Below are 72,089 nucleotides of genomic sequence, written 5' to 3' on the forward strand. Positions count from 1 at the left end.
TATGAATATCTAATTTTTTTGGCTGAATATCTAATTTTTTGGCTAATTATCTCAATAAAATTTTATCAAAAAACTTAACAATTAATTTTAAGAATTATAAATTTTTTAGCTAATTTCAGTATATTTTATAAAATTTTATTTGTAATTATGATAGAAGTTAAATTCAAGTCGGACTAAGAATTTTTAAATTTTATAGACTCTAAAATAATTTAAATAATAGAAAATAATAAAAATATAAAAACTAAAAATAGTGAAGCATATATTTGATAAAGAAGTAATATTTGGATATTTAAGTTATACACAGGCTATAGGTCTCTCACTCAATTAAATCGAATTGAAAAAATTAAAAATAAAATTTTAAAAATATTAAAAATCAAACCAAATCGATTATTAAAATATAACCAAATTGAATCAAATCGATAAAAATCAATTCAGTTCGGTTCGATTATATCAAAATTAAAGTTCGCAAATTTAATACGTTTGAATTTAAGCTACTGACTAGATTGAGTAAAGGAGGAGAAAAGATATTGAACTTAATTAGACTGTTGGCTGGATTGGGTAAGAATTAGTATAATAGTATATATTAAAATCAGTTAGTTCGATTAATCGGTTATTTAACACGTTTAAATCGAATCGAATCGAAAATTATATAATCTGAAAAATATTAATCGAATTAAACCGAACGTTTCGACTAATCGAACCGCTAAATTGAAATTAGTCGGTTTAAGTTCAATTTCTCGGTTTGAACCAAGATATGCTCTCCCTAATAAGCTATTCTAATGGAAGATGGATGTTCTGGTTTGTAATGCCAAACCGAATAATCTAATTAATTTTTTTTTTTACTAAATTTTTGAGTTTCAATTGTAGATCATCTAAAAACGACATATAATACAAGGACTTGAGACATCTAATGACACTTCAACTTTAGATCATCTAAAAACGACATATAATACAAGGACATGAGACATCTAATGACACTTCAACTTTAGATCATCTAAAAACGACATATAATACAAGGACTTGAGACATCTAATGACACTTCAACTTTAAGGTTTAGAGTAAACTACTTTATCTGAGATCAAACACGGAAGTTGTTGATCTCCAAGCACTTCCCTTCCCCTCTCAGGGAGACCTTTATTCATTGGCTAACCAGGGAACTTGACATCCTAAAACCATACTGCAGTTGAGCCACACGATCAACGACACTATTGATCCCTCCAGCTTCATTTCCTTATTGCTTCTTGGCATGCCTTTCACAGAATGACTTCATCCTTCCAAGGCCATCTTCAAGGGATGAGGGCTCGATGGCGAAAGTTATGCGAAGCCAATTCTTCATTCCTACAGCAATCCCTGTATCAACACAAATACCTTCTATAGTTATACTTTATAAAGTTTAAGTATTAATTCGAAAACAACCTGATTCACTCGGCTAATTAAGAAACTCTATGCTCTTCACATGTCTTACCAGGTAGAACTATGATGGATTCCTCTTTAGCCAGCTTGAGACAGAAGTCCATATCATCCTTGATGTCCTCCAATAGTGACAAATTCAGTTTCGCCTGTGATAAAATTTTTAAATTTTATAATCATCTCTGATAATCTGAGATCCAATAGAATAGGGTTTTACAAGGGTTCTTGTATTATAGAATCAAGATTAAACTTTCTGAGGAGGGGACTCCTTTTTTATACATTGTCTTGCTTGCTGGTGACGTGTAAAGGTCTCTCCAGGATTGGGCCACGCGTCTCTGCCATACAGATTCGGGTGTACTAGGGTATCAGCTGCCTGCTACATGCGTAACGGCCTCTGATTCTCCTCATGCGTACGTTCGAGCGGATCTGCCAGGCTGTCTGGTGAGTACTGTTCTGGACCCCGGGCTGGGCCGAGAGTTGGGCTGGACGCTGGGCCTGAGAGGGGTCTGCTGGTCAGGGATCAGGCTGGAGAGGAAGCTAGGTCGAGCCCGGCCCGGAAGCTGGAATGAGCCAGGCTTGTTGGGGGGTGTCAAGTACGTGGGCCTCTGTGTCATGGGCCTTTGGCTGTGGTCAAGCCCCTGTTCTGGGGTGAAGAAATCCAGCGGTCATCAATTTCCTTCATTTTCTCCAGAAAAAAAAAATGTAACTACTATGCGATGCTCCTCACCATTACAAACATAGAACCTTCTGGCTTCATTGGGCAAGTAATGTAAGGGTTTTGCTGAATTCTGTCATAGCATTTGTCTACTGCCTCTCTCAGTAAGTTAACGATTTTCAGAAAGAAATCCTTCTTCGTGTTCTCGAGGATCTCAGGAATTGCACCCTAATACATAGCTCAAGACTTGTAATTTCAAGATAAGCCCACATGAACATTGAGCTAAAAGCCAATGTTGTCTCAAGTTCAAAAAGATTTACCACTAATTTCTATGAATCACAAACCTGAATGAAGGTTGCAGGATCAGAGGAGAGATTGAGACAGCTAACTATTGAGTCAATAACCTGAAAATAAACACAAACTGATGAAATTATAGCAAGAAGACAATGACATAATTTCTTCTGAAAAGGTGTAGAGAAGAAGCCAACCCCAGATTTTTGAAGGATTCCATTGGGATCAGCAGCAACAAGCCAACCAATTCTCCAGCCAGGAACAATCCATCTCTTAGAGATAGATCCAAGTGAAAGCACAGGCACAATTGACCCAAAACTTCCCATTCGCACATAGGGGGTGCTCCCAAATGTGAGATGTGCATAAACTTCATCAGCAATAACCATAATTCCAATCTTTCTAGCTGTCTCTGCAATCTAATTTTCAATAAATCAACTGAGATATATCGTCCTATCAATGACATTTAATGCTGTAATAAATGTTATGGGGAGCATAATTTTTATTATTTTAAATTAATAAAAAATACATTAAAATTGGAAAAAAAAATCACTATCATAAGAATTGAACAATAACGAATGGAATTTATTTTCTTATATATTTTACTTAATATTAAATTTCACTTACTTTTATTAATAATTTCAATTATAAATGCTTTAATCACCTTATAATATCCTTAATTCTAAATAAATTATATAAATACTGTAATCACCTTATAATATTCTTAATCGTAAATAAATTATATATTATATACGATACCTTCTTAAAAATTCATCAGTACAATGAAATTTTGGTCTTTACAATTTTTGATTTTGATTCTTATAAAAAAAATTAAGTCGCAAAAATTATAATTTTTTTTCTATAATTTTTATCTATTTTACGTTTTTACACATATTAAAAATTATAATTTTTTTTATTAATTTTTCAATTACATCCATTTTACATAGTGGACCCAATTATATCATGGTACAATACAAATTCAAGTAGATTCCATCTAATTTTTTATATAGAAATTCTTGCATTTACTTTAAATTTACGGTGAATCAGATCTAGCCAAAATTACTCTATTAGATAGATCCCGCATATTTGTATCTTAATCTATGGTTATCAACCTAGCTAGCCAATAATTTCCTAAGAATATATGTTAAGCAACACGAAACCTCAAGAAGTAATGAAATACCCACTTGCTTCAAGTGTCCATAGCTGTAGACATTTCCACAAGGATTGCCCGGGTTTATTACAACAATAGCAACAGTGTTGTCATCAGCTAGAGCCTCAACAGATTCAAGATCAACCTCCCATCCTTTTCCTGATAAAAGATCAAAGTGGCGAACCTCAAGATTAGATCTAGCAGCCACAGCTTCATAGTATGGGAAACCTGGTCTTGGAACCAAAATGTTAGCCCCAGGTCGACCAAGAACTGTTAATGTCACTTCAATAGCTTGTGTGCACCCAAGTGTAACAAAAACATCATCTGGTGATAACTTGAATGGAAGGTCACGATTAAGATGATCTGCAATAGCCCTGTTAAAGTTTCAAATACATAAAGATATCTCAGAGAAAATTTTCATTAAACTTTGAACATAAATTTTCAAATACATAAAGTTTCAAATGAGATAAGCGCTCCATTCATTTCTAAAGTATTTATTGATTATAAATTCTCTGATTGAATTAGATAGGAACTTTGAACATCAGATTAATTTTCATTAAACTCCCAACCTCAATTCTATCTGTTTTGATATGATAAACAAATCAGTCAAAGGTCAAAAGGATCACTATAGTAATCACTTACCTTATATTAGCTTAATTTCTTTAAAAAATATCCATAATAGAATTACACTATAAAAAAAAATACTAGCAAGAGAAATAATAATGTGAATGGAATCTTATGGATCTACCTGGACATCCACTAATTATGAAAAACTCATGAGTTCCCTTTTATCACTATCAACTTAAAAAAATACCAAATGATATGCACATCAAGTACGACAAAAGTGGAACGGCGGCTATAACTTTTCAAAATTTTTTTTAGGGAAAATTACTTTATAGTCCCTGAGGTTTAACGTAATTAACACTTCTGTCCCTCTATTTTGGCGACCCAACACTTAAGTCACTCACTTTCTTTTCTGTCCAACTTCGTAGTCCTTCCGTCCAAAATAGCCGTTTGGGACACGTGAATTGACAAAATTAACCTTCTTCTTCTTCTTCTTCCTCCTTTTTCTGCAACTTCTTCTTCTTCTTCTTCTTTCTTCTTCTTCTTCTTCTTTCTTCTTCCTTCTTCTTCTTCTTCTTTCTTCTTCTTCTTCTTCTTCTTCTTCTTCTTCCTACTCTTTCTACAGCAGCTTCTTCTTCTTCTTCTTTCTTCTTCTTCTTCTTCTTCTTCTTCTTCTTTCTTCTTCTTCTTCTTCCTACTCTTTCTGCAGCAGCTTCTTCTTCTTCTTTCTTCTTCTTCTTCTTCTTCTTCTTCTTCTTCTTCTTCTTCTTCTTCTTCTTCTTCTTCTTCTTCTTCAACTGGAGAGAGAAAGCATGAAAGAGAAAAAAAAAAAAAAGGAATTTCACATTAAGAGAAGGGTATTTCTGGAAAAAATTATCACCTCTCACTTTTGACTCTTTGACCAAACGGTTTAAATGGACGGAAGGACTACGAATTTGGACGGAAGAGAAAGTGAGGGACTTAAGTGTTGGGTCTCCAAAATAGAGGGACAGAAGTGTTAATTACGTTAAACCTCAGGGACTAAAAAGTAAATTTCCTTTTTTTTTATGTAAACTAATTCGTATTGGATATATATAGGCTATATTTATTTGAAAAAAATAAAAGAAAAAAAAGCTAAGAAAATAATTTATGGAATTCAGAAAAGTGAATATTAAATTATATTAAAATTAAATTTTATAATAATTTATTTTAATTATAAATATAAAGGGGAAAAATAGACAGTTTATATTAAAAAAGCTACTTTAAAAATACCGTCTTCCTTTCTTATAAATATTTTTATACAATGGAAAAGGATAAACATCATTCAAAATCTATTGATTTAATTATAGAAACAATATTTTCTATTTAAAAAAAAAAAAGAACTATTTTTATGAAACATAGTACACAGTGCTTTAAAATTTCCGCCGAGTATGGCAGCTCAAAACCTGGTGAATCTCTAGTTATTTTTGTCCTAGTGTCCAGTGCTGCATTCACATACAAACAAAAGAAAGGACGAGAGCATCATCTGAGAATTGAATAAGACTAGAGAGAACAAAATATCAATACGCAGCACAACCCCAATACGCCAGAAAAACCCACCAAAGATTCCTTGGCCAAAAACAATAATAATAACAAACACTACCAGTTATTACAAAAACCTAATGCGAGATATGCAAGAAAAATCAAGATTATTCAATGGAGGAGGAGAGAGTAACACAGGACTATTAACGACTCCATTCAAATAAACTTGTAAAGAGAATGAAAATAACAACAACGATGATAAAATAGTGATACCTCCTAGCAGGAAGAATACCAACGGTTGGAGCATAGCAGTTATATTTGGCGGATTTTAAGGCGTCGACGATGGCATCTTCGGCGATACAAGTGGTACGGAAGCAAGGAAAGGCAGAAGGATCGCCGTGACCGAGAGGAATTAGCTGTCTTTGATCTTGTTTGTTGAGATTTGCCATTAAAGTATTGAGAACTCCACGCACTGTTATAGCAGAGGCTGTCATTAGTGCCTTATTGTTATTGGCCTCAAAACCCCATTTCTTTGATCCGTTTTCCATATCTCCTCCTTTTGGTCTCTACTGCCGTTCAGGCCTTTGGAGTTTCTTTATATGTGGAAAACCAATTAGGAGTGGCATACAGATTTGATAACCTATTTATAGGTAGAGAGAGATAGAGGGAGAGATTCTTTGCACATATTTGAGCATATAAGTTATTTTTACACTTATTCAATAAAAAGTTAAAATTTCATATTCATATATAAGTTTTATTGTATTTTAGATAAAATAAGAGTTAATGATGAAAAAAAAATCTTTCTATTTTTATTTTATTGTAATTATATCTATTTTTTATCAATTAAAATTTAAATTTTTAAAATTATTCTAATTATACATGTCATTATTTATTTATATCGTAAAAAAATTAACAAAATTGACACATCGTTTATCATATTATTAATGCCTTGCCATCCCACCGTGTCATTAAATTTTAAAATTAATTGTTAAAAAAACATGTAATTTACTTTTATTGCAATTCCATTATACATTTATTTTTTATCAATTAAATTCTATCAATTTAATATCTATCTAAATGCATCTACGATTATTTGTGCAGTTGAAAACTTACAAAATTATTAATTCATCCTTTTTAACTATTAAATATATTTAAAAATTATTATTTATATTATTATTTAATTTTTTAAAATTTTTTATTAATAATTTTATAATAATAATTTGTCTTGATTTTATTTTAAATAAAATCATTATCAACTAAATTTTCTTAAATTTTTGTCTAACATACTTACTATTTAGCATTATTTTTAAAATTATCATTAAAAAAATAAGCTTATTAAATATATTAGTATGAAGTATTAAAAAATTATATAAAGTAATATCTAACATGGTTGAATTTGAAAATATTAAAAATAATAAAATAAATTTTTAAGATATACTTTTTAATTATTCTTTTAATTCTCAAATATAACACTGATCAACCATTATTTTTAAATTAGGCTAATATTTAAAGTGAATTTTAAAAAATTTAATAATATATGGATTAAATATTTGATTGTCTAGTCTGATTTAATTAAGTGTCTAAAAAAATATATAATTCATCGGAAATTATAAATTCATATTTTTTAAAAAAATATTAATAAAATTGATAATTACTAAAAAAACTTATACTTTTAGTTTTATTGTAATTATACACTAAACTTTTAAATTATTATCAATTTTACTTTGAAATTTACTAATGTTATGCTAATATGATATTAACTTTATTATCAATTTTACTTTGAAATTTACTAATGTTATACTAATATGATATTAACTTGGCGAGTGACGTGATAATTTCATTAATTTTTAACGATATAAGTAACGACAGATATAATTGTAATAATTTTAAAAAATTAGATTTTAATTAAAAAAAGTATTGGGTGAAATTATAATAAAATTAAAAATAAATTTTTATTTTACCATTAATTTATAAAATAATTTATTTTTTATTATTTAATCTTAATTTAAAATATAAAATATATTAACATATTTATATATAAAAATTTTTAAAATACAAAAAATAATTTTTTTTAAAAAAAGTTTTTTTAAAAATGATTTAATATTTTTATTAAAAAATATTTTTTCATGTTTTAAATTTTAAATAAATATGAAAAATATTTTTTTAAAAAATATTTTCCTTTAAAAAAACCGATCACTGATGTGAAAATGTTAAACTGCCTAAAACAAAAAAAAAGCTAAATTTCACAGATGTCTAAAAAAAATTAATTGAATTGAATTAATATAAAATTTATTATAGATGCACTTCCTCCTAATAAAATTCCAAAAAATTCTAAATGTGGATAAAGTTTTTTATAATTTAAAAAATTAGTTAATTATGCTAATATTGAAATTAATGGATTAAACATGTAAAAAGTCAAAAAGCTTATAATTTGTTCACTAAAATCAAATTTATATTTCTTTTAGGCACTACAAAAAAACGGGGTATCAGTGACGGATTTTTCCGTCACTGAAAGTAAAAAATCCGTCGCTGAAACTTTCAGCGACGGATTTGCGACGGACTCAAGTCCGTCGCTTAAAGTTATGTCGCTAATTTTTTCCGACGGATTGGGCGTCCGTCGGAAATATTAGCGACGGATTTCCGACGGATCTTAACTCTGTCGGAAAAATTTGCGACGGATGCTCCGACGGATAATTCCGTCGGAAAGTTTTAGCGACGAGTTTTTTCGTCGCTAAATCCGTCGGAATATCTAAATTCATCCAGTAATAATCCGTCGCTAATCTGTCAGAAATCATTAGCGACGGAAATTTTCCGTCGGAAATCCGTCGGAAATTTTAAAACATTTTAATAAATATTCTTTTGAATCCGTCGCTAGTCCGTTAAAATTCGATCACAAAAAAAAATTCTTACATTTATTTAGATATTTCCTGTATAATTAAATAATTTATAATTAAGAATCACATTGAATATAAATCAAATATTTCATAATACTTAACAATATTCATAAAATTTAAAATAAATCTATAATATTTAACAATATTCATAAAATTTAAAATAAATTCATAATACTTTACAATGTTCATAAAATTAAAAAGAAATCCATAATACTTAACAATATTTATAAAATTTAAAACTAATCTATGAATTTGTTGAACCATCTGAATCTGCAGTTGTGTTATGCGGTGAAGATATATTTTTGTTCTTCAATGATTTCATCTGATCTTTTATCTGTTTTTCTATCTGCACTCGCATTTGCTCTTGCATTTGCTCTTGCATTTGCTCCATGTCTTGTTTCATTTTGATTCGGTTTTGCTCTAATATTTGTTCAACCTCCTCTAAAGAAAACATAGTTTGAGAAGGTCCTCCAGGATGAGCTGATGTGCATGAGAAAGATGTAGTTGGAGTTCCTGATTTCGCAATATCAGAGGATCCAAAACCATAAACTCTTCCTTTGCTACTTCCAGAAATTTCAATCCACTTATTCAAATCAAAAGCAGACGGACTCTCACAATTGTCATTCACATTTTCAGCAATTGCACTCAAATAAGCTCCCTAAGTAAAAAAAGAAAACATAATAAACATTTCATGAATCATACACAACTAATGATAACATAACAATTAAAAAAATAATGTGATAACATTAAATAAGCAAAAAGTAACTTACATCAACTCGTCGTGATTTTCCATCAATGTAAACACCTTCACTCCCCTTTTTTGTGTGAGTTGCACGAAATAGTTCAAGTTGAGTTGGTTGTCTACCCAACTTCTTTGCCTACAAAAAAGAAATAGTCACACAACACAAGATGCACGAATAATTTCTAGCCATCTATATAAAAATAGAATTGTATAAATAAAAGTAAAAAATAAAAGAGTTATACCAATCTATTCTCATGAACCTCCAATTTTATTGAACCACCAGAGTGTTTCGTAATAGTCCCATCTTTTTCTATGTTTCTATTTGCTTTACCAGCTTCTGATTTCTTTCTCCACTCTCGTGTACTCCAATAAGCAACAAGTTCATTCCATATCTCTGCCTCCATCCAATCTGGTCCTAAATTGTATAGATAAGCAACATCTGTCTTCTTGTGCTTGCGCAACAATTCGCTCCTAACTCTATTAAGAATGTCTCGCAGTCTTTCCTTACCTACCTTTTCCCAAGCAATTCGAACCATACCTTCTTCACTCTCATCCCATGTATATCGACTCTACAAATAACAATCAGTGTTATGTAAATTTAAAAAGCTTAAAATGCATATTATAAATTTTAGAATATAAGTTGTATTTACCCGAAAAAGTCCGAAGAGCTCGTCTTTTGTCTTTAAAGGTATTTCTGACCAAGTTTTCCATGGAGCAGTGTAGCGCATCTTAATGTCATTAGTGATTGATCTAGGAACTGTGGAATCTAAAAAACTGCAATATTTTTTATATATAATGAGTAGTTGTAAGTAATAATACATATTAAATCAATAGCAAAAAGTTGTATATGACTTACACATTTCCTTTCAATCTAATCAATTGTCGATCAGAAGGGTTTGATGGGATAGGATGTCCCAAGTTCGGACCTCTAGTTCGAACTGATGATGATGAGGATGCGTTTGTTTGCCCTCCTAATGCTTGTGGAGTGTGCTCCAGTGTTTCCTCCTGCACCTGTACTGCCTCATCTGTTTCATTCATTGAGAGTTGCTGGCTATGTCCTCTACCTCTAGATGATACTGCTCTTCGAGGCATCTAAAAAAATAATTGTCCATTAGTTTCAATTAACAATAAAGACAAACAATATATAAAACCTTAATCAATATACAAATTCAACTCTAATTATATATTAATTTAAGAAATCAAACACACTAATCAATTTAACAATGCATATCATAGTAGAGTTGAATAAAGGCATGTAAAGTACACCGACAAAGCCAAACTATACATATCAAAAGTTATGAAAATGAGTTATAAAAAAAATTGAATAATTTTTCATACAAATGTTTACAATAATTAAAAAAACATTAGAAAAGGAATATGTAAAACAAACAATACCTTTTCTTTTAAAGACCTATTAATTTTTTTTCATGATTATAGTATTTTTTAAATTAAGCTATATTATTGTGTTGATTTAGTATTTTTTAGAAAATTTAAAATATTATTTTAGAAAAGGACCATTACTATTTATTTTATCTATTTGATTAAGACTTTAAGTATTTTATGTATTTGATTAAGACTTTATTTTATTTATTTGATTAAGACATTATTATTTAAAATTTCCAATTAAATTATAAATAATAATTAATTAAATAATTTACTAATTATCTGAAATATTAATTATTAAATTACTGTCTATTTATCTATAAAATTTCATGGTTATTTTTTTTTATTTTTTTGAGTATTTAACATGTTACCTTAAACTATTTTATCCTATATTTATCACAATTATATACTAATTGTTTTAATATTTTTTATAATTATTTTAAAATTTCATAATATAATTTTATAAAAAATAAGATTTTGAATCAAAGAAATAAAATTTTCAACACATATAGTTTTTTCAACTTCTAATTATAAAAATTAAAGCAAATTAATTTATTAATAAGTTTTAATTTAATATATTAAAATAAAATAAATTTAAAAAAAAAATTCAAGCTTGCTGCAGCAAGCATGCTGCAGCAGCAAGCATGCTGCTGCAGCGGCAGCAAGCTGCTGCGGCAGCAAGCTGCTGCGGCAGCAAGCTGCTGCGGCGGCAGCAAGCTGCTGCTGCGGCAGCAAGCTGCTGCGGCAGCAAGTTGCTGCTGCGGCAGCAAGCTGCTGCGGCAGCAAGCTGCTGCGGCAGCAAGTTGCTGCTGCGGCAGCAAGCTGCTGCGGCAGCAAGCTGCTGCGGCAGCAAGCTGCTGCGGCAGTAGATTAAAATAAGTACCTGCTACCTGGCAGCAGGCGAGCGGCGGGCGGCGAGCGGCGAGCGGCGAGCGGCGAGCGGCGGCGGCGGCGGCGAGCGCGGCAAAGAGAAAGTTGTCGGGGAGAGGAGAAAAGAGCAGAGGAGTGAAAGAGGGGCTGCTAAAATCAAAAGAGGTATAAGGAAATTATTAGGGTTTTTTTGCTTTTATATTGTTTTTTTTTCTGACGGATTAGCGACGGAATAAATTCCGTCGCTAATATTTTAAAAATCCGTCGCAAATCCGTCGCTAATCCGTCAGAAAATTAAACATAAAGTATTTGTCGCTGATCCGTCGCTAATTCCGTCGCTAAATTTTTTTTTTCCGACGGAAGTTACTTCCGTCACTAAATCCGTCACTGATACCTTGTTTTTTTGTAGTGAGGGAAATGGAGTATTGTGGGACTAAACCTAAAACAATAATTAAATAATTAATTGTTGCAGATTTAGTTTTTTTATTTTATTTTATTATTTTTAGACAATAGTAATATATAAATTAATTATTATAATTTTATTTTAATTCTAAAAAATCTTTTTAAATATTTATTAATATTTAATAAATTTAATATATTTAAAATAAATATTATTGAAAAATTAATAAGTAAATTATATTTCTTAATATATATAAACAATTAAAGTGAATAAAAATTATGTAAGGAAAAAATATTAATTAAATTAAATAATATTTATATATATATTTAATAAATGAGTCGTATTGTACATTTTGTGCTTTGACTCTCTGATATAGTTGGTGACAAATCCAATAGCATCCCAGTATGGCTTGCACTATTACAAATTTTTGCAACTTAATTTTTTTTTATTTATTATTGTGAGCCATTAAGCACTTACTTTCTTATGTTATCATGATTTTGGTGACTATCCACTCCAACTATTTATAAAAAATAGTCACCAATCATTCAACTCAGGAGCGGATGGAAGGTACGGCAAGGGGCCCGTGCCGTACCGGCGATCGGAAAATGCTTTGAAGGAGATGAAGGTGCCGTAGCGGCACAGCCGGTGGTGCCGCAGCGATGCAGCCGGTATCCTACCAAAGGAAGCTCCTGACTCCTCCAGTGATTCAACTAATACACTTAAAACTTTTATAATTCAAGTAGTTGTATAAGGGATTCTAACTACTGTTGTTTCAATGTCAGAATGTTAATTTATCATTCTTTCGAACTATTAATTTTTTTTTATTATGTAGACACATGTATATGTTGATTGTTACTCTTATTTTCATATATTACTTTTTCTGTCTTTTAAAAACATGTTTAATTTTTTGCTTATTTATCATAAATTATAACTCACCTTCTAAAAATATATATCTTGGGTTTTAATTGAATTAAAAATTGCATGAAAAATAAGAAAAATAATTTTTTTTATCAATATGAATTACATTTAAATGAGTAAAGTAATAAAGTAAAGAAAATAAATAACATGAGATCGTTCGTATCGGTTAAGTTATTGCAAATTATATATCGTCCAAGTGTACGGCATCTAATAGTATCTATATAGAATAAAAATCAAAAAATTTTAGAACAGTTCTAAAGCTTGAAAAGAATAAAAGGTTTTGAGTCCGGTGTATGACCTATTTGATGTGGTAAAAAAAAAATAAAGCTAAATATGATCTTTAAATCTGCAAAGTAAAGGAATGTGAAGCGGTTGGAATTTAATAAATTTCTTAAAGAGGGCGAGTGTAAATAGATTACTTGAGTTTAAAAAGAGTGTGTAAGAATGTGTATTTTAAACTATTGTATTCTTTACTTTTATATTATAATAAGATAAGGTTAGTTAGTGACTTTTCTGAAAATTCGGCTAGTACTGACTAGTGGATAAGAGATCCTGTAATTGTAGGTGTAATACAAATTTGCTATATAATATCTTTTAACAGTAACCAGATGTCATGAGAGGTTCAATCAGATATATGCGGCTAGTTTTATATCGTTCTGAGTATTAACTATCAATGTTGACCGGGTCTTCTACATTATGAGTGAGACTTGAGTAACCGAGGGTCACGAGTAATTAGGACTTTGCCACGTGGCTTCGTCGTATGGTGACAACGCATAACATATTTTGGGCGATTATTATGTCATATAAGAAGTCCCCCATTGGTCTTTGATTATTCAGATTCGAAGTTTACAACTATTTTCTATGATTTGGGCACGTGGCATACCCGAATTGATTCTTCATACTTACGTCTCTTCACATGTCCTCTCTTCACCTGTCCTGGTGATTAATGATGTTTGCCTTGCTTTTCGAGCCGTATTTAAACTAGTTGTCAAAACAACAGTATAAATTCTCACTTTCTCCTACAATTACCACTTTTACTCTCAATTGCTCCCTTCTTCTCTAAAAAGGCGCGAATGCCAGTTCTCATCTTTTGCATTTTCCAAAGGTAATTCCTTCTTTTATCATCTTCCATGCTTTAAAGATGAATAGGTCCTCTTCGTCTTCTTTGTCTTCTTCTTCCGGTGGTAGCTCAATCTCCGATTCTTTCTCCAGCGACCCCATCCATGCTCCGGCTCTTATAGTTCTATTGAGAGTGGTCCATGACGACGACATTTTTCTGGTGAATGACATCCCATCCGAACTTACTGAAAGGGACGTAAACTGTTTTTACGACCACTATTAGATTTTCCGAGAGATCTTCTGGATTTACACTCCTAATGCAAATGTTCGTGTTGATAACCAGATCTCTGCTGAAGATACCATCATGGTATATGAGGAACAATTGAAGGTGTTTCTTCGATTTTCAATTGACCCATTTTTCGTTGTAGTCCTCAGATTTCACAAGCTGTCAATTGCCCAGTTTCATCCAGACAACTAGAGAATTCTTGTGGCCTTCCGCTTTATCTGCTTTAACAATAATATTGAGCTAAGTGTTATCCTCTTTTTCCAATTATGCCAGCTAGGAACCCGTAAGAATGAAGAGTTTTAGATCTTCAGCAGGAAGAAATGTCACACATTCTTTGACCAAATCCCCTCTTTCTTGAAGCATTGGAAAAATAATTTTTTTATTCTCCACTACTATTAGAGATAAGGGTTGGTTGTTAATATTGATAGCTGTACAGATAGATATTGTTATATTTAAACTTGTAATTCTGGTAGAATAGATAACAACACTCACGTGTATACTCTGTATAAATAGATTCAAGTTATGTTAATAAAGATTAAGCCTTACAGAATTATCATGGTATCAGAGCCTTAATTAGGTTTAGCAACCATGGGTGATACATCGCCAAAAGATCAGAGTCCTGTCAAATTCCCTTCTGCTTCTTCGTCTTCTTCTTCTTCTTCGATTCTTGCTTCTTTGTCTTCTGTCCCTAATGTTAGTAATCAACTCTCTGTTAAACTAAATTCCACCAATTATATTTTGTGGAAGACTCAGATGTTGCCGATTTTGAGGGGTTATAATTTGGAGAACCATATTGATAAGAATTTTACGCCGCCACCTTCTACTCTCAATGGTCAGTCCAATCCAGAGTTTACTACGTGGTATTTTGAAGATCAAATTGTGTTGGGTTGGATTAATTCTTCTTTATCAGAATCTATGCTGGCAGATGTTGTTGGAGTTTCATCTGCGTTGGAAGCTTGGACGTGTTTAGAAGCATCTTTTGCTGCTGGTTGTCGAACTCAAACTCGACATCTGAAGAGTGCGATTCATCACTTACAGCGCAATAATACTGAATCTATTGAGGCTTATTTGCTTCGTGCTCGAACATTGTTGAATCAGCTTCGTGCTCTTCAAGGAACTATGGCAGATGAGGACTTTGTTGGTGCTATTCTTGATGGGCTCGGACAAGATTATCGCCCTTTTACTAGATCGATTGAAGCTCGGCTGCAACCTGTTTCATTCAATGAGCTTCGGGGACTATTGCTTTCTGAAGAACAACAACTTCAAAAGTTTGATGCTACTGTTCACATGTCTCCTGCTACTGCTCTCTATAGCAGTCGAGATACTTCTGGATATCGTCAACAGTCTGGAAATCGTGGCAGAGGTGGCCGGTCTGGGCGTGGTGGAGGTGGACGCTATTATGGTGGTGGTCGATCTTCGGGTAGTGGTCGCATGTCTGATTTCCGTCAATCTGATTCTTTTTCGAAGAACTCCACATCTGCTGGGTCTGTTATTTGTTACAATTGTAACGGTACTGGCCATATGTCTCGTCAATGTCCCAGTCCGCGAAAGACGCCTCAAGCTCATCATGTTGCACCAAGCTCACAGGCAGCTCAGCCATGGATTGTTGATTCTGGTGCTACACATCATCTTACAGGAGCACTGAATAACTTATCGATTGACGCCGAGTACACTGGTCCTGATGAGGTTATGGTGAGCAATGGTAATTCTATTCCTATTTCACATGTTGGCAACACTGTTTTGTGTGACAATTCTAGGTTTCGCTTGAACAATATTTTATATTCGTCTCAATCACCGTTTAGTTTACTCTCTGCGAATTCCTTTGCACGTGATAATTGTGTCTCACTCGAATTATTTCCTGATTATTTTCTTGTTAAGGATATCCGCACGAGGCGAGTTCTTCACAAAGGCCCAGTTGATCGTGGTTTATACAAGTTCTTCCCTGTCAAGAGTTCTTTAATTTCTGCTCATCATGTTTCTTTCCGTTGTTGGCATTCTAGATTGGGTCATGCCCATGATAAAGCTGTTATTTCTACTTTGAAATCCAATAATATTGCTTGTTCCGTTAATAAAAATTCTTTGTGTTCAGCTTGTTGCGTTTCTAAATCTCATCGGTTACCTTATTCTTCTTCTAATTATGTCGCTTCAGCTCCTCTTGAGTTAATATGTTCTGATGTGTGGGGACCTGCTCCAGTTGTTTCTTCTAATGGTAATCGGTATTATGTTCTATTCTACGATCATTTTAGTAAATATTCCTGGATTTATTGTTTACAACACAAGTCCGATGTTTATGCGACCTTCGTTAAGTTTAAAGCTTTTGTTGAGAAATTTTTTGCTTCAAAGATTAAACTTTTTCAATGTGATTGGGGTGGTGAGTTTAGGTCGTTGGTTCCTTTTCTGTCTGACAATGGTATTTCGTTGAGAGTGTCTTGTCCTCATACTCCACAACAAAATGGGTGTGTTGAGCGTAAACATCGTCATGTGGTTGAGACAGGTCTTGCTTTACTTAATCATGCTTCTGTTCCTCTTCAATTTTGGGATTATGCTTTTGAGACTGCTGTATATGCGATTAATAGACTTGTCACACCTTTGTTGCCTCACATGTCACCATTTGCTCGGTTGTTTGGAAAACAACCAAATTTACATGCTTTGAGGACTTTTGGTTGTATTTGTTATCCTTTTACTAGACCCTACAATAAAAATAAACTGGAAAATCGATCTGTTATGTGCTTGTTTGTCGGCTATAGCACTATACACAAAGGATACAAATGTTTGGATGTTGTTAGAAATCGGCTCTATATTTCGCGTGATGTTGTTTTTGATGAGTTAAATTATTATTTTCCAAAGCAGCAGGTTGCAGCACCTGGTTTATCACGATTCGTTCCAAATATGGAGTCTGGGATTTTAGGTCCTCCACCGGCGCCACTTAATAAAACATGCAGAATTTTTCCACCAATAACTAATGCGAGTTTGCAGGATCCTTCTCTTGGTTTTCCTTCTTTCCAACCAGTGACACCAACTAATACTTCTGCTTCTCTCGAGTTAGTTGATTTCGTGGCTCCAAGAGGAGAGTTGCAGGAAGCTGGTTCGACTGTTTTGCCAGCAGATGCTTCTGACCGTTTCGTGCCGTCGGTGACACTTCCTGTTTCATCCTCCACTGCTGTTAGTAATGTTCATCCAATGCAGACCAGGTCAAAAACCGGGAATTCAAGACCAAAACTCTTAGCAGCCATTACACCTCCAAGGCAGCCAGGTAGTGTCTCTGAAGCTAAGAAATTTAAAGAATGGCGTGCGGCCATGGATGATGAGTTAAATTCTCTCATTAAGCTTGGCACTTGGGACTTAGTTGTGCCACCAAAGGATGCTAATCTTGTTGGTTGCAAATGGGTTTTTCGGGTAAAGGAGAATGTTGATGGCTCTATTGCTCGCTACAAGGCACGGTTAGTAGCTAAAGGGTTTCATCAACGACCGGGTGTTGATTATTTAGAAACATTCTCTCCGGTTGTAAAACCTACAACTATTCGTTTAGTTCTTGGGATTGCTGTTACTAATAAATGGACAGTTACACAGTATGATGTCTCGAATGCTTTTCTCCATGGCACATTGGATGAAGATGTGTATATGGTTCAACCTCCTGGGTTTGTTGATTCTTCTAAGCCGAATTATGTGTGTAAGTTACATCGCTCGTTGTATGGCTTAAAGCAAGCTCCAAGGCAGTGGAATAATTGCTTAAAAGAGGCTTTGATCAGTTGTGGTTTTGTTCAATCTCACTTGGATCATTCTCTTTTTGTTCTTCGAAGTGGTGCTTCTGTTTTATATTGTTTAACTTATGTTGACGATTTGTTATTGACGGGAAATGATTTAAAAATGGCCTCCGATGTTGAAGGCAAATTGGGTGATCGTTTTTTGTTAAAAAATTTGGGCCAATTGAATTATTTTTTGGGAGTGCAGGCCACATGGAAGGGTAATTCTTTGTTTTTGTCTCAAACAAAGTATATTAATGATCTACTTCATAGAGTACAAATGACCAGCTCTAAGGCTGTCTCCACTCCAGCTGCTGTCACTCATTCTAAGTCCACTGAATTGACCACGGCTTTCTCTGATACAACACTCTACAGAAGTACGCTAGGCCGCCTTCAGTATCTATCTTTCACCCGTCCTGAAATTGGTTACTCCGTTAATAAGCTTGCTCAATATATGCATTCTCCAATGGTCTCGCATTGGCAGGAAGTTAAGCAGATCTTACGATATTTGCAAGGTACTGCTGGTTTTGGAATAACAATTTCTCCAACCTCTTTAACTAAGTTAAATGCTTACAGTGATGCCGATTGGGCAGGATCGGTTGATGATAGAAAGTCAACAACGGGTTATGCCATTTATCTTGGATGTAATCTTGTTTCGTGGAGTTCTCGCAAGCAAAAAAGTGTCTCTCGTTCTTCGACGGAAGCAGAATATAGGGCACTTGCCAATACTACTTCTGAGGTCATTTGGATTCAAAACATGATGGCAGAGCTTGGAATTACAGTTCAGATTCCCTTATTATGGTGTGATAATTTGGGTGCAACTAATTTAACTGTTAATCCTGTTTATCATAGTCGAATGAAGCATGTTCAAATTGACGTTCATTTTGTTCGGGATCAAGTTGCTCAAAAGAAACTGACTGTTTGTTATCTTTCCACTAAAGATCAAATAGCCGACATTTTAACAAAACCACTTTCTAAAGGACGTTTTTTACAGCTGCGGGACAAGTTAACTATCTCTTCACCAGGATAGATTAACTTGTGGGGGCATATTAGAGATAAGGGTTGGTTGTTAATATTGATAGCTGTACAGATAGATATTGTTATATTTAAACTTGTAATTCTGGTAGAATAGATAACAACACTCACGTGTATACTCTGTATAAATAGATTCAAGTTATGTTAATAAAGATTAAGCCTTACAGAATTATCAACTACCGACTGTCTGAGGGTTTTGGACAACTCCAGATAGACTGCAACATTTATGTGGAGCTCATAAAGGATGAGGTGCAACTGCGAAAAGACGAGGAAGAGGCTCTAGACTTCGTCAAGAAAATGGCTTCGGCCCACAGAATGGACATTAATGTATGATGAGTTGTAGAACTCACCATTTTTTTCCATATTAAATTTCATGATTTTGCTATGATTTTGATATAAACAATTAGCTTTTTACTTGGATTTTGATTTTAGACAGGTTTTAAGCTGAAAATGTAAAAAGGAACCAAAAGTGGCTGTTTTAGAGCTATTTTCAACTGGAAGGTACAGCCTTGTGCAAGGTTATGACCCAAGCTCGACGGACAAATTGCATAATTTATGTTTTGCTAGCTGTACAGAGTTCAAAACTATTTCAGATAGCTGCAAATAAAATAAGATCAGGATTAGGATAATAATCACAGTATGAGTAGTAGATTTATTTTACTTCTTTTTAAATTTTGAATAATTATCTTTTTATTTAGGAAAAGGCTATATAAAGGCTACTTTAGAAGTAGAAATGGTGTCTACACAATCATCTATACACCTCTTCTCTTCTTCCCATTCTCTTCTTTTTGATTCTTCTAGCTGAACCCTTTTCTTTTCTTTTATTTTTATTTTTATTTTTTGTAATTTTGTTATATCCCTTAGAGGCTAAACTCTTCTTTTAGTTGAAGATTAATCAAGTTTAGGTTTATTTAAAATTGTGAGACTTGTTCTTAATTTTTGTTCATCTTAATTTACGTTTTTAATCTTTTTCTATTTACGAGAAACACCACCTCCATTGTTGTCCTTTTAGGAATTCAAAATGTCTATTTAATCCCCTAGATAGACAATATATTGCTAATTAACTCAAATAAATACGTAATTATTTAATTAGATTAATACAAGTATCAATTAGTATATTTGTTTATGTTAAAAAACTTATTGATTTAGTTTAAATAATTCGCTTGCAATTATTGATCAAGTTTGGGTTCTTCTCATCTTAAAACAATTAATTAATTAAATGTACACACTTGGTGGGGTTATTAATTAATTAAAAATTGATGAATTTGACACCCATCAAATTTTTGGCGTCATTGCCAACAATTTATTTTTATTTTTATGACAAGGTATGAAAACAGTAGAATCTAGTTTGATCCAGAAATCTAGAATATTGCAAAAAGGTTCAGAAAAGCAACCAAGTTACAAAAACAGGCCAATTCGAGAGCCTTTTAACCGACTGACCGAACACCTCTGGATGAGAACGCTGAAGACCCTACGTCTTCAAACCTGCCCGAACACCCAGCTGAGCCTAATAGAAGAGAAACGATGGCTGCAGCTGCTGCCGAAGAGCAACCTCTTTGCATCAAATACCCAGTGTTGAATGCACCCTTTGAATTGCAAACAGATATGATTCATATGTTACCAAAATTCTATGGAATGGAGAATGAAGACCCACATCACCATCTGAAAAACTTTTACGTGGTGTGTTCAAGTATGAGACCACAGGGAGTAACTGGTGAACAAATCAGGTTAGTAGCCTTTCCTTTCACTTTGATTGAACTTGCCAAAGGTTGGCTTTACTAATTGGTCCCATGCTCAATTACCACTTGGGTGCAATTTGGAGATTTATTTTTATATTTGAGAGGTACCATGAACTATGATATCTTATATAGTAGATTTTCCACTGTATTAGAAGGATATAGTGATACTAACTGGATTTCAGATTCAGATGAGATAAAATCCACTAGTGGTTATGTATTCACTCTAGGAGGTGGTGCAATTACATGGAAATTAAACAAACAAAATATCATTGCTAAATCCACTATGGAGTCAGAGTTTATTGCTCTGGAATTAGCTGGAACTGAAGCTGAGTGGCTAAGAAACTTCTTAGCAAATATTCTGTTAGGAATAAAACCAACACCATCTGTATCAATGCGTTGTGATTTCCAAACGGCAATAGCCATTACAAAGAATAAAACTTTCAATGGTAAGAATAGGCATATTCATCTGAGACATAATGTTATTAAGCAGCTGCTGAAAGATGAAACTATTTCCATTGATTATGTGAAGTCAGAAGTGAATTTGGCCAATCCTCCAACTAAACCTTTGAGGAGAAAATTAATAGATGAAACATCAAGGGAAATGGGACTTGAGCCAATTTGAAATTAACAGTGATAGAAACCCAACCTTTGTGATTAGAGATCCCATAAAAAAGGTTCATATGGGTAATAACAAGTCACTTGTTAGTTCTGCTAGCATTATTTGTCGTTGTCCTTTCTTATGGTGTGAGAAGTGCTATACTGCATTAATGAGAGGATTGGATAAAAGCTCTTCATGATATTCATATCCCTTATGAGTGGTGTATAAATTACAGTATACATTTGATGATAGCACCTATATAAGTATGGAGTGGGGTCCCTTCTATGAGATTGTGACATAATCTCTAGAGTACTTATGAACTACCAGGCGCCCGCATGACCTATTAGGGCAAAACAACGTTGACAATAAGATTTGTAGAGTGTTATGAGATTGATGGGATATTAGCATACAAAAAAGAGTTTTGGTTTATAGAAATAAAAGTTTCACCAATTACTCTGTATGTTAAGTCTTATTAATTTAAGTCTGGTTCATAGTCCAAAAGACACCAGATTCGAAACATATACACTAAATTTCTAAATCCAGCAATGAAAAATCTTTTAAAATATGTGGGAGATTGTTATAAAATTAGTTTAGATTTCAAAAGATTTTATGGTTATTAAAGATTTTATGGTCGTTAAAGATTTTATTGTCGTTGAAGATTTTATTTATCTAATATTAAAGATTTTATGTGGGAGATTTTTTGGTTGTTGCAAGTTGATATTTAAATCTAATATTAAATCTGACTATTATGATTTTATTATATTATCTTAAGATTTTTATAACCGCTTACAACGGCTATTTTTTCCACTATAAATAGTCTCCATCTTTACAAAGAAGGTCACTCCCATTTTTTCTACTTTATTCTCTCTTCTCTATGTTTTCTGCTGAGTTATAAATTAGAGATAAATCCTTATTGTCCTGATCCTGAAAATTAAATTCCAGAAGAACTTGTTTTAATAATAGGGGATTACAAAATAAATCCTTAAAGACAGTGTTCAACACGACTCAGATTTTATTATTTTATCCTATTTTCCCAACAACACTTATATCTAAAAATCCAAATCCTCCTTCTTTCTTTCTCATTCTCTCTTCCAAAGGTGAATGACAAGTTGATAGATGTGTATTAGGAAATTTGAAAACTTTATTGTTAATTTGTATATTTTTATTTCTTGTAGTAATAACAAAAATGGTTTAATTGTATGAGGTATTTGAATGAATGAAAGCGTTTATTTTGTAATGTTTGTTTTGGCTGAGAAAGATGGTAGGAATTGAAAATGATGGAACTTTGAAAAAACTGTTGATTTTAAATTAAGGGACTAATCTATTTTAATACATAAAAATTAAAGGATTTAAGTATTTATAATTATTTGAATTTTATATCCAGAAAATTTGTGAAATGATAGCAAGTCAGAAAATTTCGAATTGTTTTGTATTTATGTATAAAAAGAAAGGAGTTAATTTTATATCAAGAAAATTAAAAATGGTGGAATCTTTAAGAAAACTACAAATTTTAAATCCAAGGACTAATTTATTTTAATACATAAAAATTAAAGGATTTAAACATTTGTAATTACTTGAATTTTAAATCCAGAAATTATATATTTAATTTTATTTTATACTGAGAAAAATTGAAAATGGTGAAACTTTTCAGAAAACTGCAAATTTTGAATTTGGGGAGTGATTTGTTTTAATACATAAAAATTGAAGGATTTAAGTGTTTATAATTATTTGAATTTTATATCCAGAAAGTTTGTGAAATGAGAGTAATTCAGAAAGTTTCACATTGTTTTGTATTTGTGTATAAAAAGAAAAGAGTTAATGTTATATATTTAGTCATATCTTATACCAAAAAAATTAAAAATGGTGAAACTTTTGAGAAAACTATAAATTTTATATTCAGGAACATATCTGTTTTAATACATAAAAATAAAAAGACTTAAGTATTTATAATTACTTGAATTCTATACCCAAAAACTTTGAGAAATAGTAGCAAGCCAAATGATTCTAAATTATTTTGTGTTTGTGTATAAAAAGAAACGAGTTAATGTTATATATTTAGTTTGATTTGATACCAAAGAAACTAAAAATGGTGGAAATTTTGAGAAAATTGAAGATTTTAAGTTCAGGGATTGATATGTTTTAATACATAAAAATTGAAGGATTTAGATGTAAAACTGCAGATTTTGAACGCAATGACTTATCTGTTTTAATACATAAAAACTGCAGAATGAGAAAGGAAGAAGGAGGATTTGCACTTTTAAATATAAAAATTTTGTTTATATGTATTGTATGATGCAATAAGAACATTCTGGAAAGAGAAAATAATTTTCAGAGATTTGACCAACCATTTATTTTTGAAATAATGGAGAAATGCATGGAGGGACTGTGTATCTGAACGATATGAAAATAGAAATATTTAAGTGTTCGATTTTAAAAATATAGTGACTCCTCTTCCTCCTCCTCCTCTGAACGATATGAAAATAGAAAGATTAAAGTGTTCGATTTTAAAAATATAATTTTTAGAGATTTGACCCGTCATTTATCTTTGAAATAATGGAGAAATAGATGGAGGGACCGTGTATCTGGACGATATGGAAATAAAAAGATTTAAGTGTTCGATTTTAAAAATATAGTGACTCTTCACGATATGAAATTAGAAAGATTTAAGTGTTCGATTTTAAAACTATAGTAACTCTTCCTCCTCACGATATGAAAATAGAAAGATTTAAGTGTTCGATTTTAAAAATATAGTGACTCCTCCTACTCCTCTGGAAGATATGAAAATAGAAAGATTCTCCTTCTCCTCTTCCTCTGAACGATATAAAAATAGAAAGATTTAAGTGTTCGATTTTAAAAATATAGTGACTCTCCTACTCCTTTAGACGTTATGAAAATAGAAAGATTCTCCTCCTTCTCTTCCTCTTAACGATATGAAAATAGAAACATAGTGACTCCTCTTCCTCCTTTGAATAATACAAAAATAAAAAAAAAAAATTAAGTGTTTGATTTTAAAAATATAAATTCTCCTCCTCTAGCTATCCTATAAAACTTATAAATCCTGCATAAATGCTGGAATAAATATCATTACGTACTTTCATGATAAAATTATCAATTTTAATTTATTATGAATTTAAAATACATTACCTTTTTATATTTATAAAAATAGATTTATTATTTTAATTTATTTCAGAGTATAAATCTTTAGATGGTAGTTATTCATTAACTTGATATGCTAAAAGTAAATTTTATTAGATTCAATAATAATTAATAATATAAATTATTTAATTTTAATATTTTTTCAACCAATAGCTTATGGAGAGAGGTGGTGGAGAATCAAATTCTGATTATCAGCGAAGTTTTATAGATATCTTACTAATCTATCTATACTATATAAATTATAATAAACGCGTCAAATTAAATTAAATAATTTTTACATTCATTTTTCATTTAATTTAAAATAACTAATTTAAATTATTTAGTAATTTTAGTTAAAATATTAAATTTTACTAATTTCCCATAAAACTTTACTCCTCCACTACTTGAATCTGACATTTCTCATCGACTTAATTTGTAATGTTCTTATTGCAACACTGTATTTCTGTAATGAATCCATTATACCTTTGAGTATTGTGGTTTATTAATATTTAGATTGATTTTGATGATCTGAGATTCAGAAAATAGGGTTTTACAATGGTTTTGCAAACTTGGTCTGGGAGGAGGATGCTCCTCTCCCTTTATCCTTTTCTTTTGTCTGCTAGTGACGCCTAACAACCTTGCTACTATTGGGCCACCTGTCTCTGTCGCACGGATACGAACGTATGAAAGTGTCAGACATCTGCCCCATGCTAAATGGCCATTTAATTCTCCTCAGGCGCATGTGTAGTCAGATCTACTAGATGGACGGGCCGGTTGTCCTTATTCTATCAGGCCTCAAAAATGAGCTGGGTAGGAGGAGATTGAGGCTCATAGGAAGCCCGATCTCGAGGCCGGGTGGTTCAGGCTAGCTCACTGAATAGGCTTCTTGACCTTTGGGCCGGGGTTATCAACGTGGCCTTGGCCTCATACGGGGGTGGTGAAATCCAGCGGTCATCAATTGCCCCTTTACCTTCTCATCAGTTATTACATGAATGATGAGGGGGTAAATACAAAGAATCATTATGATCGCGCGGCCCGAGGACTATTTCTCTTAAAATGTCTCTGCTTCTCTCTCTTTCTCTTTACTATTTCAAATTCGAATTTTCTTAGCCTTCCCAGAACCCTTATTCTCCTCTGTTCTTTGTGTGTTTTGCTTGCTCTGTCTTCCTGCCTCATCGTTTTCAAGGTATGCTTTTTACTTCACCATGGATAGCCCAAAGCTTCCTGATGTCATTAATCGAGAGCCCAGTGTCACGCCATCTACCCTGAAAAATTTCTTTTCTCGAGAGTATTTAGATACCCCCCTTTTTCATATCCCGGCTCCCTATCGAAATGAGAGGATTGTTCTTCCCGATCCTCCTCCCTCTGGTTTAATCGACCCACAGAGGGACCTTAGTTTGGCCTTTTTTGTCAAACAAAGAGAGTACGGTTTAACCTTTTCCTTCTCTCCTTTTTTCCTCGAGGTCTTCCGGTATTTCAGGATAACCCCTCGGATGCTGGCTCCTAATTTCATTTTGTTTATGTGCTCCTTCAAGTCTGTCTGCCTGAGCTGGGGGTTCACATCCACAACGCGTCTGTTTGTCACTTTCTTCCGGTTAGTTAGGGCGAATTAGGGCTTTTATTATTTTGCCCCTCGCAGAGGATTATCCATCTTTTCGGGTCACAAGGACTCGATAAAAGGTTGGGTAGAGGGGTTCACAGTGGTAGAGCTAAAGAAGGACTCTGGGCTATCTTGGGAGGTAGAGCTCTCCTGGGAGGATGTCCCTCTAGGCTGCAACGACCTACCCCAACTAAGCCTTTCCGAGCAGGTCGGATGCCTTCGACTGACTTCTGTTGAGAAGAAGTATGATGTCGAAAAGTGTATGTTTGTGTCTAGTCTCCAAGATTGCCGGGAAGCGGGTATTTTGTTTCCTTTAACTGTTTTGTTTTTCTTTGTGATTTTCCTTGAGTGTCTTTCTAATTCATTTTGGTTTTGGGTTTTTGCAGCTTCTGAAGTTCCCATGGACCAAATTAAGCCGCCAAAGAACTTTTCCCTATCTCGGGAGAGTATGAATGCCGCTCTGGATGCCTTTCGAGCTGGGCAATCGGTAGGTGAGGCTACTCAGGAGGTGGCCCAGGTCATTTCTTCCAGGTCGACTGGCCGATCTGCTACCCCAGCCCTGGTCCCTTCTCGGGCCTCTAGGCCAAGCTCCAAAGGCGCACACTCGAGGGCTTCCAAGCCTTCTGGTCAAGGCAAGGCCAGGGCTGCCTCTCGAGCTCCTGCAGTTTCCAAGTCCATACGATCTTTAGCGCCGACCTCACCAGAGCTTGCTGTTATCAAAGAACAATCCGAGGTCGTGCCGCCTGCAGGGGCCGAGGTCACTCCTACTTCTACTGACGCTCCTCCAAAGAGTGCTGAGGCCCTCCCCTCTGAGGGGGCGATATCCAGGGATGGAGGCGCGGTTGCCCTGGCTAGCAGGGTTATTCTCGCCATGGAGGATGGAGCAGCGCCCACTGGTGGGGTTATTTCAAAAGGTGAGGCCAAGTCCAAACCATCCCCTGCTGCTTCTCGTCCCCTGGAGGCCGCCGTTGGCAAGCGAGCCCCTTCTTTCAATGCTCCTGCTGAAGTTCCTGTCCCTAAGAGGGCTCGCGTGTCGAAACGGCCGGCTCCAGCTCTGCCCTCTCTCGAGAAGGGGAAAGCTTCAGTGTTGCCACTGCTCTCTGCCCCGGACAACGAGGTTTTGAACGCAGAAGACATTACCCATCAATCCCCCGCTAGTGCTGTTGTCAAGATACTGAGGGAGCAGATGTTTGGTGGTGATACTGATGCTTCAGACCCTCGTCTTCTGGCTCTTACCGGGCTCCTGGCAAGCTCGACCAGGGAGCAGGTGGCGTTCTGCTCCCGTACTCGAGAGCAGCTTAGTGATACTGTTAGAGAGATGCTCCTGATGATAATTTATGTTTGTCCCTTTTATGTTTTTAATTTATTTCTATCTTCCTTCATCTTCTGACTTCACTGATTCTCCTTTTTGCCAGGCGATGGGCGTTTTCATGGAGATTGACGTCCGGGATCGTTCTCTTAGGGACTCTGTGGACCGCCGGATTGAAGAGACGCGCCTTGAAGAGAACCTGTCCGCCACCAGTGATGCCCGAGGCAATCTTACGGCGGCCCAGGAGCACTCAAAATCCCTGCAGGCGAAACTGTCCTATACCCTGGATGCTCTCAAGAAAGCTGATGGGAGGGCAGCTGCGGCAGAAATTCGCCGCGATGAAGCTTTAAAGCAGCTATCTTCCCTGGAGGAGATCCGGCAGGAGAAAGACGAGGCCGTGAGGCAGAGGGATGAGGTCCGGCATCAGCATGAGTCGCTGAAGGCATATTATGAGGGGGTTCAGGCCGCTACGGCATCATTATGGCTCAAAGAGATGAGGCTTTGGGTTGGATAGTTGTGCTCGAGCAGGAGCTGGACAAGCGTGCTGACAATGTTACAGACCTGACTCTAGCAGTAGAGACATCCAAACTTTAAAACCAATATCTCTGCCAGGAAGTCGAGGCTCTAAAGAAGAGGTGTTCAGCCCTGCTCGAGGATGCCAAGCATGCCGAAGATAGAGTCCAACTGGAGTGTGAGGAACGCCTAAGGGAGTATAAGGAGTCAGCAGAGCTGAGAAAGGAGATTGAGCAGGCTTGTGAAGCTCATCTTCAAAGTTACAAAGATTCTCCTGAGTTGAAAGCAAAGATAGAGGAGGCCTGTGAGGCGCGACTTGCGGAGTTCAAAGCCTCTGATGAGCTGAAGCACGAAATATGGAGCAGGGGCTTCCGCATGTTCGCGTCCGGGTTTAATCGAGGCCTGAGAGAAGCCAGGGCTGCTCCCTCTACCCCATTAGGTCAACTCCGAGCCCCAGAAGTGGATTCAGACGGCAAGGAGGTGGTCTATGGGGAGGATGATCACCCTCTTCCCAAAGGGACTTCTCACGCTACCACTGGACCTCTGGAAGAGGATGCCGAGCTAGGGGAGGAAGACAAGCAAGAAGGCAGCCAGTCCGTGGAAGATGATGCCGGGCCTCAAAGGGAAGATACTGGGCCCCCAGGAGGGGATGTAGTGCCCTTCTTGGGCACCGGGGAGTCAGAGCAGGAGGGCGCTGGGCTCCCCGGTGATAGTAGTGCAGGCGATAGCAATGTAATTAATAATGTAAGTCCTTTACGGACAATCTTTCCCCCCATAGTTATAGATGAGTAGATAAAATTGTAATTTACTTTCTTTTCTTATTAATGATATGTGGTTTTCATTTGTGTTTATATTTGAATTATTTTTATTTTTGCTTGCGTTTACTTTTCTGATTCTATCGAGCTGCTCACCTTATTAAAAGTCTAAACTGCTAAAGGCCTAATTTGCTTAATCTATCAATCTATTAAGGATAAAAACTTTTAAGCCAGATGTTTATTCAGTAATTCTCCAAAGAAATCAACCATACTAGACTGACCATCCCAGTTATTAGTTTTTCCACCCTCGAGTTAATCCGGGCTGAAACTCTAGTAATTGATTGAACTCCTAACTTATGAGTTTTTCTAATCTTGGGAAAGCATCCCTGTTTTTATCTCATTGACTTATCAATGACGCAAGCTCGGACGCATAATTTTTGCATAACTACAGCAGGTTAGGTGATGTACTGTCTTAGAATGATAAACCTGTCTTCCTGGATTTGTTCTCCATTCTGTGTTGAGGTTGTGGCATCGTTCGTCTATCCATGCCTTTGATTTACCCCTTGGGTCAGAGGGGACTTGTATCTTTTATTTAGCCATTAGGCTTCCTGAGCTCGGCTCTTTTTTCGCTTGATTTCTCCGAGCTCAGATTAGTGTATCTTAGTTTGGACACTTTTGGTCTCACTGTCGTTTTCATCATTTGTGGTGACGGGATCACTTAGAGGGCCCGGTCACCTACCTTACTGAGGTCTTGAACAAGATTCAGGCACTTTAGTCTTACTGTTGCTTCATCATCTCGGCCGACTTTGTGGTGCCGGGGGCGCTTGGGGAGCCCGGTCACCTACCTCACTGAGGTCTTGAATAAGATTCAGGCACTTTGGCCTTATTGTCGCTTCATCATCTCAGCCGGTTTTGTGGTGCCGGGGGTGCTTGGGGAGCCCGGTCACCTACCTCATTGAGGTCTTGAACAAGATTCAGGCACTTTGGCCTTACTGTCGCTTCATCATCTCAGCCGGTTTTGTGGTGCCGGGGGCGCTTGGGGAGCTCGGTCACCTACCTCACTGAGGTCTTGAACAAGATTCAGGCACTTTGGCCTTACTGTCGCTTCATCATCTCTGCCGGTTTTGTGATGCCGGGGGCACTTGGGGAGCCCGGTCACCTACCTCACTGAGGTATTTAACAAGATTCAGGCACTTTGGCCTTACTGTCGCTTCATCATCTCAGCCGATTTTGTGGTGCCGGGGGCGCTTGGGGAGCCCGGTCACCTACCTCACTGAGGTCTTGAACAAGATTCAGACACTTTGGCCTTACTGTCACTTCATCATCTCAGCCGGTTTTGTGGTGCCGGGGGCGCTTGGGGAGCCCAGTCACCTACCTCACTGAGGTCTTGAACAAGATTCAGGCACTTTGGCCTTACTGTCACTTCATCATCTCAACCGGTTTTATGGTGCCGGAGGCGCTTGGGGAGCCCGGTCACTACCTCATTAAGGTCTTGAGCAAGATTCAGACTCTACGACCTTACTGTCGCTTCATCATCTCAGCCGGTTTTGTGGTGCCGGAAGCGCTTGGGGAGCCCGATCACCTACCTCACTAAGGTCTTCTATCGTCTGTTCTTTCTTTTTCGGAGAGAATTAAGACGCATAACAATAGGAATAACATTGCTTGCTGAAAATAGTGTTATTCAATTCATTTATATTTTCAAAGTACAAGAGTTTTCTTCATGTTACAAACACTTTAAGGGAAGTTCCTCTTCAGGTGCTGGATATTCCAAGCATGAGACTCAGGGTTTCCTTGCATGTCCTCGATTCGATACACCTCTGGTTTGACTGCTTTGATTATTCTGAAAGGACCCTCCCAGGTCAGTGCCAGCTTTCCTACTGCCGCTCTCTTTCTTGTAGCTTCCAAATTTCTCAGGGCCAGATCCCCTACCTTTAGGCTCCTCTCTCTGACCCTCTGATTATAGTAACGAGCCGCCCTCTGTTGATAAGCGGCTGTACAAACTTGAGCTTCTTCTCTGACTTCCTCTAGGGTATCCAGGTTACTTTTTAACTTATCGTCGTTGGTGCTCTCGCTATTAAATTGGACTCGATGGGTAGGGACCTGCAGCTCGATTGGAACTACAGCTTCGGTGCCAAATGCAAGTGCAAAAGGTGTCTCTTTGGTGGGCATCCTAGGAGTAGTCTGGAATGCCCACAGGATACTGTTGAGTTCGTCTGCCCAATTTTCCTTTGCTCCATCCAGTCGTTTCTTCAGTTCCTAGAGGAGATCATAACCACATTCACCACATCTAATCACTTCAGACTTCATTTCTCCGTTAGATGCTCCAGAAAAATAATTGTGTTATTTATATACTATTATTTTTTAGATATTATTTGCTTTTAATATACATTATTTAATAATTGTGTTATTTATATACTATTATTTTTTAGATATTATTTGCTTTTAATATACATTATTAAATATTTTTATGTGTGTGATGAACGTAAATGATAATATTATATGAATAAAATTTAATTTATAATAAATATAATTTTAGTTATGAATTATTCAGAAAATATCAAAATAAACAAAGGATAATTTTTGTTGATATATTACTTGTTTATGAATATGAATTATAATGATTATAAATGAAATTTAATTTATATGAAATATATTTTTTTCTTTTGAATTATATAAATTATACAAAAAGTATTTAGATAAAAATAAAAAATTATTTTATCGAACATTATGAATATTATTGAATATATATATATAATTTTTTGACGTGACAATTTTTGGTAAAATAATTGTATTATTTCTGATGGTTATTTTTTATCTTTAATTATTTTTTATGGATTAGTGACGGATTGGATATTGGATAAATTCTAATGGATTTAAACAGATAGAAGTTGTTGCTAATTTTTCCAACGGATAAAAAAATTGGGACATGACTTCAAGCGATAAGCGACAACTTTGCACTATCAGCGACGAAAAATTTCGTCGCTGATAGTCTGTTTTTGTAGTCATTGTCGCAAATACAAATACGTTAATCGTTAGTGACATAATTTATGGCTCATACTATAAATAATTAACTTAATAAAAAAACAAACTTATACTTATAAAAGAAAATATGTAAATGAAGTGTTTTATTTAAATTCTATTAAAAACATAATCTAAATTAATTTTTACAAGTATACTACAATTGTTAATTTAAATTACTCGTAAGATATAAAATATTTAATTCTTTCGAAATACTGGATCAAATAAAATTATATTTAAAATATAATTATTGAATCCCATATCGACATATCAATTGTAGAAAAGTGTAATGTGTCCTTATATGAGTTATAGGTAATTCTCCCTCGAGCTAACTTTTGTGGTGAGTTAAACCTTACTTAAATTTAACATGGATATCATAATATGACACGGACCCAAATTTAACAGTAATATATATATATATATATATATACATATATATATATATATATATATATAATTTTGTATATAAATTAAATTATTAGTTTTCTTAATATAGTAAAATATAATTTCTCTATTATATATATATTCAAGGGAAGAGTTGCTTAATACACACAGCAATTTTATAGTATAATAATAAATAACTTATTTTATTTTATTTAATATTTATAGTTAAAATAATTAAAAACAATATTTATTAATTAAATAAAACTTAAAACCATGTTATACTTCATTGTCAACCCTTCTACATTTACTTTCAACTCATTTCCTAAAATCGTAGTTAGTTTTAAAATTTTCAATTTTATTGGCAAAAAATAAAATTTATTTAACATATAAATATAATTTTCCAAATTATTTTGCCTAATATGCTTGTTTTTAATGATAAAAAAGATTACATTAATGATTTCTGAGTACACGCAGAGCAAGTAAATTTATTAAAAAACCACACAAATTCACAACTCTTAACATCTTTTGCACCTGCTAAACAAAACAAGCACACACAATTATCCCACTGTTTTAATATACGACATGTCGTTATCTACATATAGTTTTTAATGGCTCTGATGGCCGTGCCCATGGCCAGGCAACTTCTCTTTGATCTTCTCCATAACACCTTTCTTCTCATGCTCATGGTGTTCGCCGCCGCCTGAGGTGGTTTCTGTGGTTGGAGTGCTCGTTACAGTCTCTTCCTTGTGCTTTCCACCCGTCAGTTTCTCCTTTATTTTCTCCTTCAATCCCTTCTTCTTCCTCCTCCCTCCTTGGCCGTCATCCTCCGACTATATTATTGCCATAAAAACAAAAAACATAGCATCAGCTAAATTACTATTAATAATGTAAAAAATATATATACACTAATTTTTTAAAATTATTAATTCTTTTTTATTTAAATTAATAATGTAAAATTATATATGTATTAGTTCTTCCTAGTTTGTGTTTTGAACCAAATATGTTTCAAGTATATGCATATGTGGATCTCACCGAGCCAGAGCTTGAACTGCTAGATCTTTCAATATTCTCTCCCTGCTGCTGCTCTTCTTTCCTACGCTTTTCCTCATCGCCTGCGCCACTGCTGGGGAGCTCACCGGTCTGTTCCTTGTGTGCACGTTCCCCGGCTAAAGGGGTTGTTCCAGAGGTGGCTACGCCAGTGACATGAATTGGGTTGCCAAATTCATCGGTGAGTTGAACTGGGTTGCCGTGTTCATCAGTGAGTGGAATGGGATTTCCATGTTCATCTCTTAAATCAGCCATCTCAAATTCCTAGAGCTCAGAAAACACCACGGAAGCAAAGTAATGGGATTGATAAACAAGGATTATGGCGGTCGGAGGGTGGCTTTAAAGGAAATGGATAGCGGTGGAAGACGGAAACGTCTGCATGGATGTAAGAAGCTATATCATTGGACACGTGTTGTTAAGAATCATAGCTATTGACACGTAGGGATCAGTTCTCAACTTCTCGGCTAGTGGATCAGTTCATCGTATATCATCCAAATCTTATAATTTTGCTAGAAAATTCATTGAAAATAATTTTTTATTAAAATATTTTTGCTCGTATCTTTTAAGGTTTGATTTAAAAAATTATTAATGGAAAATAATTTTAATTTAAGTATATTAAATTAAATTATTTTAAAACTTTTTTTTACTATTTAATATCCATAATTCAGTGTAATTGTGCGTATTATTATATTATTTTATATAAATTCTATAACCAATATTAAAAAATATTTTTTTATTATAGTATAAATAAAAATTATAAAAATTCATTTTATAATGAAATTATATTTTATCATATATATTTTATTAAGCGGCTCTTAATTTTTATTTTTTTTAATTGCTTCCTGCCAGCGGCGAGCTCCGCAGCTGGCCGCACCAGCAGAAAATTTTTGAGAATTTTGCCACGTTGAAAAAATTTATCCATCTTTGACAATTATTTTTTTCCACCCTTATTGATAAAATTTTTTTAATCCCTCATTTTTATATAAAGCTCACAAAATTTCACCCAACAATAATAAATTTAAATACATAGTGAGAAGAGAGGGAAAAACGAGGAAACGACACTAGTTGGCTTTCTAATGAAGATTGGGAGAGTTTGGTGTAGCTAGAATCTTGTATAATTTTAGCTTAGTGTTTTTTATGATTCATGTCTGATGTTTGATTAATTTTAGTTATTGTTGATGGACTTTTGTAATCTCCAATTTAGTCGTGCTTGCTTATTGTTGAATGTGATAAAAAAACTACATTTGTTTTCTACTGGTGTTTTTCATGTATCGATTGTTACGAGGATCATTGGGCAACTTAGATTGATCAGTATTTCTTTTTTCAGGATGCTTGGCTATGGACTTTCTTTGAGTTCTTTGGATTTCGGGGTTGTTTGTTCTTTAAATTTAATTGTTGTTATTTCGATAGATTTTTCTGTACAGCTTTGTTTTTCACTGGATGAATGTTATTCTATTGCTCGATAGGCTTTAATGCAATTAAAATTGCATGGTTAAAGGAAAAAAAAATCCCACTAGCCCAATCTATCAGGACTCGGCCCATAATCTAGATATGTAACCTAAGAAGCTCTGCAAACCTCCAGCCGTCGCACAGGCACAGCCACTATCAAGGTTTAGCTCGCATGGATATCCTTGGCCTTGGAGGATCACCAATAAGAAAGGGAGCTGTGGATATAGAAACCCTCGAGATTCCCGTGCATCCCACCACAGGGCAATGACTTAAAATCTCTTTATGCAGCCGCAGGTAACTTTAAATAAATAAATAAACAGATACAAATTTCATTTCACAAATCTTATATGTAAAGGCATTAAGATTTATTATTCAACCCAACAAACTTAGCAAGAAACAAATTGATTTGGATCAACTCAAGAATTGCCCACGCGTGAAACAAATTGTTCTGTACAAAGTGAGGATAAGATCACCAGTCTCGTCATGCATTTTCATTCCGCTAATTTTTCATGATCAATGAAAGATTTTCTTTTTCTATGAAATTCTTTACTTCTCTTTACACTGTCACTTCACAACTAATCCTGTTGTCCTTTCAGAATACATATGCAGATGTTTGAAAACCAAGCTTGAAGGATGCGGATGATGTTCTGTGGTGCTTGCATCCCCTTCATTGCAAGTACATACCAGAATCTGTATGCATAAAAACTTGAAGTCATGTCAAGTCCCCAAAAATTTGACAAATTAACTTGATTAATCAAACCAAAAAGTTCTAACTTCATTCAGGTTTGCAATTATAGCCCATCCTTTTAATTGTCAATTGCATATACAACATTTTCGCATCAGTGTCAATTGTAGCTATATCTATAAATACATGTGCTATAACTTCCAAATTGTCAATCTAGCACATATTCATACACAACATAGGTGGAGAGAGCAAAAATAGTGGAAAATTGATACTCTCTTTTCACTTGTTTTAAGTGTTAAATGATGTTATCATAATGGGAAGACAACTTTGAGTCATTTATACTGACATAAACAGGAAACACATGAGATGGGTGCGCTCACCTCTTAATCATTAGAAAGTACCTCACACCTTCAATGATCTTGTCCAGAAGAATCCCTGCTTTTTGGTTGTGTGGTTATCTGCTAAGGATTTACTACTCTTTGATCCAAGCGAAAAATGCCTCTTCAAGAAAGGCTTTGCTAAGGAGCCCTTCATGCTGGAACTGGTGGTTATCTTGGGACCCTTTCCTGCATGCCCACAACCTTTTAGGCGATCAAACATGATAGGATCATCAAAATCACTATCCGTGACTCGGTTCCTTGACCTCTTGTTTTTTGCTCTTAATTCCATTTCTGCTTTAAAAGCTTTTTGAGACAGCTTCTGGGTCTTCTTCTCCCCCAAAGTGCAAACAGGGCAAGGAGGATCATACTTGCTAATTTCAGGCGTCATAATCTCCAAACACTCAGCATGGTGAACATGCCCGCAAATTAGAACAGCAACCACGGAGAGCTCATTACTTGAAACAAGTTTCTGGCTGCTCCACAAAGATTTCTCAGTCAATAGCTTTGAGCAAATCCCACATTTTTGAAGATTGGCAGAGGGAGAAGATGATATTTGACCATTTAATCTAGTTCTCTCATGCCTGAAGCTCAAGGAGTCATCGTCAAAAGAACACCTTCCTCTATGGGAAGTAGTCAGGAGCTCAGAAAATGAGTGCATAGACCAACCATCTGAAGAGCCACCATGGGATCCCCGAGTTGATTTCTTGCTCCATGAGGGGATGGCGGGCCTCTCCTCAGGAGCTGAACAACTATTTGACGACTTCAATTCTGGGATTTGGGCATCAGGACCTTGCCCCATTAACTGATGGGCAGAATCAGGCCAACTTGGCGTGGTAGAGCTAGCAGTATGAGGATTAATGTGGGATGAAATTGGAGATGTTATTGATGAAGTTGAAGGCAATGAGAGAGAGAATTTTGTGGGAGATGGATCTGAAACTGTTGAGGCCTCCATTGACTCCTTCACCTGCAAATGTGCAGATTTAACGAAACAAGTCAAAATTAAGGAGAAAAGGGGTATCAAATCTAACAAACTAAAAACAAACAAGGAAGTTCCTTTCATAAGAAGCAGCTCTACCTGTTCCAAACTTGTGTCCACCGAAATATTCCTTAATATGGACGGATCTGCAATATGCATAAAATAATATCATACTACTATCGCAAGCTTCCTAATATAAAATTAAGGTAAAGAAAAGATAGGGGGAGAGAGACAGAGAGAAGAAAAAAAAACACCAGTTACTGTGAAACAAATGTACCAACTACAAAGAAATTGTTATCCTCAGACAATAATTATTTAATCATGATACAGAAACAAATGACATTTATAGGGTGCAGAATGCTATTAACTCAAATCTTGAGAGCAGACCCATATATATAAATGAAACTTAAAACCAGACTACCAATTAATTGGTACAGAAGTTAACTCAAAGAAGCTAGAAATAACCTTCAGGATATTTTTTGAGTCAGAATTCACAGGTCCCAACAGTGGGCTGCTTATTAGATGAGCTTTATTGAACTTGGCTCATTAACCTTTAGGCAAGCTTTTATTGAGTCGAGTATCAAGTCACTCAACTGAATTGCAGGCCCAGCAGCAACTCTAGGAAAAAGGGTTTAAAGAAAAAGGCCACTTGTGTTCTCCTTTCCGGAAATCAGATAAACAAGCAAGGATTCTCCCTTCACATTTACAAAACTTCCATTAGAACTATTGATCACTCTTAATTGCATTCAAAGGAAGGCTACAAGTCATTGTCCTTAATAGTTCACTCCACAACAGATAATGTCATCCTTTTTAACATTTCCAATGCTTCTTGTATCTTCCTGCTTCTTGCTTACACAGAATTTTAATTCCCACTTCCCTTGCAAGTTAGTATTGTTATATCTTATCAGGACCTTCAGTTTATATATCCAAGCTACTAAATTTCCAAAAAAGGAGAACTTTCCACCTCTGCATGATTATGAGGAGTTGGATCAGTTAGCATAAATCAGTCAACTATCTCCAACCATGGGTATAAGCCAGCCCTTAGGTAGGCTCCACTTTCTTCAATTGCATTCTTAGCTTGGTTAATTTTGCTAATGCTCAACAATCCTACATTTCAGGGCATGAAGAGAGAAATATCAAGAATTTTTTACACTCATTTTCTCTTGACAAACCTTCTCGCATTGCTAGCTCAAGGTGGAGAAGTGTCTATGGCCCATATGAAGCGCACATTACTCCTTTCCACAACCGATGTGGGATTCAACATACCCCTCAGGCCAAGAATTTTTACTGGTACATGACATATTTATAGAAGACTCAATATCAGATGGGAGGCTTTGATACCATGTTAAATTTGGACCAGGTCTAAATCACTCTAACTCAAGGGGTCTAAATCACTCTAACTCAAGGGGAAGGAGTGCCTATGGCCTAAAAGGGGCACATTACCCCTTTACACAACCGAAAGGGATTCAACATAGAGTAATAGATATCTAGGACTTGCAACCAAGAGAACATAAGTTTGACCCAAGAGGCAAAGAGTAGCCATTTCATATACAATAGGTTGTATCATAAACAAATAGATTATTCTTTCCATAATTCCAGAAAATCACATGCCGCATAGATCCAGTGTCAAGCACTCATTCTTACCTCTTGCCTTATATACATAGGAGGTATCTCTAGTAACAAAGGAATTTCCAGCAAGATTCCTACCTTAACTGTTGCTTAGGTATGTTTCAACCAATGCATGCTTTAAATGCCCATATAAAAGTAATTATACGACACTATCTGGCAGGCATATAACATGTTACCTTACAAACAATAAAATGATCAAGGCCCAGAACAAATTTCAACATTATGTAAAAATGTCATAAAATTACAAGCTCCATGAACTGGTTATTTACCTGAAGCAGGAGTCCTCACATGTGCAGTAGCAGCTTCAGATGTTGGAGACTTCTGCCACGCACGCCTCCGAAAACTATCCAAGGGGCTTCCATCCTCGGATGCATAGGCTGATTCATATTTAATATCTGTTCCGTCATTCCTAATATTTGCATCTTGAAACCAAGTTATGGAAGTCTCTTCCCCAGCTACACGCCTTCTATTATCCCACCTAAAGCTCCATGTCGGAGAATACCGGGTATTCCTATGCAATATCTCACTGCTTGGTCCATTTACTATATTTTTGTCTCTAGCAGCAACACAACAAGCACCCCCCATGCTAAAACACAGTGGAAGCGAAGTTCTGATAAAAATCCCAAAAGTTTTACTCACATGCTCTGGCCAAGCACAAGCTAAAATCCTGCACCATCACTTTGTGGGGAGGGGGGGAAACCAGTTGTGGTTGTCCCTCTGCAATTAAAAGGGGGAAATTAAAACAAATACCATCATTATGATGATCACTAACTTGATAACCAGACGCTAACTACAGAGAGTTTTAATCATGCAAAAGAAGCGCAGCTTGAAAATTGAAGAAATTCCTAACAACCCTCGCAAGAACTAAGACTCAATTCCTCCTCACCCTTCACACTAAATCATTCACCCCTCCGTAGAAAGTTTGCACTGAAAAAAAAAAAAAACAAGATCTTATTCTTCAAAAGGGTCGAAGAAAAGTGGGGAAATTACCCAATTTTGAGAAGATTACGAGGGTTTGATTTCCAAGTACAATATCAAATGGAGAAAAAAAAAAGGGGGAAGAAAATTCAAAGTCAAATTACTTCATCTAAAGTCAAAAATGTACCAACAGATTTCAGAAAACATGAACAGAGACAAAAAGGAAAATACAAAATTCTCTCTGCTTGAACACTCACTTGTTCACACCAACCCCACCAAATCATAACCACTGGAAAGGGGCGAGAACAGTAAAAAACACCAACAGGAACACCCAAAAAGAAGAGGAAATCTCGGGAAAAAAAATAAAAAGAGACTGAAAATCGAATCAATCTGCTACTCTCCAGGGAAGTGAGGAGTGAGTCTTAATCCAAAAACCTCTAAAAATATAAAATCACATAACAAAAATAGAAACATTACACATGTATAGAAACAAAAAGATCCGAATTTTCCGCCGAAAAAACTGCGCCCTTCGTCAAAAATTACTAAACAATAATAACAATAACAATAACAAGAAGAAGAAGAAGAAGAAGAAGAAGAAGAAGAGATAACTGTTGTTATATTGTGAAAAATCAAACACCGAAAATCTGAGACTGACGTGATGGAGCACTACCTCAATCGGAGGCGAAACGCCACCGTTTTATGGAGAGAATATATCTTTTTCCCCGATACTGGACAGAGAATAAAAACGTGAGTGGAGAGAGGCTGCTGCTGCTGGTTCTTCGGTTGCAGAAAGAGGGAAAGAGAGGGAGAGAAAGGTCGTTTTAGACGGTGCTGTTGACTGCGTTAGATTTGGTTCAAGAATTCTACGTTTAAAATTTTACGGAGCTGGGGTGACGTACGTATCCGTCGTTTCTTTTATTAATTTTTGCCACGTAAACTTTAAAAATGTTTCCCTCCTATTGGCGGTAAATTTAAAAAGGAAAAAAAAAAAGAAAAAGGTGAAATTCTTTGGAATGCACTGCTGCCTTTATTTTTTTGTTCTTCTCATTTAAAATTAGTTAAAATATAAATAGAAACAAAAGCGGGAAGGAGTGATGGCTTCTGCTTTAAGCAGAGTGCGTCGTACGCATGGCATGGTTTTCAGTTTTCACGTTAGAAAAAGTAGTTAAGATAATGCACTAAGTTTAGTGGAGTTTTTTTACCAGATTTTTTCAGATCTAGTTCCTGAGTGGTGCTTCTCAGGCAATGAACGATAGATGGGCTCGAGGAGAGGCTGCATGTAGTTGAGTGCTCGTCTTCTCTCTCGCTTTTATCGAGCTTTCTTCTTCTTCCTCGTTGTTCTATTGTTTTTGAAACTTCTCCTAATTTGATCCATGTTGGTGCAAAATTGGTGTGACTGAGGTTTAACCCTCTCTCGTAGTACCGGTTTCCATGGTAGCTCTCCCGTTTGGTTGCATGCATTTTCCTGGTTTTTATCTCTTTTTTTTTCTGAAATTCAATATCGAATTTAGAAGAATAAAATAATCTTTTAAATTTATTCAGTAATACATTCAAAATTATAATTTAAAATTTTTAATATAATTCAGATTAAATGTATCTAATTATATAAGAAATTAGTATATAAAATATTTTATTTATGTGAATATGGTATTACGGAATGGATTAGAATGCATGAGCAAGATAGTTTATATTTTTTTTTCAATTAATTAATTATTTTTTATTTAAAAATTATAAAGCCTAAATAATTGATTTCATTAATATATATAAAAACTAAATATTAAAAATAAATCTAATACTAATTTGGAATAGTCAAAATAAATCCAATATTCTAGTTACATTAATTAGGATATTTAGATTCTTATCAGACATAATTAATGAACTTTAATTTAATTTAATAATTTATAAATAATTATGTTAATTACGTGAACTGAAAATGATAATAAAATTAAATGATTCTTTTTAAAGAATACAATATATAAATATGTAAATACATATTCTAATTTTTATATATATATATAATGAATTAATAAATTTTAGACATTTAAATTAAATAAATTCATTCTAAAAAATTAAAATTTTAGTTTAATCATGATTATAATTAAAATTTTAAATATTATCATTATTACTAACTTTTAAAATAATTTTGATTAAATTTAAATTAATATATGTTATACCATGTTTTATTTATTTAATTTTTTAAATATTAATTAAATTTATATATAAATAATTTTTAACTTTAATTAAGTATATACTTTTAAAATATTTAACTCTTATTATTTTAATCTTTAATTTTTATATGAAATTTCTATTTTGAATAAATGTTAGTTTTAAATTAAAGATTTTAGAATTTAAATTAGGGATTAAAGTAATAAAAGTAAAATATTTTTAAGATATATTGTTAATTAAATTTAAATAATTAGTTATATAAATTTAAATAATAATAAATAAATAACATATAGGGTGATACATATATTAATTTAAAATTAACCAAAATTATTTTAGTATAGATTGTAAATATAAAAAAAATTAGTATAATATTAAAAATTTTAATTATAATCGTAATTAAATTTAAATTTTTAATTTTTTATATTTAATTGAATGAATTAATGTAGATATCGGTTATAATTATAATAAATTTAAAAATTTAAAATTAAAATTTAAAATTTTATTATCTCAAATTAAAAATATTGATTATAATCGTAGATATAAAAGGAATATTTGCTAGACCTTTAAAATATAAATAATTAAATTTTAAAGAGAAAAAAATTAGAAAAATAATTTAAACCACAATATTTAGTGTGTTTGTAAATTAAAACCTTTTAAATATAGGAAACAGTTGAATTTTACATAAAGAAAATATATATTTTAAAAATAAATTTAAAAGTAGTGGGGCAAGTTGCCTCATACAAATCCATTTACTGAATAATAATCCAACAAATTTTGTCTTATTTTAAAAAATAAAAGGAAATTGTTCAAATATCCCATATTCTTAACTAGCCCTGTGCAATCGGTCGGTTCGGTTCCGAACCGAACCGAACCGATAAAACCGAAAACCGATTTGTTGAAAATTTTAAAACCGAAAAAACCGATTCTGAAGGTATAACCGAACCGAATCGAACCGATAAAAATCGGTTCGGTTCGGTTCGGTTCGGTTCAAACCGAAATTTTTTTTTAATTTTTTTTTTTAATTTCAAAAAAATAATTTAATAAACATTCTAAACATTTTCAGATGAGAAAACTGACATACCAGAAAAAAAAAAGAGAAAAATTGCAGTAATTTGTAATTGATTGAAGCAAAAAAAAAGGAAATCCAGCTGCCCCTCCATGCATTTTGGCGAGTCACTCCAAAAGTCCATATACATATACATCCAGATATTGAGTTGAGGAGATTGTTTGCCCAAGTCATGATATGTTAGAACAATCTCCAAATGTATTTTCCTTCTAATGTATTAATCACTTCTAATGTATTTTCCTTTTTTTTTTTCCCTAAAAAAGGAAGCTAAAATAAGGCTTAACAGTAAATAGGAAGAAGAGAACCATATTTAAAAAAGAAAGTTCAGATAATGAAGTGAAAAAAAATGGGGATATTTTTTTTTATTATTGATAAAATGGAATGGTGGAGAAAAGAAACAGTATTAATAACAACATATGTTTATCCTTGTTTAGCTAACCCTCCCATTAAGTAGCCACCGCAACAGTCATCCAATCTCCCACAAAGCCTTCCAATTCTTTCTGTATACATCACATATATACATGTACAATATCCTCTTCTACCAGCCTGCCACTCTCTCTCTCTCTCTCTAATCAATTTTACATCTGTTTTCTCTTTTCCTTTGTCCTTTTTCACTTTTTCTTTCTTAATCCAAGTGGGGATACAATAACAGGCTGGCCTACAAGAAAATGAGGGCAAAAAAAAGAAGAAAAAGCCAAAGAGCATACAAAAAGCAAGAGGAGGAGGAAGAACGTGGAACCAGAGTAGTACCTCTTGCTCTCAAGAGATCAGTCCACGGTCGGCGGCGAAACTCACCAAATCGATGGGAAAGAGGTTGATGGTCGACGGTCAGCGGTCGGAGGTCGACGTGAAAGAGAAAGAGAGGCCAGGGGGATGAATCGGGATTCGAGAGAGAGAATAGGGTTTCGGGGGGGAATCGGGTTCAGGAGAGGAGACTGCAGAGAGGAGAACGGGATGAATGAAATGAAGGGGTTCAGGGGCTGGGCTGCTGAAGCGTACGATAGGCCAGGCCAGGGGGAGGGCTCGGGCTCAGGCATGGGCTTGGGCCTTGCCAAATCGATTTTTCGGTTTGATCGGTTATTTAACATGTTTAAACCGAACCGAACCGAAAACCGAATAATTTTAAATCTACTAACCGAACCAAACCGATCGTACCGATTAACCGAACCGAAAAACCGAAATTAATCGGTTCGGTTCGGTTTTTCGGTTTAAACCGAAAAACGCTCTCCCCTATTCTTAACCATTGCGTTACAACAATGCACACACATCTAGGCGTCCGTAGGCACCCCGCTGATTTATTTATTAAAAGAAAAAAATTGAATCTTTGAGATCAGTTTAATTTAATTGTTTATTAATAATTTTTTTTAAAACAAAATTAATTGGTATATTAATAAAATTACATAAAATAAAAAGAAAATATTCTTTCAAATAGAAAAATGATCATACTTAAAATTTTTTAATTAAAATGTAAGCGATTAGAGTGGTATGACGATAAATTTATTTAATATAAATTAATTTTAAAATTTAATAAAAATTTTTAATTATTCAAAATCAAATTTAATTTAAAAATATCTAAATGTGTAGATATAAGAATTTGAATTATCTATAAATGGTCTATAAATGGTCCATAAAAATACAATTATTAAAAAATAAAAATTTTATTATAAAAAATAAACAGTAATGAAAAACTAAAGTTTTAATAATTATAAGCATATCATTACCTTTCGAAAAATTAGAAAAATCAAATTAAAATATTAATAGGAACAATCAGGTTTAAAAAAAGTAAGAGACGAGAGTATCAAATAATAAAAAAATTATAGAAAAAAATTTGCATCAAAATTTTATTAATAAATTTTTGAATATTTACTTTTAAGATCAAATAATTTTTTAGATATTATTTATAAAATCAAGGTAATTGCTTGATTTAATAAAAATTTTTTAAATAATAAAATATTATTTTAATTTAAAATATAAAAATGTAGTAACTTAATTAACAAAAAATTAAAAGAATAAATAGAAATAGTCAATAACTTTTAAAATTATAATTATAATATTTTATTATTAAAATAATATTTTATTAAGTAATGACTCATTTAACTTTTTATAGATTTATTTAATTAAAAAATTAAATTAAATTTATTTTTTTTAAAAAATCATGAATTACGATATTTATTAAGGGCTGAGTTTAACCATTTTCTATATAATTATAATTACGATATAATAACATAAGATTTAGGTAATTTAACGGTAAAATATATATTAAATAAAAAAAGCAAAATATATAATTTAAAATTTTATTTTATCTTCAATTTTAATTTTATTCTATTTATTTTTTTAATATTTACTCTTTAAAAATAAATATTTACATACTATTATATTATAGAATTAAATTATTCAATAATTAAAAATTGAATGTGTGATATGTTAATGATCTTTAAAAATTAAATTATTTAAAAATTAAAAATTAAAAATTTAGAAAAATAAAATATTTTTTATAAGAATATAAGGGCATAAATTATGTATTTAATAAATAAATAAATATAAAAATTTTCATCACAATGAAAAGACTGAGATATAATTTTTTTATAATTTTTAAAATATATATATATATATATATATATATATATATATATTAATGTTATGATATCAAGAGAAAATAGAATTTATAATGATTGAATAAGTTTGGTGAGGAGGGAGCGCCTCCCCTTTTATTTTTTTCTTTTGTCGGCTAATGAGCTCTAACGGTCATGTTACTATTGGGCCATCTGTCTCTATCATGCGGATACGTACGTACTAAAATGTCAGACGTATGTTCCATACAAAATGACCATTTAATTTCTCTTTGACACGTGTGTAACAGATTTGCAGGATGTATGAATCGGCTGCCCCTTACCACATTGGGCCTCAGAGTCGAGCCAGGTGTGAGAAGACTGAGGCCCACGAGAGGTCGGACTTCGAGGCCGGGTGGTGTAGGCCGGCTCGTTGAAGAGACCCTTTAACTCTTAGATCGGAATTGTCATCATCGGTTAGGCCTTATATCGTGGTGATGAAATTCAGCGGTAAAATGATAAACTTATTTTTTAATTATATTAAAAGTAATAAATATTAAATTTATCTTTATTTTAAATTTATTAATAAATTATTATTAAAAATTTACTCTCTCTTGTCCATCTTTTATTTTTTATTGGTTAGTTCACGTGGTAAAAGATGGATAAGTTTAAAAGCAACATCACTATTCATTTTTCTTCCCAACCAAACACTCAAACAATGAAAATAAAAAATTTGCCAGTCCCTCACAATATAATGAACAACTCATCTTCAAAACACTCAACCATTTTGATCTCTCTCATTCTCAAACACATTTGAAGGATGAAATACATAAAATAACTAAAAGATATCTCACTAAATTTTCAAAATAATTAATTTTAAACTTACCACATTAAATTTATAATTTACAATTGTAAAAGAAAATCGATGATTCACTCAATATATTGGATGAAATAGTACCTTTAATTTATGAATTTTGATATACATTTGCGTAGATAAAAACATATATCTTAATTATTACTTCTTACATTTCATAATTTTTATTTTTTTTATTAGTTTTAAATTATTATCCACTTTTTATTTATATTATAATAATATATAAATCAACCTCTCATTTAATATGGTATTTCTCAGTAAATATTCAATAAAAATTAATATTTTAAAGAACTATAATTAAAATTTTAATAAAAAATTATATTTTTTAATATAAATGAAAAACATAATAGATAAAAATTATACATGAGTACTTTTTAACAATATTTTTATTTTTGAGTCAAAGCTCTTAATAATTGTTTTTTTTTTTTTTTTTGCTTGGCTTAATCCTCTCTACTAAAAATTAACAAATACATTGAAAATATAAATTTATTAACTATTAAATAAGATATTTAATCATATTAGGGATCCATTTAACTTAAATATAAAATCATCCTTTACTTGAACGATAAATAAACTAAAATCATATACTTTTAGTGTCTTTAATTCTTTAGGGTTTCTAAAGATAACTAGCAAGAGAAAAGAATTAGATTCGGATAATGATAGAGTAAGACAACGAAGAAATTCTGTCATAACATACCATCATAAATTAATTACGGCTGAATTAGTGAATTTAGATTAATTAATTATATTAGTGGGTGATAGTGTCCGAAACGAATATGTGATCGCAAAACCATTTCAATGTTTAAATCAGTAAATCAAAAAAGAAAAATAGTGGTCGAAATGAGTATGTGATTGCAATGGGTAAATAATGCAGAAAATCATTTCAATGTTTAAATCAGTAACTAAAAAAAAATAACGAATGAATGAATTGTTTAAAATTCAAGAGCAGTTATATAAAAATGCGTAGTTTAATTTTTACAATCGTTAACCGTTTATACCATAATAATATAAAATTTAATTATAATATTTTTTAAAAATTCGGTTGATATTACCGACTAATTGATCATAAATTTCATGATTACTAGTCTAATAAAAATTTATTGAATTGTAACATGTAACAAGTAATTTTATATAAAAATTCAACCTATTTAAAAAAAGGCAAGTTCTGACGAAAAATTAAGTGTTACAGTATTCAAGTCTTTCTTGTGCGTATCAACTTATCTTTATTACATGATATTACTTTATGATGACAGTTTATTATTTATTACTGTTAAAATAATTTTTTAATTTTTATTATTATTATATTCTTTTTTATATAGCATTGACAACTCGTAAGAGCTCAGCCTCCAGTAATACCTATCTTTGTGCAAAACACATCTAAAACACCAAAAATAAATATTACAACTCGAGAAAATCAAATTACACTAACTACATATAATAACATTAAACATTGATTAAAACATGCACAGCCATATACAAATTTCAATCAAATAACTTAATAACTAATTAATGTATTTTTATAATACATCATTATTAATAAAGTTACTTTTATTTTATATTTCTATAATAATTTAAAAATTTAACTCGATATTAGCGATAGATTTTAAATCGACTTAAAATTGCTGAAACTCCAATATGAAATCTTATAAAAGTCAAATTTTTAGTGATTTGGAAACTGGATGCGCTTCATATACGAGTAGTTTTGAACAAAATGTTAGGCATGGGCCTTGTTGTTTTAGCCCAATTGGGCCATAGCTCGATACGTTGCCGTTTCAGTACATGATTTCCTATTAATTAACGTATCAAAACCCATCACTCTTGCCGAAGAAATCAATCCTATATTCATTTTTCAATAATTTCTAAGCAAATAAATTATATTAGAAACTATTTGGGAGGAGAAGGAAAAATTAATAGTTTGGAACAACAAATGACCAATAGTTATAAATTATCAAATGCATATTTTATTTTATTCCTAAATTTATACGTTTTAAAAATTGCTACATTTTTAAAATTTCCATTAATCTAATTACATTAAATATAAACGGAGCTGATTTATAAAAGGGATTACTTATAATAAAAATATTAATTTATTTTCATTATTTTTCTTTAATAATAAATATATAAAATAATATAAAAAAATTAACTAATTATAATTTCTCAATTTTAAAAATTACATTAAAAACTTTTTACACCGACATCTTCCAGATCTCTTCAAAATGTGACACTTAAAGATTTTTACACGAGCATGGTATTGATATGAAAGTTTAGGACATGAGTTTGAATAGTAACAAAAATCGAAGGATAGGTTGTTAATCCCTAAAAATTTTAATTATTTTCATTCGATTTAATTTTAATAAAAAAAATAAATTAAATCGATTAATAATAATAATATATTATTTTTATTAATAATTAATTATTTAATAAAAAATTAGTATCTAAAACTTCTAGCTATAATTTGGATTTTATTTTTACATCAATAGTATGAAAGTTTTGTATATATTAATTAATTGAATCTATATCATAAAGCTAATTAACTATTAATTAGGAATTAGGATGGCATGCTTTTAAAAGCCACCACCTTTTAAACCTCTCTCTCGTAATCGTAATCGTAATCGGTTGTTTAAGCATGCGCATGCTCCATCACCATCATGTAATATTAGCCAGATATGGCCTACGCTCAACCCCTAATAATTTAACTTTTTCAAAATTAATCCATTCTTTTTAATTTTTAAATAATTTGCCCCAACTTGTTATCTCAATATGTATTTCCCTTTAATCATTATCCCCTTTAATTAGAAAAAAAAAAAAGCAATTACACTTTAATATAACGTTATTAATGATTTTTTTCCATAAATTAATCCCTAAAAATTATAATTGTTTAGAAATAACTTTTTATATTTTTACAAACTATTCTTCCATATTTATTAAATTTCAATCTAATATTTGAAGAAAATCAAAACAATAAAATGAAAAATTAAGAATTTCCTCTATAATTGATTTAATTAATTTCTTATTTAATTAGATAAAAGGTATTGTCATATTTTTAATTTAAGTTATTGTTATTATTTTCTTGCTTTTTTTTCAAACTTTAAGATATTGAAATTTAAAAAACATGGAAAATTAATTTATAAAATTGTAATGACTTATTTATAAATAATTATAATATTTAAAAATTAATTTATAAAATATAAATATGTAGTTAAAATTATAAAGTTTAAATTAATTATTAATTCTTTATTAATAAAATCCTATTTTTGTGTGTGCATATATATAATTGAAATATAAGAGATGCATATTATATGTAATTGAAAATAAAAATGTGTATATCTCATGTTCTAAAATTTAGAAAATAGAATTTTATGTAGTTATATAAGTTTAGGCGAGTCAACAAATTGTTTTCGGATCTTGATTGAATTCGGAAGTGATTATGTAGAACACTAAGTTAATTCAAACTTATACGATCATTAAAAACTCTATTTTCTGAATCTCATAACATCAATATCCATCTAATTATTAAATTGTTTGGATTCAAGTTCTAAGAATACGACATATTTTTCTGAAATTCATCCAATAGAAATCAAAAAAAGAAAAGGATGAGTAAAGACATAAACAGACAATATTTATTATTTTGCATATACGTATGTACGTAGTTAATTACATATAATTTAGACATACAGCCATACTGTCTCCTGACGAAACTATATATATAAAACATATCTTTAGACTTCAAAACTTTACGTATGTATTATAGTAGAAAGCTCTATATATCATCTTTTATTTAATAATATATATATCTAGCCAGCCAGTGCTTGGACTCTCACTCACCCCTTCATGACTAAAACCCTTCAGTTTGGTATGAGCTTGAAAGGAGGTTTACCAAGAGCTGGTGCAGGATCATAGTTTCCATAGTCTTTTGTGTTTGCTCGCAGAAGCCTTTCGTGGATCATGCTTGCTTCATCCACCTGCTTTGATGGTTTGCTTACTTCCTACCAAGAGATACTTATACGTAAATCTCATTAAAGATTGAGGTTGAGCATTTCATATTCATGAATGAAGTAAATAATTTCTGTTACCTCATAAAAAGACATGTCCACTTGGTTCGCCAACTTATTCATAAACTTGAATCGTCTACCTGCAAACAATCATTAATGGTGTTAATATTAATCAAATGCATCTCTAGAACTGAAAAACAAACAACCTTAAACTGGGACATGACGTTGCAGTTCTCTGCAACATGTTAAAACCTAGACAATATACTTTCTTCAAAACACATACGTATATGTATGCATGCATCAATGATTAATATTATTACATAAAACGACGATCGTACTGAATAACTTGCATGATTTGGTTAAGTCCAGGTAAGATGATGAAGGGATGAAAAAAGGAGGAGACCTGCAAAAGATGGTGAAAGAAATGCAGTTGAAGCAAGGAGGAAGAGAAGAGTAAACTTGTGAAGAACCATGAGAGAAGAAGCCATTATGTTTTTTTTTTTTTGATGTTTGAAGATCAGAAGCCTAGATATATGAAGCTTCCTGAATTGCAAAAGAACACTCAAGTCACCAATTGGAGAGTTAGCTTTTGCAAATCCCTTACAATTAATATATAAATTATGTAGAGAAAATGAAAGTTTTATTTTAAAATTGTATTAAAATTAGCAAAGAAAAAGGTAAAGAAGACCACTTTTCTGTTGTTGGGGCACTAATAAGTCTATGAAGTTAGTGGATTTATATAATTTTTAAATCTTCATATCTAACAGTGGAGAGTATGATCCTTAGTGGAAATTACCTAAATCTCCCTTCCCAACTTTAAGAACCATCAAAGCACTGCTTGATTACTCGCCTCTATCTGGGCTAGAGTACGGATTCGATCAGTTCAGTAATAAATTCAGTTTAAAATCTAATTAAACTGAATAAATTGAAAATTGAAATTTTAGTATTTATAAAAATTAAATTGAATTGATTTTAATTAGAAATTAAATTGAATTAAATCGATTTGATTTGATTTAATATTTGATCAATTTCAAATTTTAATAAATTTTTTATTTTTTACATTTTATTTTTAATATTTTAAAATTTAATTAAAATATTTTAATATTAATATAATTTAATTTTTCAATATTATTGAAAATAACATATTATTATCATTAATTAGTTTGATTCGATTTTTTTTATTTTTTTTAATTAAAATTGAGCCAAATCGAAATAATTAAAATTTTTAAAATTAAAAATCAAATTAAAATAAATAAAAAATTAAATCGAATTTTCAAATTAATTCAATTCGATTGATTTTTTCAATTTAAACTTTATTTGCAGTCTCTATATTTAAATTTTATGCTAATTAAATTAAGAGTGATATTTCAATAATAATATGATTAATTTATATTTGATTATAAATGTTTAATAAATTAATTTAATTAATATAAGAGTGGAAATATATATTTAAAATAAAATATGAGTAAATTTAGAGGGTAGAATAGTAATTTGAGGGTTATGTGGAACCTGAAAAGGGCAGCAGTGGAAACTAGGGATAAAGTGGTTGGTGATTAGGGGCAAAAAAGAAGAATTAGGTAAGGGCATAAAATAGGTTTTGTGGATGAGTAGTGCTTCCAATTATCGTTGAAGACAAAGACTATCCACCAAATACAACTGAGACAGACACTGGTGGAGAATAAAGCAAAGCCACTGTGGGCTTTTATTTTTTTATTTTTAAAAATATCCTTATCTGTTTGCTTTTTATTTTTTTTATAAAATCCTGTCATGACATCTCTCCTAGACCGCCACGAATCGGTCGTATAAGATTTCGAGTCAGAATTAACTATTGCGGTTTCTGAAATTAATAATCCAATGTCTATCTAGTAATAAAAAAAACTGAAAAAAAATTGATAAATTTGGGATACAAAATAAATCTGCACTATGGCATGTTTGGTTCCATTCATTTTAGAGTGTCTGCCACTGAAGAGAGAGCAATGCTCCATTTTCAATTGCACTAACTCTTGAATAATTGCATTAGTAAATGCCTAATTAATTAATTCTTGAATAAATGCATTAGTAATTATATGGATGGTAATTTTTTTTAAATCATAAAATTTTAAATAATTAATAAGTAATTGATTGTTTATAAATATATTTATTATTAAAATTATTTAAAAAATATTAAATAAAATATATGATGAATTGTAGAACCAAGGTCCACTTGCAACTGAGCTCAATTAATTGGAATATAAGAATTCTGTCCCATCACGGAATTCATCATCTTCCTCCAACACGCCATTAAAACCATGCGCATCAGATCAGTCCTTCAACGATGTCCACTCAAAAAAAAATTTAAGAAAAAAAAGGGAAGAAAGAAGTAACACCACCAATGCCTATCTTTTCACTCTTTCAAATCTTGCATAACATTAAAACATTAAACACCATAATGCATTTATTTGCAATACCCAAAAATCTATAATTAGGAAAAAAAACAAAACAAAATGAATCAAGAAATCATTGTAAATACCCAACCAGTCAGTGGCCTCCATGGCATGTTCACAGGTCAATAGAAGGGTACGAAGCTACAGAAACAGAACCAATATTTTCAAAGACTATGCATCTACAGAAAACGTAAGTGATGTCCAATAGGTATTGATATGATTACGATGATGAACTAGGAACAGTACTGAGCTGGTCATTTTCATGGCGCAGGCTGTTTTCCCTACTGTAAGCAGCTTTAGCACCCTGAACAGCAGTAAAAAATTGACTTGGTTATATATATACACACATAATGATGAAGGAACTTCGTCGGTATAGACAGATATGGAAGAAGAAGAAGAAGAAGAAACATACTTGAAAAATTGTTCCAAGCTTTTTCAATCCCTTGGCCCGCAATCTCAGAACATCCTTGGAGACACTAGGGTCTTTAAGCACCTGAAACAAAGTACGTGCAACCAGGTTACACATAACGCGCACACAACAATATTCCTCTTGGTAATCTCTCATTAGAAATTTGGTTCAAATTGCACGTATGCTGCAAATTAACGACTTTTATATAACTTGATGAACTGACATACACCCTATCTGGAGGCATAGGAACTATATAATGCCATGATAGTCCCATAGCATCCACATAAGAACAATTCTCATTAACTGAACCAACTTGTGCATACAACAATCAGAACCATTGAAAACTTTTGTACTGCTGCTGGATTCAGGTCCTTGTGCCAAACTTCTGACTACTGCAACTCAAGGTCATGTCATGTGATATAGTTGCCAACAATAATAAATATAAATATTATAGAATTATAGTTTTGCATCATATAACTTCATAATATAAATTATACTATTTAAATATATATATATATATATATATTGGCATCAGAGAATTATAACAGGTCCTACATAATTCAGATATCCAAAGCCAAAAGAGATACATATAACACCAGATAGATAGATTATATGGCATAATAGCATAAGCTTAAAAAATAATAACAATAAAGATTAAATTGACATGAAAAATAAAATGAGTAAAATCATAAAGTAAATATATCACATAGAAAATGACTATAAACTTAAATTGATCAATCCAAACTTTGTATGAAAGTTGAGGAGATCATTAACTTTATCTACATGTACATATGTAATAAAATAATTTTTTTTTAATTAAAAGGCAAAATGAAAGAAAAGTGTGTCTGTATATATATATATATATATAAATGAAACCATAAAACCAAAGGGAGAGCAAACATAAAAATAGAAAAATTCGAACAACAAATTATTGGATCAACTTGTACTTAATTTTCAAATAACTACCAATCAAATTTTAATTTGTATACACAAAAGTTGGAATAATTAATTTTTATTTAATCTTGTGCCCATTTTGTTACAGCCAAATAATTTTGATGCTTTTATTTAAATCATAATATAAACTATGCTGTCTAATTTCATTAAGTTATTATGCAGTTTAATTTAAAAAAAAAACATATTTAGAGAGGCTAATATAAAATTTAAGAGATTAACTAATAAAAATCAAAATTTTATTATACCTATTAAACTATTTTTAAAAATATTTAGGGGCTGACACTTATACTATAATATTTTACTAATATAAATGTCATTTATTAATTTTGGAGCCCAACAAAAATAATAAAATTAATAATTATATAGTACACACAAAAAAAAATCATGATTTTACTATTATTATTATTATTATTATTATTATTTGGTTGGAGGGGAGCAGCTAACGGCCCTTCCCTCTGCCACTCAAGGTACAAGCCATTTCTATGTAATAAACACTAGGAAAAATAGATGCTAAGAAGGCCATGAGAGGCGCATCATGAAGCATGATGTCTTAGCTCTGAAAGTTTGCGACATTAAAGAGACGGCATCAGAAATCAATGAGTAAAATTGGAATAAGGTCAATTCTTAACATCTGTGCCATTGTGTTAGAATGAACAGAAAACATTAAGGACTAAAAGCATTATTCTACTATCAAATACGGATAATTTGAATAGTCAGTTCCTTATCTCTCTATGAAAAAACAATAGAACACCCAAGATATTGAATAATCAGTCACCTACTTAATTCCATGCAGGTCTTAAAAAATTCTAGATAAAGATTATCTGTTATCAGACTCACATTAGAACATTCATATGGTAAAGCTAAGTAATAACCCAAGTTACCCATCGCCTATTACCTTTCCACGTCATCAGAGTTGTGTTAAAATATGACTTCATAAACTAGAGAAAGGTAACTAGCAACTTACAGCTTGACAAACACGTGATAAAGTCGTCTCAATATCAACCACATTGATCTGCCAAAGGGATTGCAGCATAGCATCCTTCCTATCCTCAATGGCTTTTAGTAAATTCTCCTCTTTGTTTTCTGTTTGGTTCAACTTCTTCAGATCCTCCTGTATTTGAATCAAAGAAACAGCCCCTAAAAAACAGATGAGAAATGAGTTTGTTAGGTACCTCTTTAGGTTTGAATGAAAATGAAAGACCTTGAAGCCCATTTCATCATGTCCAACTTCTTTAATGACTGTATACCATACCTGAAGCTGCCATTACTTGTGATTTCATCTGGTGTCCTTTATCTCGCACCCATTCTGCTAAAAATGGTACTTTCATATACCTTTTATCTTTTCCCAGCTCTTTAGCAGCTCTCCTCGTGTATATGTAGCCAATGGTATGCAGCATTGCCTCACCAAATGCTGAAGGTTGCAAAAATTACAGTAAAAAGGCAATTGCAATTATTTTAAAAGGTTAACCAGATAACTCCAACAGAATGAAAAAAATGCAGCTGGCAACATGCATAATTAAGAAGCAACACAGATTCTGTAACTACCATCATTCATTGCTTTTGTCATGTAACTGAAACTACAGTATACTGTTTGAAAACACAAGTCCATCGAGTGATGCAGTCTAGGAAAACTAAATTTAAAAATTCTTTAGATTTAGTCTTTGTGCAGATTTTCTATTAGAATAAGGAAGTTTAGCAATTATATTACTGTTAAGGAATAGTTAAAGACTTCTATTAGGTTTAGAATTTTCCTAGTTAGCATTAGTTTGATATTCCTAGTAAGATTGGTCTAATATTTCTTTATTTGGGATTTCTAATCCAAGTAGTAGTAGGTTTGGTTATTAATCCATAAATCCTTATGTAATTTAGGTGCTTTCCTACAGAAAACTATAATTATTATTGACAACCGAGAACTTTTAAACAGAAATTTGAGGGTTTTATTTCTTTCTCTTTAGTATTCTTGTGGTTCAACATTAAATTGGTATTAGAACCTGATTCGACCAAGATATCTTACTCTCACCCTCAACTGTGTGACCATTTTCACCCACCAAACACGTTCAGTTGGTGACATTTTGTTGATTCCTTGGAGGACAACAACCTGATTTAGAGCCAAGAGTTATAATGATTTGCAATTGCAAGGGAACTACATTCCTAGAAAAACACAATCACTTCTGCAATAAAAGCACTAAGACAACAATAAAGCTTAGTGAGACACAACCGCACCACTCAAAACAATCCTGCAGCCAATTGCAGGTCCGTAATTCAATCCCACATCCAACTTAATGTGAATCTTATGTGGGCAAAGCTTTTTGGAACAAAAGAAAGAAAGAAAGCGGGGGGAATAACTTCTCAAGCAATGGGAGTCACAAGGACAGTTTCAAGAAGATGCCTTCCAGTGCCAAACTTTGTAGAGTGCTACATCTGTCCTTTTGCCTTGAAGATTGTAGCTTGTCCTTAGCAATTAGATGCAGTGTGAGCTGAAATTCAAAGATTAGAAGTTGAAAATAGATTTTTAAAAGCCATAATTAGATGAGATGTATTATTTGAGTGACGCATATAGTGGTGTTGAATTTTGCCCTCTGGACTTATTTTAGGAATGCAAAATTGTTAAAGAGCTTTTATAAGTTACAGAAAACTTTAAGGCTTAAGCACGAAAGAAGGAATATATGTTTCAAATATTGGAAACAACCTTTTCTTACCCAGCAACAGATTCAACTATTTGGCTTAAAATGTTTGCTCAAATGTCCAATTTCAAGATAAAGATGAGAAGTGCTTGGATAGGATTTAGTTTTTGAAGATGTAATAATACTTTGAATGCATGTAACCACAGAATTTCATAATGAAAAACAAGAAGAGTAGGTAGAAGAATCCAAAAGTTTAATTATCTACACACCATGTTGAAATAGAAAATGATAAGATTGAGTTGGAAAATTTTGAGAACATACTCTACAGAAAGAAACTGAAGAGAATGAGCAAGAAATGTTTGACAAATCAATCTCAAGGATAGAAGAAAAAAAAAACCACACTGAATACAAATTAATTTGAATTAAGCTAATTCTCTTATTCTTAGTGAATTGAAGAGCCTTTCAACTGTAGTGGTGAATGATTTAATATGTTCAAATATTTCAATGGATTTGAAGGGAAAAATGAAGTTCATTGCTTTAATCTTACTGCTACTATTGAAGAAGATAAAGTTGCTTGATCTCCAAATTCAGTTCTTGATTCTTTTGCATTACAAAACTCGAGGTTGATTTTTTCCAACCAGGGGAGAATGATGTAGTCAAGGAAAATTAGATTTTGAAATTATATTGATTTTAGTCTTTAACTGTAACATTAAGATCTCACACTCACATTTACTATAAAAATAGGAACTAGGAATATTATTGTTATTTAGGAATATTTCAAGAGTTCTTTCCTTTAGGTTTAGTGTTTCCTAGAAAGTATTTGTTTGATAATTCTAGTGAAAATGGTTTAGCATTTTTCCATTTTTGGATTCCCAAGCCTAGTAGTAGTAGGATTAGTTATTAGTCTATAAATACCTATGTAATTTATGTATTTTCCAAGAGATTATTATTACTGACAATCAAGAATTAATAGAAATCTGAGAGTTCTATTTCTTTTCCTTTTGAGCGTCCTTGTGGTTCTACATTAATGAGACAGTGATTCTATCATACTACAAGAAGTAAGCTTCTAGTCTAATTAAGCAGCCAAACAACTGCCCTTGAATAAACTGAACTTGGACTACATGTATCCTACTAATGTTGAACAATAAACTATGTAGATATTATTATTTGTATTCACCAATATTTAACTTAACTTTTCTTATTGAGCCCAAATAGAGATTTCATAAAGAATATATTTTCGTGCCATTTTCCCTTAAAGCAAAAATGACATGCATTCTTCTTTTATCCTCCTACTTTCTCCATTCAATTAGATGTTAAGATGGATGTCCGGTAATACAAAATTGATTAGAGTAGGCATGATTACATTCAATACAGAAAACATATAGCACATATTGGAAATAAAATAAGCGAGAGTCGATTAAGATAGTTTGGTCATACGTAGAGCATCAAATCCATAGTATAGAAGTGTGAAAAATTAGTAAGGAATAAGTGAAAATAAAAAGGGGAAGCCTCAAATGACGTGGAGTGAAATGGCAGGATTTACAAATTCTTTATACCGATATAAACTTGGTGCCCAATAAAGCTAAATGGTGAAAAAGGATCCATAATTCCATATAGCTGACCACAACTAGTTTGGGATTAAAACTTAGTTATCGTTATTATTGCCTCCATTTGACTGGATCTTTTTCGTTTCCTTTATTCTTCTAAGATCCTCCTAATACATAACCAATAGAATAAGATAAACAAATTCTCAGAAAGGGATGAGAACATTTTCTCAAAGTTTATTTATTCTCAAAATTAGTTGTCAACATTGTAGAAATGTAATATTTGTTGTGTATTACAATAGAGATTATAACATATTTATATATGAGAAACCGTATCTAGAAAGTAAAGGAAATCAAGCCTATGATCATGCAATCTCTAAAATTAAGGGACTAACATATTTATCAATATGTACTTTCTATATCAACATATTTATTTTCTAGAACCTATAACACTCCCCTCAAATTGGAGCGTAGATGTTAATCATGCCTAACTTGTTACATATATAATTAACTTGAGTCCCATTTAGAGTTTTAGTGAAGATATCTCTTAATTACTCTCCAGTTTTAATATGTCCTGTTGAGATTAGCTTTTGTTGGATTTTCTCACAAATAAAACGACAGTTAATCTCGATATATTTAATCCTCTCATGAAATATTGAATTAGAGGCAATGTAGATGGCTGCTTGATTATCGCACCACAAACCGAATTTGTGAACCCAACCTCTTCTAACAGTTGACGGACCCACAAGACTTCACATACAACTTGTGCCATGGCTCAATATTCAGATTCAGCACTAAAATGAAAGGCTATATTTTGCTTCTTACTTCTCCATGAAACCAGATTACCTCCCATAAAAACATAATATAACACAATATGCAGCGGTTGACCTCCTATCAATCATCGAACCTGCCCAAGCAGTATCAGAAAGCATTCAATATTTGAGTGCCCATGGTTGCCATAGAAGAGGTCTCGTACTGGAGCCCCTTTCAATTAGTAAATAATCTGTCTCAAAGCATCCCACTGAGTAACAGTAGGAGAGCACGTAAACTGACTTACCACACTCACTGAATATGCAATATCAAAATGAGTCGCCTTCAAACAATTCAGCTTGCCAACTAATCTTCTATATATTTCAGAATCTGCAAATGGTTCACTGTCTTCTGTGGTAAGTTGAAGATTAGGAGTCATTGGTGCACTGCAAGGCTTAATGCCTTTCTTACATCGCATAACTTCAATGCCCAAAAGAATTTCAAAAAGCCCGAATCCTTTGTATGAAACTGTATTTTGAGAAATTCTTTTAAGAATGTAATGCCAACAACATCACTTTCTGTGATAACAACATCATCCACAAATACTAAAAGCAGAATTACTCCACTATCAGAATTTTTATAAAACACTGAGTGATCACACTTACTCATCTTTATTTCAAATTGTTGGACCACCTCACTAAACCTGCCAAACCATGCCCGAGGACTCTGTTTCAAGCCATAAAGGGATTTTCGAAATCTACAAACCTTGCCTAACTCCCCCTCCCCAAGCAACAAATTTAATATCCAGTTAATGCAAAGACCAATTATGTGTAGCTGCCAAAGAAATAAACAATCTAACAGGTACGAACTTGACAACTGGAGACAATGTATCAGAATAGTCAACTTCATAAGTTTGAACATAACCTTTGGCCACTAAATGGACCTTGAGGTGTGCAGCAGACCCATCAGGATTTACTTTTACTGCAAATACTCATTTGCACCCAATAGCCCGCTTTCCTGGGGCAAGAACATCAACTCCTAAGTACCATTAGTGTCTAAGGCCATAATTTCTTCTTTCATCGCAGCATGCCAACCAGAATAGGATAAAGTCTCAATAGGACTGAAATAAAATCTAAAGCAGTGCCAAAACAATGAGAAGAAGAGGATAATTGACCATAAAAAACAAAAGACGAAATAGGATGAGTGCAAGTACGTTTACCTTTGCGAAGAGCAATGGGCAAATCTAAATCAAACGGTGAAGATCGATGGGAGCAGGGTCTGTCGACGAAGAAGCTAGTAGCGGAGCGGAGTCAGAGTCCTCTAACGTCTAGAATAAACATGAAAAATGGGAGGGAGATCTAGCACGTGAGTGGAAGGTGCAGGAACAGTCTAAGAATGAGACAAAGAGCTAACAGTGTGTAACAAGAGGTCATCTTCCTCCCCCTAGGTGTCATAAACAGATGATGGTGGAAAGAACGGAATGGCCTCAAAAAATGTTACATCAGCAGACACAAGGTACCGATTAAGATCAGGAGAAAAACAACGATACCCTTTTTGAAGTCGAGAATAGCCAAGAAAAAAACATTTGATTGATTTGGGATCCAATTTAGTAACCTGTAGACGAACATCACGAACAAAACAAGTACAACAAAAAATACGTAGTTCAATAGAAAATAAAAATTTAGTGAGAAACAAAATGTTATAAGGGATACCACCATAAAGAACGGAGGAGGGCATGCGATTGATAAAAAAATAAGCAGTGGATACAACATCAACCCAAAAACATTTAGGTACTTTCATTTGGAATAAGAGAGTTCTGACTACCTCAAAAAGATATTGATTTTTTCATTTGGCAACTCCATTCTGTGAAGGAGTGTCAACACAGAAAGACTGATGAAGAATCCCTCTTTACGACAAATAAGATTGAAATTTCCCATAAAGATATTCTTTAACATTATCACTTAGCAATATTCAAATAGAAATATTGAATTGAGTTTGAATTTTAGCATAAAAAGCACAAAATATAGAAAATAATTCTGAACGACTCTTCATTAAAAATAACCAAGTAATACGAGAGAAATCATAAAAAAAGTAACAAAATACTTAAAGTTAGACTTAGACACAATAGGACAAGAACTCTAAATATTTTAATGTACTAACTCAAAGGGGGACCAAGCCCGTTTATTGACTCAAGACACTGTAGGTAAACGGTGATTTTTGGCAAATTGACAAGACTCACAATCTAAAACAGATAAAGAGTGAAACTGTGGACATAACTTCTTCAAAGCAGAGAAAGAAGGGTGCTCCAACCGATAATAAACATCAAAAGGCATTAAACTTATGGAACATGCAAGAGATCTAGGTAGTTGCTGATCCAAGATGTAAAGACCCTCCGACTCACACCTTCTACCAATAATCTGCTTTGTCAAAAGATCCTGAAAACACACAATGATCAGGAAAGAATGAAACACAACAATTCAGTGCACGAGTGAATTTACTAACGGAAAGCAAATTAAAGGAGAACTTAGGAAGACATAACACAGAGGATGCAGAAAGAGAAGGTATTAAGTTCACATGTCCAGAACCCATGACAGAAGATTTAGTGCCATCAGTAAGAGTAACATAAGAAGATGATGCATGAGATTTAAGATTGAACAAAAGAATAGAATTACCTAACATATGATCGATAGCACCAGAATTAATAACTCATTTGGAGGATGAAGACACAAGGCATGCAGTAAAGTTATCTGACTCAACAATTGCAGTGATAGAAGAATTAGAGGATTTCAGATATGCCAGTTATTGAGTGAATTGTGCATACTCATCTGCAGATATCAAAATTCCCTAATTAGAAAAGGCCTCAACTACCATATGCGCCATTTGTGAGCGTTGATCAGGCATGTCTTCTTAGTGTGTACAGATTCACGGCAGTAATAACAAATGATTCCACTAAAGTCAGAAATAGAAACTGCTTCCCCAGGAGAATGCTGAGATCCTCTACCACCATTAAAACCTCTCTTGTTCTCACCTCTATCATTCTGTCTGGCACAACTAACAAGAGCACTAGTGGTGGGTAAAGGAATTGGAGAGGAAGATTCTGTACACAACACCCTAGTGAAAACATCATGTAACGATGATATTTCAGAGTCAAAAAAAATCTGAGATTTAGCTGTCTCAAACTCTGGAAGGAGACTTGCACGGAAGCTCATAATAGCAGTTTGCTCTCGTTGAGCTTATTGAGTTTTCACATTTGTACTAAAAGGTATCAAGACATTAAATTTCTTGTACGCTCTTTTAAAATCCATAAAATATGAGGTCAGAGTTCTATCATGTTTCTCAGCTCGATAAAACGCCTTATGCATATCATAAATGCGAGAAATGTTCCCTTTACCATAATATAAAAACTCCAAATAATCCATTAATTCTATAACAAATTCACAGTGATTAATAAGGTTGATTACCTCACTATGAATGGAATTTCGGATCTCAAAAATAATCGAGCATTAACCCTCATCCAATATTTTCTAGTGTCATCAATCGGAGGATCCTTGGTAAGAATGATCATCCATTTCGATACTTCGTAAATAAATACGGATAGTCTTACTCTCCATTTAATTTATGTTCTGTGATTTTAGTCATCACAAGAATCACCTCAGTTATGATAATTTTAACTTCAGCTACGAGAACAACCAATGGAGGCTTGCAAGGAAGCTCATAATAGCAGTTTGCTCTCGTTGAGCTTATTGAGTTTTCACATTTATACTAAAAGGTATCAAGACATTAAATTTCTTATACGCCCTTTTAAAATCCATAAAATATGAGGTCAGAGTTCTATCATGTTTCTCAGCTCGATAAAACGCCTTATGCATATCATAAATGCGAGAAATGTTCCCTTTACCATAATATAAAAACTCCAAATAATCCATTAATTCTATAACAAATTCACAGTGATTAATAAGATTGATTACCTCACTATGAATGGAATTTCGGATCTCAAAAATAATCGAGCATTAACCCTCATCCAATATTTTCTAGTGTCATCAATCGGAGGATCCTTGGTAAGAATGATCATCCATTTCGATACTTCGTAAATAAATACGGATAGTCTTACTCTCCATTTAATTTATGTTCTGTGATTTTAGTCATCACAAAAATCACCTCAGTTATGATAATTTTAACTTCAGCTACGAGAACAACCAATCCAAAGCAATGGCAACAAAAGAAACAGAAGGAACAGGACGTGAACAGTACCAGAATGGTGGAACATGAACAGTACCAGAATGGTGGGACGCGAACAGTACTAGAATGCAATCCAAACCAAAACACCTCCACTAAACACCCAAACAGTAAACGGACCACAGAATTGATGAGGGTGCTTCAAAGAGGCAACTCCGGCAAGGGTGACCTGAGCAGCAACGGACGCGCGATGAGCCTCCATGCGCCCGCAAGTGGGAAGGTGTCAAGAAACTTGTCATGGCACGTAAAACTCACTTGCCGGCCAAACAACCGTCAACTCTTCAGAGCAGCTTCGCCAACTCTCCGGCGTCCTTTCTGGGTGGGCTGTGAGAGACAAATGTTTTCCTATATGGGTAACCTAAATGAACAGGAGTCCTAAGTCTCCGAGAAAAAAAATATCAAATCTCTACAGGAGAGACTCTGATACCATATAGAAAGGTAATATTTGTTGTGTATTATAAGAGAGATTATAATATATTTATATATGAGAAACCGTATTGGAAAGGAAATCAAGCATATGATCATGCAATCCCTAAGATTAAGCAACTAACACATTTATTAATATTTACTTCCTATATCAACATATTTACTTTCTATAACCTATAACAAACATAATTCCCAAATTGAAACTTCCTTGACTTCCTTTTTTGCTTCCTTTGGAAATTATGGCAGAGATAAAATGTCGACAGCATTCGATGAAGCTTGGGGAAGGTCCAAACATCGAAATCAATTGGGTTTCTAGCAGGTGTCAATACAGGTTGGAATTAACCATATCAAAACTTGTTTTCGAGTCAATGTCTGGCAGCTGGACTGGAACCATTCAAGTCGTGTATACATAGGCAGCCATTTGGTGGTGGTTCAGCTTTCTGATGAAAGGACAATAATGGATTGTGAAGGATATTGCTAGGTAGTTTCACGACAGAAAATAGAGCTCAGACCAAATGCTGGAGGTTTCCCTTTTTTTTTTTTTTACAAAAAGAAGAACTGTAAATTAAGGGAAGGGAATTTTCACAGGAAGCGGATGGGTTTTGATTGTTCACAAGCTCATTAAAGAGGCTCTGATACCAAACTGTTGTAGATCCCATACAATAAGAGAAACAAATTCTCAAGTTTTATTAATTCTCAATAGAAAAAATTCTCTTTCAAATAAAATACCTAGAAATGGTACATATAGTTTCTCACCTAGTCCTATTACTAACTAACTGGGAACACTAAACCAAAACAATTTAGGAAAAATAAACAAATCAAATTAGGAAATAGTAAACTTAATATTCCTAAATAATAATAATAAATAATTATAAATTCATAAATTATAGAAATATAGACTTCTTAGTTTCACAATGAAAAATTAAACCAACATAATCCCTAAATTGTATCTTCCTTGACGGCATCACCTCTTCTTACTCTGCAAGAAGAAGAAAGCGAAATCATCAGTGGATACTTCTTGTTCTTATATCTTTCCAAACTCCTCCATTTTCCCTTTTACATTTGTTTCAATTCTTCTGTAGAAAATAGGGACAGCATTCCATATAAGGAAAGAAACAATGAAGATCACTGTTTCCTAACCATCAGCAAAAATCTCATCCCCAAGTCATCAGTAATGATCCACACCAACCTAGTTACTTAGACACGCTCTTAACAGGCACACAGCAGTTTCTTAAATGGTGGAGTATCACCTCTGAAAACAAAAGGTTTGATAATTTCAGAATCACAATTATTACCTTAAAGGGTTAAGACTCCTGGAGTCCAAAGTGAACTCAATATAGATGAGCTTCTATAGAAAATGGAATGAAAGAGAACTTTGGTGCAGGAAAAGGGAGAACCTATTAATACAAGATATTTGCTTCCCAGAGTTCTTTGTTATACTTTCATGGGCAAGAAGCCATGCCATAGTGACATCTCCCAAGACAGACAATTGGAAATTATGGAATTGTTTTTCCTGCAATTTCTGTCCCTTAAATGCAAACCATGTGTGAAAGGGAATATAAGCAGACAAGCATTTAAATGTGTTCCATTCTCTGATCAACACAACTAATAACAGCCATGAGAAATCTTTTTGTGATTGATGGCATAGGCATTCTAGTATTTGTTAAAGACAAAGTTGTTAATCTAGTTAATAGCTTGTAAAAAAAATCTAGTTAATTGTGATATATGATACTTTGTTTCTCCTTTGATTGCTAAGAAATAAACCAAACATTCTCCAAACACCCCCACCATTGAACTACTGAAGTCCAAGAGCAAAATACAAGAGGATCACTCATTAAAAAAATAACTGAAATCAAACAAAAAAAATATGATGAGAAAGATATCATAATAAGAAAAATCACATAAAAAAACAAACAAAAAACTTAAATAAAGAGAGGAAAACATCTTTTGAAACTAAAGTTCCATGTTTTAGCACAATATACAGCATCAAATTTGGTTGAGAACTTCCTTCTGCTTCCTAGTTGTGAAGATGCCAACACGAAGAATCACTTTTTCAATAAGTTCTTTAAAGCTAAATGTTCACAAAATGGTGATTTTCAAGTAATGCAACATGCAATAGCAGGAAGAAACTATACCAGCTCTAGAGAGGCGACAAGCTTCTGAATTTGCCCATTTTATGAACTCATCCTCTTGACCTTCAACAAATGGTTCAAGGTTATTTTTCAGAGTTGTTATGAGCTTTGTTTCCCTCTCTTTCTGAAGTTCCTGTAGATTAAAAAATAGCCACTAGCTTCAATCAACTGAACCAAAAGAACCCAAGTCGCATATAACATTATATTATATTTGGATATCAAAATTTAAAATAAGAGATTTGGATTTGATTTTAATACATAAACTTATTAATAAATTGTGGATTACAAATAATATTATATTCACTATTAGGAACTTTTTTTTATGCAAATGGTGTTATTTCAAATTCACTCAAATAGAGCATTCTCCACATACAAGCTTTATATAAATTTATACTCCAATCAATTGAAGGAAATTTATAATTTTTGTTACAATTAGAAAATAAAAGAGAAAAAAGATAAATAATAAAAGAAGACTCACGTGGTTCAATTACAAGAGCCTATGTCTGCAGACAAAATCTCAATGAGCTACATCTTGGTTCAATTGTATTTTGTTCCTTGAATTCTCCAACTAAATGGAATATATAAAATCTCCATAATATGAATATGTAAAATACTCTTGGCTTTTGATAATACTCTATTTAATATGGAGTATGGAATTTCATCAATTCCAATACCCCTCTTAATAAGATTCTTATTGAAACCAATAACTCCTCGCAACAATAACACATAGCACAAGAAAAAGCAGCTCATAGGATAGATTCTGGAACACCAACACAAACGCATCCATACAAAGCAACTTTGGGATTGCACTTCCTTCTCCAAAGGTGACCCCGTAAAGGAAATTGCAACACAAAGCAAATTCCTAGGTTGCACCTACCTCTCCAAAGGCAATGCCAGCGAAGGAACATTAATACAAAGTAATTCACAATGTTGTACCAAACACACCACTTATACGCAAAAACTCAAGCCATGAACACTACCTGTGAAACATACCCATGAAAAGTACCAATAGACAATATCATCGAAAAGTACCCATAAACAATACAAATGAATGGTATTGAAGCCACATTGCCACAATGAATTGAAAGCTTTGATGCTATGTGAAAGAACAATTAAGGAGAAAGAAGAAAATGAAGAGTATATTTATGTGGTTCAGCTACGTGAGCCTGCTCCACATGCATAAAAACTTCAAAGCAAGACATCTTTATTCAATAAATTTTATTCCTCATAATACCTATGCTTTCTTATTTATAATGAAATGAAAGACCCAAGACATATACAAAATAATACTATAAATTAAGGAATTCTCTAATTAGATAAGAATATATAAAATTTTCTCTAAATAGGAATATATGAAATACAGATTGACATTCCATAACACTCCCCCTTAATTTGGAGCTTAGAATCTCACAATTTCAAATAACTTTATTAAATCCAAGTCTCATATTTTATATTAGCTGTCCAAATGCAAGGTTAGCGATAGATAATACCTTCATCTTCTCCTGAATTCTCTGTATGCGGATTTCGGGATCATTTGTGGCTTCCTCAACATCAGCAGATGCTAATGTAGCCAGTGCAAGTTGGCCAACATAATCTTCAAAAAACTCACTCCCAAATAGCATCCCAAAGACAGATGCAGGATCTAACATAGAATCCCTGGAAAATTGAAGGTAATTTCATGTTTTCTTTTTTTTTTTTTGGAATAGATTAGACTGAGGAATATAAATAAACTAAATGATTTCCAGTCCGATCAAGAACATGAAAACATTAAACTAGAATTTCTAGGAAAGGGCACTTAATAGATAAAACTTAGAACAATAATCAAACCAAGGATACACTCAGATACATCTTTTAGGAGGAACCTAGTTTCAATAGTCCGATGACTGAATCTAATTCCCTTCTGATGAACATTGTATTACAACTCCTTAAATGCTTACATATGGTTTTCACACAACAAAAGGGTTGTATTCTTCTTGTTTCATCAATTCAAGGCATATATTCACCAATCTAACCGGAAAGATTTACTATCTTACCAAATGCAAGATGGTTTGCATGAACTAGAGTTTTCTTTTTCTTTCAATTATTGTGTTCCAAAAACTCTCCAAGGAAATTTAAGCAATTGAATAATAGAAAGGAAATTTATCAAGAAAGCAAATTTTCAAGGCTGCATTATGATATAAACTTACTTTGGTATTCCTTCCTTTCCATGCTTGTCATATGCTTCCCGCTTCTCAGGATCACTTAAGACCTGGTATGCCTCTCCAAGTGTCTACACATATGTCCCATAAAGAAGAAATAAGCACATGAAATAGCATAAAAGATTAAGGTACAACTAAATTCCCTTTTCCTTTCACAAGTACGTCTTTGGTACTATATCAGCCATCAAGGAAACTAAACAGAAAGGAAGGAAACTGCAGAAGAAGGCATACAAATAATCTTCTCAGTGATGAAAAATCAGAACAGCATCATAGAACTCAGGTTTTCCTCATTCTATAATAGAATTCAGAGTAACTTAGTATCATCCATTTACAAAGCTGAACCAACAAACTTGCAGCAAACAGAACAAACTCGGGTTTCCTCATTCTATAATACAGTTTAAAGAAACATAGTATTATCCATTGACAAAGCTGAACCAACAAACCAGCAGCAAAGAGAGCAAATTCAAGTTTTTCTCATTCTATAATACTGTTCAAAATACATAGTACCTTCCATTTACAAATCTGAACTAACAAGAAGCTAGCAGCAAACAGAACCACAGTAAATTGACATGATAACAAGATCTAATCGACATAGAATCAGTTTTGCTAGCTAACCTGAAAATTTTGTGCAGCTTTTGGGTCACCAGGATTTTTATCTGGATGAACTGACCTTGCCTGTTCAGAATTGCAGAAAACTATCTCATCAACAACAAATAGTATCAAAACTATTTTCACAAAAATTATATTTCTTTATGTGGGTAAACAAATTTTCTGTACGAGTAGGAGTATTAACTCTTATGTAGGATGAAATATATTCAAAGTAACTAAAGAAATAAAAAGCCATCAGCTAATAGCTACATACTCCATTGTCAACCTGATAATATAGATTAGATATTCAATTGCTAGCACCCTTGTCCTATAAACTTTCAGTTGTACCAAAAGTAAATAAATAAAATGCATAAGAAAAATACAGATAAATAGAAGAATTCTGCATATTGAATTGAAAGCTAACCTTGAGGTAATAAGCCTTCTTGATATCTGCAGCAGACGCATCCTCGTTGACACCCAAAATTTCATAATAGGCGGTATCTTTCACCATTGGTTTTGTTTTAAGATCAAGATTTTCAGAACTAGAGAAACCAAAACAACGAATTACCCTCATTAGGAAACCCAAAAAAATAAAAGAAGAAATCAAAATTTTAAGAAATGGTTAAAGAAAAAGTACCCATTTATAATAATCAAGAAACTAAATGGAATAAGGTAAAAGCAAACAACACTAGCTTCCAAATTATAGAATGTGTATCCATAGAAGATAAGAAACAGTTCCCGAATAGAATAGCTTTGATATAAACAATGAAACTTAAATAGCATGTCAAAATTTCTACAAAGGTATGTCAAATCTAGATCTTAGGTGATATCCATCAAAATAACAATTAAAAATCAACACAAATTTGAATTCAAATAGAAGAGAAAACAACAAAAGCCAAAAGAAAAAGAGGGGAAAAATAAGAAATTAAGAAAAAAATCATGAATCAAGAATAAGAACTTACGTGAGCAGAAAAGCCAATGAAAGAAATCTGAGATATGTGTATAGAGAAGCTTACTTACGGCTAAAAAGAAAATCACCGAATAAATGTCTGAGACACAAGAGTGATCTATCTGCTTATGTTGTCATTCAGATATAAAGCTTAATAAAAGAAAAGAAATGAAAACGGAGGCCACGTTAAGGTGGAGAAGAAGGTCCACGGTGTCGTTTAGCATGGGGATGATGCTTCGTGGCCAGGGGGGGACGTGTCGGTAAGTAACTGAAATTTGACAGTGACAAGGTACGCGCTCGATGCAACTCGCTAATTGAGTGGCACAAGATTTTTATGGAACTAAACGGTTACTGGTCCCGTGGATTTTTTTTTTATTTTTTTATTTTTTCTCTTTATATTTTTTTTCTCTTACATAGGTCCATCCATTACACATTATTTAGAATAAAAAATAAAAAATAGAACTAATATCATAATATGTGTACACATAAATCAAAAAAATTTTCATTTGGTCAGGCTAGACAATAAGAATCCGATTTATTGAGTACAAAGAATTATACTAGTAACACTTTTAAATTTATCCAAGCCTAAAACGAATAAATCGATCTCCTCAAAAATCCATACTGTAACAAGGTTTTGAACACCCACGTAACCGACCTCAAGAACCGAAAGGAGATCATTTTTATGTAGTTTATTTCTATGTAGTTTTGATGAGTCCCGCACGATTTGATAAAGTCAAGATAAATATGCTAATCTGCTATGAGCTAGTCGCCTCATTGGTTCAGTACAGGGATCATAAGCGCGCATGTGAGGGTACGAATCGACCAGCTCCGCATTTATTGTCCTATAGCCTATGATTAATGTACTGCTTGACACACCTGTACAAAAACATCCCTATCCCATCAGAAGGGGACATAGCATTAGGGGCATCAACTTTATTCAAACGTATTTATGCATCGAACTAATCTTAAAAAAAGAGATCACTCCTCTGAAGAGTGACCTATCTCTCTTTCTGGCAGTCACACGGGGAGAATCTAGAACTACCATCCTCTTCTTTTCTCTTCTTTGTTTTACTTTCCTTAACTCCATGAAGTTCCCAGATCTGACTTGAGCGTCGAAGGATCTCCACCGGGAACTTCTCTTGTGGTTCCCTGACCGTCTTCTTCATTTTACAGGCCTCATTCCTTAAAGTCAAGTATAGAGGGATCTAACAGACCAATCACATAACGGTGATCAATCCAGCGAATCAGACCTCCGCCCATCTGGACACCTCACCGGATCTCACCATTATCAAGTGGTATCGTCTGTGGGAAAGAAAGAGATTATATTGTCGTTGGAGTTTCCAAACAAAATCTATTGAGACCCACATGCTAAATCGAGAAAAGTTAATAGCTAAACAATAAGGGAAACCGAAAGAGACAGAGAGAGAGAGAGAGAGAGAGAGAAAAGACCCGAAAATTGCTAACGGCATCTAAAAACCACACAGTGAAAGTGAGAAAAGGGCAAACGCCAATGTGAGAAGGGAATGCGACATAAGGGCAATCCGCTCAGCATGAAAGAGAGGTGACGCACATGAGTCACCCCAGTTGTACGGTCACTTTCTTTAGCTCAAAACATTCTTACTATCATGAACTATTCACAAAATTTACAGTTTTAGATGAAAGTCTTGTATACATGAGCCCCAAACATGGTAGCGTACTGAAGTAACTTAAAAAGCCCTCATTTGTGATTAATGTGAACTCATTGAGAAATGAGTTATTTGTTTAAAGCATGTTGCTACGAGAATTAAAAGCTATAGAATGATTTATGCATAAGAAACATTATTTATTAGATTATTTGTAATTATACGAGATGATATAGTTGGACAAATTAATATTTTGCATTTAGTTGAAATATGAAGCTAAATATCTTGTTGTTCAAATTAATAAAGAACATTCTTTTCACATATACTCTAGGCAAACTTTTATTTTGTAGATAAATTTCAAAAGCAAGAACAAAGCTAATAAATCTCGAAGCCCCAGCCATAAAACCAGAAGACCCCAATGAGGTGGGTGACCGGTCTCGAAAATAGACCGCCGGCACCACAAAACCAGTTGAGAAGATGAAGCTCTCAATAAGGTAGGTGACCGGTCTTAGAAATAAGATCGCTGGCACCACAAAACCAGTTGAGGAGATGAAGACCCTAATGAGGTGGGTGACTGGTATCGAAAATAGACCGTCGGCACTACAAAACCGGTTGGGAAGACAAAGGCCTTAATGAGATAGGTGACCAGTCTTGGAAATAAGACCATCAGTACCACAAAACTGGTTGAGGAAATGAAGACTTCAATGAAGTGGGTAACCGATCTCGAAAATAGACCATCGGCACCACAAAATTGGTTGGGAAGATGAAGCCCTCAATAAGGCAGGTGACCGGTCTTGGAAATAAGATCGTTGGCACCACAAAACCGGTTGAGGAGATGAAGACCCTAATGAGGTGGGTGACCGATCTCAGAAATAGATTGCCAGCACCACAAAACCGGTTGGGAATACGAAGCCCTCAATGAGGTAGATGACCGGTCTCAAAAATAAGACCGCCAGTACCATAAAACCGGTTGAGGAGATGAAGACCCTAATGAGGTGAGTGACCAATCTCAAAAATAGACCGTTTGAAAAGACAAAGCCATCAATGAGGTAGGTGATCGATCTCAGAAATAAGACCGCTGATACCACAAAACCAGTTGAGGAGATGAAGACCCCAATGAGGTGAATGTAATACCCGGCTAGAGTTCGGCATCGAAATTCCAGTAGTCCGGTGGAATCTCGGATGTCGGAACTCTCTAGAAGGGTAATAGGTATGTTTTCTAAGTATTTTGAATCTGTTTTAATGTTTTCAGTATAAAGCAAATGGGTTTTTGAATGGAAAACACAAAGGAAGGAAATGGCAAGTTCAGCCGCCGAAAGTGAGGTTCGGCCGCCGAAAGTGAGTTTCGGCCGCCGAACCTTGCATGATTTCGGAAACACGTTTGGCCGCCGAAGGTGGTCTGGCCAACCACCTATAAAAGGCCACAGGTCGGTGAAATGGATAGAATTTTCGTCCATCAGCCGCCTTAGGTGTGTTCCTCTCCTTCCTCATGTGCTTTTTATGTTTTCCCTTAAATCTTTCAAGGTTTTGAAGAGTTTTGTGTTTATTTTAAAGT

The 72,089-nt window shown here is 33.2% G+C and overlaps 5 protein-coding genes across 9 annotated transcripts; all 5 read right to left on the reverse strand.

Annotated features, from left to right (window-relative positions):
• Nucleotides 1–854: 854 nt before the first annotated feature.
• On the reverse strand, nucleotides 855–6,250 carry LOC110612621 (nicotianamine aminotransferase 1). The gene is made up of 7 exons (XM_043955652.1): nucleotides 5,841–6,250; nucleotides 3,538–3,877; nucleotides 2,554–2,772; nucleotides 2,410–2,469; nucleotides 2,138–2,293; nucleotides 1,466–1,559; nucleotides 855–1,350 (listed from the first exon to the last, which is right to left on the reverse strand). Exons 1-7 carry the CDS (start codon nucleotides 6,113–6,115, stop codon nucleotides 1,232–1,234), a joined length of 1,263 nt encoding a protein of 420 aa, XP_043811587.1. The 5' UTR covers nucleotides 6,116–6,250; the 3' UTR covers nucleotides 855–1,231.
• A 26,165-nt stretch (nucleotides 6,251–32,415) lies between these two features.
• LOC122723486 (embryogenic cell protein 40-like) lies at nucleotides 32,416–33,304 on the reverse strand. Its single transcript, XM_043955695.1, has 2 exons — nucleotides 32,981–33,304; nucleotides 32,416–32,778 (listed from the first exon to the last, which is right to left on the reverse strand). Exons 1-2 carry the CDS (start codon nucleotides 33,248–33,250, stop codon nucleotides 32,554–32,556), a joined length of 495 nt encoding a protein of 164 aa, XP_043811630.1. The 5' UTR covers nucleotides 33,251–33,304; the 3' UTR covers nucleotides 32,416–32,553.
• A 1,439-nt stretch (nucleotides 33,305–34,743) lies between these two features.
• LOC110607756 lies at nucleotides 34,744–39,890 on the reverse strand. 3 transcript variants are annotated; one of them, XM_021746910.2, is made up of 5 exons: nucleotides 39,703–39,890; nucleotides 38,384–38,831; nucleotides 36,585–36,631; nucleotides 35,510–36,473; nucleotides 34,744–35,134 (listed from the first exon to the last, which is right to left on the reverse strand). In XM_021746910.2, exons 2-4 carry the CDS (start codon nucleotides 38,697–38,699, stop codon nucleotides 35,532–35,534), a joined length of 1,305 nt encoding a protein of 434 aa, XP_021602602.2. In that variant the 5' UTR covers nucleotides 38,700–38,831; nucleotides 39,703–39,890; the 3' UTR covers nucleotides 34,744–35,134; nucleotides 35,510–35,531. The 3 variants fall into 3 exon arrangements, with proteins under 3 accessions (XP_021602602.2, XP_021602604.2, XP_021602603.2); XM_021746912.2 differs by lacking the exon at nucleotides 39,703–39,890 and adding an exon at nucleotides 39,642–39,657; XM_021746911.2 differs by lacking the exon at nucleotides 39,703–39,890 and having other exon boundaries at nucleotides 38,384–39,588.
• A 9,394-nt stretch (nucleotides 39,891–49,284) lies between these two features.
• On the reverse strand, nucleotides 49,285–50,357 carry LOC122723556 (protein CASPARIAN STRIP INTEGRITY FACTOR 1-like). Its single transcript, XM_043956170.1, has 3 exons — nucleotides 50,083–50,357; nucleotides 49,761–49,819; nucleotides 49,285–49,673 (listed from the first exon to the last, which is right to left on the reverse strand). The coding sequence occupies exons 1-3, from the start codon at nucleotides 50,165–50,167 to the stop codon at nucleotides 49,533–49,535; spliced, it is 285 nt and encodes a 94-aa protein (XP_043812105.1). The 5' UTR covers nucleotides 50,168–50,357; the 3' UTR covers nucleotides 49,285–49,532.
• Nucleotides 50,358–52,087: 1,730 nt separating this feature from the next.
• Nucleotides 52,088–69,141, reverse strand: LOC110607757 (chaperone protein dnaJ 10). 3 transcript variants are annotated; one of them, XM_021746915.2, is made up of 10 exons: nucleotides 68,984–69,141; nucleotides 68,388–68,505; nucleotides 67,991–68,050; nucleotides 67,364–67,446; nucleotides 66,668–66,833; nucleotides 65,181–65,310; nucleotides 54,718–54,876; nucleotides 54,430–54,602; nucleotides 52,515–52,595; nucleotides 52,088–52,406 (listed from the first exon to the last, which is right to left on the reverse strand). In XM_021746915.2, the coding sequence occupies exons 2-10, from the start codon at nucleotides 68,472–68,474 to the stop codon at nucleotides 52,323–52,325; spliced, it is 1,023 nt and encodes a 340-aa protein (XP_021602607.2). In that variant the 5' UTR covers nucleotides 68,475–68,505; nucleotides 68,984–69,141; the 3' UTR covers nucleotides 52,088–52,322. The 3 variants fall into 3 exon arrangements, with proteins under 3 accessions (XP_021602607.2, XP_021602609.2, XP_021602608.2); XM_021746917.2 differs by having other exon boundaries at nucleotides 68,980–69,134; XM_021746916.2 differs by having other exon boundaries at nucleotides 68,926–69,126.
• Nucleotides 69,142–72,089: the final 2,948 nt, after the last annotated feature.

Source organism: Manihot esculenta, chromosome 4, assembly GCF_001659605.2.
Source record: "Manihot esculenta cultivar AM560-2 chromosome 4, M.esculenta_v8, whole genome shotgun sequence".
NCBI classification, from domain to species: Eukaryota; Viridiplantae; Streptophyta; class Magnoliopsida; order Malpighiales; family Euphorbiaceae; genus Manihot; species Manihot esculenta.

Bases quoted from the DNA above. Each gene is read 5' to 3' on its own strand.
- LOC110612621 (XM_043955652.1), bottom strand. From the start codon at position 6,115: ATGGAAAACGGATCAAAGAAATGGGGTTTTGAGGCCAATAACAATAAG. The intron at 3,878-5,840 runs GTATCACTATTT...AAACTTTAACAG, and splicing joins GGTATTCTTCCTGCTAGGAG to GGCTATTGCAGATCATCTTA. The intron at 1,351-1,465 runs GTAAGACATGTG...GTGTTGATACAG, and splicing joins ATCCATCATAGTTCTACCTG to GGATTGCTGTAGGAATGAAG.
- LOC122723486 (XM_043955695.1), bottom strand. From the start codon at position 33,250: ATGGCTGATTTAAGAGATGAACATGGAAATCCCATTCCACTCACTGAT. The intron at 32,779-32,980 runs GTGAGATCCACA...GCAATAATATAG, and splicing joins GCAGTTCAAGCTCTGGCTCG to TCGGAGGATGACGGCCAAGG.
- LOC110607756 (XM_021746910.2), bottom strand. From the start codon at position 38,699: ATGGGGGGTGCTTGTTGTGTTGCTGCTAGAGACAAAAATATAGTAAAT. The intron at 36,632-38,383 runs GTAAATAACCAG...TGCATATTGCAG, and splicing joins TGTGAGGACTCCTGCTTCAG to ATCCGTCCATATTAAGGAAT. The intron at 36,474-36,584 runs GTAGAGCTGCTT...GCACATTTGCAG, and splicing joins TGGACACAAGTTTGGAACAG to GTGAAGGAGTCAATGGAGGC.
- LOC122723556 (XM_043956170.1), bottom strand. From the start codon at position 50,167: ATGGCTTCTTCTCTCATGGTTCTTCACAAGTTTACTCTTCTCTTCCTC. The intron at 49,820-50,082 runs GTCTCCTCCTTT...GATTGTTTGCAG, and splicing joins TCTTTCACCATCTTTTGCAG to GTAGACGATTCAAGTTTATG. The intron at 49,674-49,760 runs GTAACAGAAATT...ATCTCTTGGTAG, and splicing joins TGGACATGTCTTTTTATGAG to GAAGTAAGCAAACCATCAAA.
- LOC110607757 (XM_021746915.2), bottom strand. From the start codon at position 68,474: ATGGTGAAAGATACCGCCTATTATGAAATTTTGGGTGTCAACGAGGAT. The intron at 68,051-68,387 runs GTTAGCTTTCAA...AATTCTGAACAG, and splicing joins AGAAGGCTTATTACCTCAAG to GCAAGGTCAGTTCATCCAGA. The intron at 65,311-66,667 runs GTATTATCTATC...TTTAATCTACAG, and splicing joins GAATTCAGGAGAAGATGAAG to GAACTTCAGAAAGAGAGGGA.